General features: G+C 44.5%; 1 protein-coding gene across 1 annotated transcript; it reads right to left on the minus strand.

Annotated features, from left to right (window-relative positions):
- Nucleotides 1-43702: 43702 nt before the first annotated feature.
- Nucleotides 43703-50744, minus strand: LOC117255723 (uncharacterized). The gene is made up of 7 exons (XM_078166274.1): nt 50122-50744; nt 49867-49931; nt 48581-48732; nt 48177-48487; nt 47812-47876; nt 47569-47714; nt 43703-44243 (listed from the first exon to the last, which is right to left on the minus strand). Exons 1-7 carry the CDS (start codon nt 50401-50403, stop codon nt 44143-44145), a joined length of 1122 nt encoding a protein of 373 aa, XP_078022400.1. The 5' UTR covers nt 50404-50744; the 3' UTR covers nt 43703-44142.
- Between the last annotated feature and the right edge of the window lie 19491 nt (nt 50745-70235).

The following is a 70235-nucleotide window of genomic DNA, read 5'->3' on the forward strand; positions in this document are numbered from 1 at the left end:
GATGCGGAGACGAAGTCTCACTGACTAACGCTGATGTAGTCGGTTGCACTGAAGTTGTCTCTGTTGTTGCCAAGGTCTCAGTGACAGGTGCTGAAGTTGCAGTGCTTTGTGGTGAACTTGTGATTGTTGGCAAAGTTGAAGTGGCTGGTAATGAGCTTGACCCCACTGCTGAGGAAGTTTCTGAAAGTGGGAATGAAGTGGTGCTGACTGTTGGCAAACTTTCAGTAAGGGTTACCTGACTTGAAGAAAGTGGGGCTGAAGTTTGAGTTATTGGAGATGAAGTGACTGGTGATGAAGATGTCTTGAGTGACTTTGAAGTTGTCACCAGTGGTGTTGAAGATGATTTTACTTGTGTCACACTTGTGCTGCCAGGTGTCAAAGTTGCAAGCGTGGAAGTGGTTTGATGCGGAGACGAAGTCTCACTGACTAACGCTGATGTAGTCGGTTGCACTGAAGTTGTCTCTGTTGTTGCCAAGGTCTCAGTGACAGGTGCTGAAGTTGCAGTGCTTTGTGGTGAACTTGTGATTGTTGGCACAGTTGAAGTGGCTGGTAATGAGCTTGACCCCACTGCTGAGGAAGTTTCTGAAAGTGGGAATGAAGTGGTGCTGACTGTTGGCAAACTTTCACTTTGGGTCACCTGACTTGAAGAAAATGGGGCTGAAGTTTGAGTTATTGGAGATGAAGTGACTGGTGATGAAGATGTCTTGAGTGACTCTGAAGTTGTCACCAGTGGTGTTGAAGATGATTTTACTTGTGTCACACTTGTGCTGCCAGGTGTCAAAGTTGCAAGCGTGGAAGTGGTTTGATGCGGAGACGAAGTCTCACTGACTAACGCTGATGTAGTCGGTTGCACTGAAGTTGTCTCTGTTGTTGCCAAGGTCTCAGTGACAGGTGCTGAAGTTGCAGTGCTTTGTGGTGAACTTGTGATTGTTGGCAAAGTTGAAGTGGCTGGTAATGAGCTTGACCCCACTGCTGAGGAAGTTTCTGAAAGTGGGAATGAAGTGGTGCTGACTGTTGGCAAACTTTCAGTAAGGGTTACCTGACTTGAAGAAAGTGGGGCTGAAGTTTGAGTTATTGGAGATGAAGTGACTGGTGATGAAGATGTCTTGAGTGACTCTGAAGTTGTCACCAGTGGTGTTGAAGATGATTTTACTTGTGTCACACTTGTGCTGCCAGGTGTCAAAGTTGCAAGCGTGGAAGTGGTTTGATGCGGAGACGAAGTCTCACTGACTAACGCTGATGTAGTCGGTTGCACTGAAGTTGTCTCTGTTGTTGCCAAGGTCTCAGTGACAGGTGCTGAAGTTGCAGTGCTTTGTGGTGAACTTGTGATTGTTGGCAAAGTTGAAGTGGCTGGTAATGAGCTTGACCCCACTGCTGAGGAAGTTTCTGAAAGTGGGAATGAAGTGGTGCTGACTGTTGGCAAACTTTCAGTAAGGGTTACCTGACTTGAAGAAAGTGGGGTTGAAGTTTGAGTTATTGGAGATGAAGTGACTGGTGATGAAGATGTCTTGAGTGACTCTGAAGTTGCTACCAGTGGTGTTGAAGATGATTTTACTTGTGTCACACTTGTGCTGCCAGGTGTCAAAGTTGCAAGCGTGGAAGTGGTTTGATGCGGAGACGAAGTCTCACTGACTAACGCTGATGTAGTCGGTTGCACTGAAGTTGTCTCTGTTGTTGCCAAGGTCTCAGTGACAGGTGCTGAAGTTGCAGTGCTTTGTGGTGAACTTGTGATTGTTGGCACAGTTGAAGTGGCTGGTAATGAGCTTGACCCCACTGCTGAGGAAGTTTCTGAAAGTGGGAATGAAGTGGTGCTGACTGTTGGCAAACGTTCACTTTGGGTTACCTGACTTGAAGAAAGTGGGGCTGAAGTTTGAGTTATTGGAGATGAAGTGACTGGTGATGAAGATGTCTTGAGTGACTCTGAAGTTGTCACCAGTGGTGTTGAAGATGATTTTACTTGTGTCACACTTGTGCTGCCAGGTGTCAAAGTTGCAAGCGTGGAAGTGGTTTGATGCGGAGACGAAGTCTCACTGACTAACGCTGATGTAGTCGGTTGCACTGAAGTTGTCTCTGTTGTTGCCAAGGTCTCAGTGACAGGTGCTGAAGTTGCAGTGCTTTGTGGTGAACTTGTGATTGTTGGCAAAGTTGAAGTGGCTGGTAATGAGCTTGACCCCACTGCTGAGGAAGTTTCTGAAAGTGGGAATGAAGTGGTGCTGACTGTTGGCAAACTTTCACTTTGGGTTACCTGACTTGAAGAAAGTGGGGCTGAAGTTTGAGTTATTGGAGATGAAGTGACTGGTGACGAAGATGTCTTGAGTGACTCTGAAGTTGTCACCAGTGGTGTTGAAGATGATTTTACTTGTGTCACACTTGTGCTGTCAGGTGTCAAAGTTGCAAGCGTGGAAGTGGTTTGATGCGGAGACGAAGTCTCACTGACTAACGCTGATGTAGTCGGTTGCACTGAAGTTGTCTCTGTTGTTGCCAAGGTCTCAGTGACAGGTGCTGAAGTTGCAGTGCTTTGTGGTGAACTTGTGATTGTTGGCAAAGTTGAAGTGGCTGGTAATGAGCTTGACCCCACTGCTGAGGAAGTTTCTGAAAGTGGGAATGAAGTGGTGCTGACTGTTGGCAAACTTTCACTTTGGGTCACCTGACTTGAAGAAAATGGGGCTGAAGTTTGAGTTATTGGAGATGAAGTGACTGGTGATGAAGATGTCTTGAGTGACTCTGAAGTTGTCACCAGTGGTGTTGAAGATGATTTCACTTGTGTCACACTTGTGCTGCCAGGTGTCAAAGTTGCAAGCGTGGAAGTGGTTTGATGCGGAGACGAAGTCTCACTGACTAACGCTGATGTAGTCGGTTGCACTGAAGTTGTCTCTGTTGTTGCCAAGGTCTCAGTGACAGGTGCTGAAGTTGCAGTGCTTTGTGGTGAACTTGTGATTGTTGGCAAAGTTGAAGTGGCTGGTAATGAGCTTGACCCCACTGCTGAGGAAGTTTCTGAAAGTGGGAATGAAGTGGTGCTGACTGTTGGCAAACTTTCAGTAAGGGTTACCTGACTTGAAGAAAGTGGGGCTGAAGTTTGAGTTATTGGAGATGAAGTGACTGGTGATGAAGATGTCTTGAGTGACTCTGAAGTTGTCACCAGTGGTGTTGAAGATGATTTTACTTGTGTCACACTTGTGCTGCCAGGTGTCAAAGTTGCAAGCGTGGAAGTGGTTTGATGCGGAGACGAAGTCTCACTGACTAACGCTGATGTAGTCGGTTGCACTGAAGTTGTCTCTGTTGTTGCCAAGGTCTCAGTGACAGGTGCTGAAGTTGCAGTGCTTTGTGGTGAACTTGTGATTGTTGGCAAAGTTGAAGTGGCTGGTAATGAGCTTGACCCCACTGCTGAGGAAGTTTCTGAAAGTGGGAATGAAGTGGTGCTGACTGTTGGCAAACTTTCAGTAAGGGTTACCTGACTTGAAGAAAGTGGGGCTGAAGTTTGAGTTATTGGAGATGAAGTGACTGGTGATGAAGATGTCTTGAGTGACTCTGAAGTTGTCACCAGTGGTGTTGAAGATGATTTTACTTGTGTCACACTTGTGCTGCCAGGTGTCAAAGTTGCAAGCGTGGAAGTGGTTTGATGCGGAGACGAAGTCTCACTGACTAACGCTGATGTAGTCGGTTGCACTGAAGTTGTCTCTGTTGTTGCCAAGGTCTCAGTGACAGGTGCTGAAGTTGCAGTGCTTTGTGGTGAACTTGTGATTGTTGGCAAAGTTGAAGTGGCTGGTAATGAGCTTGACCCCACTGCTGAGGAAGTTTCTGAAAGTGGGAATGAAGTGGTGCTGACTGTTGGCAAACTTTCACTTTGGGTTACCTGACTTGAAGAAAGTGGGGCTGAAGTTTGAGTTATTGGAGATGAAGTGACTGGTGACGAAGATGTCTTGAGTGACTCTGAAGTTGTCACCAGTGGTGTTGAAGATGATTTTACTTGTGTCACACTTGTGCTGCCAGGTGTCAAAGTTGCAAGCGTGGAAGTGGTTTGATGCGGAGACGAAGTCTCACTGACTAACGCTGATGTAGTCGGTTGCACTGAAGTTGTCTCTGTTGTTGCCAAGGTCTCAGTGACAGGTGCTGAAGTTGCAGTGCTTTGTGGTGAACTTGTGATTGTTGGCAAAGTTGAAGTGGCTGGTAATGAGCTTGACCCCACTGCTGAGGAAGTTTCTGAAAGTGGGAATGAAGTGGTGCTGACTGTTGGCAAACTTTCACTTTGGGTCACCTGACTTGAAGAAAATGGGGCTGAAGTTTGAGTTATTGGAGATGAAGTGACTGGTGATGAAGATGTCTTGAGTGACTCTGAAGTTGTCACCAGTGGTGTTGAAGATGATTTTACTTGTGTCACACTTGTGCTGCCAGGTGTCAAAGTTGCAAGCGTGGAAGTGGTTTGATGCGGAGACGAAGTCTCACTGACTAACGCTGATGTAGTCGGTTGCACTGAAGTTGTCTCTGTTGTTGCCAAGGTCTCAGTGACAGGTGCTGAAGTTGCAGTGCTTTGTGGTGAACTTGTGATTGTTGGCAAAGTTGAAGTGGCTGGTAATGAGCTTGACCCCACTGCTGAGGAAGTTTCTGAAAGTGGGAATGAAGTGGTGCTGACTGTTGGCAAACTTTCAGTAAGGGTTACCTGACTTGAAGAAAGTGGGGCTGAAGTTTGAGTTATTGGAGATGAAGTGACTGGTGATGAAGATGTCTTGAGTGACTTTGAAGTTGTCACCAGTGGTGTTGAAGATGATTTTACTTGTGTCACACTTGTGCTGCCAGGTGTCAAAGTTGCAAGCGTGGAAGTGGTTTGATGCGGAGACGAAGTCTCACTGACTAACGCTGATGTAGTCGGTTGCACTGAAGTTGTCTCTGTTGTTGCCAAGGTCTCAGTGACAGGTGCTGAAGTTGCAGTGCTTTGTGGTGAACTTGTGATTGTTGGCACAGTTGAAGTGGCTGGTAATGAGCTTGACCCCACTGCTGAGGAAGTTTCTGAAAGTGGGAATGAAGTGGTGCTGACTGTTGGCAAACTTTCACTTTGGGTTACCTGACTTGAAGAAAGTGGGGCTGAAGTTTGAGTTATTGGAGATGAAGTGACTGGTGATGAAGATGTCTTGAGTGACTCTGAAGTTGTCACCAGTGGTGTTGAAGATGACTTTACTTGTGTCACACTTGTGCTGCCAGGTGTCAAAGTTGCAAGCGTGGAAGTGGTTTGATGCGGAGACGAAGTCTCACTGACTAACGCTGATGTAGTCGGTTGCACTGAAGTTGTCTCTGTTGTTGCCAAGGTCTCAGTGACAGGTGCTGAAGTTGCAGTGCTTTGTGGTGAACTTGTGATTGTTGGCAAAGTTGAAGTGGCTGGTAATGAGCTTGACCCCACTGCTGAGGAAGTTTCTGAAAGTGGGAATGAAGTGGTGCTGACTGTTGGCAAACTTTCACTTTGGGTTACCTGACTTGAAGAAAGTGGGGCTGAAGTTTGAGTTATTGGAGATGAAGTGACTGGTGACGAAGATGTCTTGAGTGACTCTGAAGTTGTCACCAGTGGTGTTGAAGATGATTTTACTTGTGTCACACTTGTGCTGTCAGGTGTCAAAGTTGCAAGCGTGGAAGTGGTTTGATGCGGAGACGAAGTCTCACTGACTAACGCTGATGTAGTCGGTTGCACTGAAGTTGTCTCTGTTGTTGCCAAGGTCTCAGTGACAGGTGCTGAAGTTGCAGTGCTTTGTGGTGAACTTGTGATTGTTGGCAAAGTTGAAGTGGCTGGTAATGAGCTTGACCCCACTGCTGAGGAAGTTTCTGAAAGTGGGAATGAAGTGGTGCTGACTGTTGGCAAACTTTCAGTAAGGGTTACCTGACTTGAAGAAAGTGGGGTTGAAGTTTGAGTTATTGGAGATGAAGTGACTGGTGATGAAGATGTCTTGAGTGACTCTGAAGTTGCTACCAGTGGTGTTGAAGATGATTTTACTTGTGTCACACTTGTGCTGCCAGGTGTCAAAGTTGCAAGCGTGGAAGTGGTTTGATGCGGAGACGAAGTCTCACTGACTAACGCTGATGTAGTCGGTTGCACTGAAGTTGTCTCTGTTGTTGCCAAGGTCTCAGTGACAGGTGCTGAAGTTGCAGTGCTTTGTGGTGAACTTGTGATTGTTGGCACAGTTGAAGTGGCTGGTAATGAGCTTGACCCCACTGCTGAGGAAGTTTCTGAAAGTGGGAATGAAGTGGTGCTGACTGTTGGCAAACTTTCACTTTGGGTTACCTGACTTGAAGAAAGTGGGGCTGAAGTTTGAGTTATTGGAGATGAAGTGACTGGTGATGAAGATGTCTTGAGTGACTCTGAAGTTGTCACCAGTGGTGTTGAAGATGACTTTACTTGTGTCACACTTGTGCTGCCAGGTGTCAAAGTTGCAAGCGTGGAAGTGGTTTGATGCGGAGACGAAGTCTCACTGACTAACGCTGATGTAGTCGGTTGCACTGAAGTTGTCTCTGTTGTTGCCAAGGTCTCAGTGACAGGTGCTGAAGTTGCAGTGCTTTGTGGTGAACTTGTGATTGTTGGCAAAGTTGAAGTGGCTGGTAATGAGCTTGACCCCACTGCTGAGGAAGTTTCTGAAAGTGGGAATGAAGTGGTGCTGACTGTTGGCAAACTTTCAGTAAGGGTTACCTGACTTGAAGAAAGTGGGGTTGAAGTTTGAGTTATTGGAGATGAAGTGACTGGTGATGAAGATGTCTTGAGTGACTCTGAAGTTGTCACCAGTGGTGTTGAAGATGATTTCACTTGTGTCACACTTGTGCTGCCAGGTGTCAAAGTTGCAAGCGTGGAAGTGGTTTGATGCGGAGACGAAGTCTCACTGACTAACGCTGATGTAGTCGGTTGCACTGAAGTTGTCTCTGTTGTTGCCAAGGTCTCAGTGACAGGTGCTGAAGTTGCAGTGCTTTGTGGTGAACTTGTGATTGTTGGCAAAGTTGAAGTGGCTGGTAATGAGCTTGACCCCACTGCTGAGGAAGTTTCTGAAAGTGGGAATGAAGTGGTGCTGACTGTTGGCAAACTTTCACTTTGGGTTACCTGACTTGAAGAAAGTGGGGCTGAAGTTTGAGTTATTGGAGATGAAGTGACTGGTGATGAAGATGTCTTGAGTGACTTTGAAGTTGTCACCAGTGGTGTTGAAGATGATTTTACTTGTGTCACACTTGTGCTGCCAGGTGTCAAAGTTGCAAGCGTGGAAGTGGTTTGATGCGGAGACGAAGTCTCACTGACTAACGCTGATGTAGTCGGTTGCACTGAAGTTGTCTCTGTTGTTGCCAAGGTCTCAGTGACAGGTGCTGAAGTTGCAGTGCTTTGTGGTGAACTTGTGATTGTTGGCAAAGTTGAAGTGGCTGGTAATGAGCTTGACCCCACTGCTGAGGAAGTTTCTGAAAGTGGGAATGAAGTGGTGCTGACTGTTGGCAAACTTTCAGTAAGGGTTACCTGACTTGAAGAAAGTGGGGCTGAAGTTTGAGTTATTGGAGATGAAGTGACTGGTGATGAAGATGTCTTGAGTGACTTTGAAGTTGTCACCAGTGGTGTTGAAGATGATTTTACTTGTGTCACACTTGTGCTGCCAGGTGTCAAAGTTGCAAGCGTGGAAGTGGTTTGATGCGGAGACGAAGTCTCACTGACTAACGCTGATGTAGTCGGTTGCACTGAAGTTGTCTCTGTTGTTGCCAAGGTCTCAGTGACAGGTGCTGAAGTTGCAGTGCTTTGTGGTGAACTTGTGATTGTTGGCACAGTTGAAGTGGCTGGTAATGAGCTTGACCCCACTGCTGAGGAAGTTTCTGAAAGTGGGAATGAAGTGGTGCTGACTGTTGGCAAACTTTCACTTTGGGTCACCTGACTTGAAGAAAATGGGGCTGAAGTTTGAGTTATTGGAGATGAAGTGACTGGTGATGAAGATGTCTTGAGTGACTCTGAAGTTGTCACCAGTGGTGTTGAAGATGATTTTACTTGTGTCACACTTGTGCTGCCAGGTGTCAAAGTTGCAAGCGTGGAAGTGGTTTGATGCGGAGACGAAGTCTCACTGACTAACGCTGATGTAGTCGGTTGCACTGAAGTTGTCTCTGTTGTTGCCAAGGTCTCAGTGACAGGTGCTGAAGTTGCAGTGCTTTGTGGTGAACTTGTGATTGTTGGCAAAGTTGAAGTGGCTGGTAATGAGCTTGACCCCACTGCTGAGGAAGTTTCTGAAAGTGGGAATGAAGTGGTGCTGACTGTTGGCAAACTTTCAGTAAGGGTTACCTGACTTGAAGAAAGTGGGGCTGAAGTTTGAGTTATTGGAGATGAAGTGACTGGTGATGAAGATGTCTTGAGTGACTCTGAAGTTGTCACCAGTGGTGTTGAAGATGATTTTACTTGTGTCACACTTGTGCTGCCAGGTGTCAAAGTTGCAAGCGTGGAAGTGGTTTGATGCGGAGACGAAGTCTCACTGACTAACGCTGATGTAGTCGGTTGCACTGAAGTTGTCTCTGTTGTTGCCAAGGTCTCAGTGACAGGTGCTGAAGTTGCAGTGCTTTGTGGTGAACTTGTGATTGTTGGCAAAGTTGAAGTGGCTGGTAATGAGCTTGACCCCACTGCTGAGGAAGTTTCTGAAAGTGGGAATGAAGTGGTGCTGACTGTTGGCAAACTTTCAGTAAGGGTTACCTGACTTGAAGAAAGTGGGGTTGAAGTTTGAGTTATTGGAGATGAAGTGACTGGTGATGAAGATGTCTTGAGTGACTCTGAAGTTGCTACCAGTGGTGTTGAAGATGATTTTACTTGTGTCACACTTGTGCTGCCAGGTGTCAAAGTTGCAAGCGTGGAAGTGGTTTGATGCGGAGACGAAGTCTCACTGACTAACGCTGATGTAGTCGGTTGCACTGAAGTTGTCTCTGTTGTTGCCAAGGTCTCAGTGACAGGTGCTGAAGTTGCAGTGCTTTGTGGTGAACTTGTGATTGTTGGCACAGTTGAAGTGGCTGGTAATGAGCTTGACCCCACTGCTGAGGAAGTTTCTGAAAGTGGGAATGAAGTGGTGCTGACTGTTGGCAAACGTTCACTTTGGGTTACCTGACTTGAAGAAAGTGGGGCTGAAGTTTGAGTTATTGGAGATGAAGTGACTGGTGATGAAGATGTCTTGAGTGACTCTGAAGTTGTCACCAGTGGTGTTGAAGATGATTTTACTTGTGTCACACTTGTGCTGCCAGGTGTCAAAGTTGCAAGCGTGGAAGTGGTTTGATGCGGAGACGAAGTCTCACTGACTAACGCTGATGTAGTCGGTTGCACTGAAGTTGTCTCTGTTGTTGCCAAGGTCTCAGTGACAGGTGCTGAAGTTGCAGTGCTTTGTGGTGAACTTGTGATTGTTGGCAAAGTTGAAGTGGCTGGTAATGAGCTTGACCCCACTGCTGAGGAAGTTTCTGAAAGTGGGAATGAAGTGGTGCTGACTGTTGGCAAACTTTCACTTTGGGTTACCTGACTTGAAGAAAGTGGGGCTGAAGTTTGAGTTATTGGAGATGAAGTGACTGGTGACGAAGATGTCTTGAGTGACTCTGAAGTTGTCACCAGTGGTGTTGAAGATGATTTTACTTGTGTCACACTTGTGCTGCCAGGTGTCAAAGTTGCAAGCGTGGAAGTGGTTTGATGCGGAGACGAAGTCTCACTGACTAACGCTGATGTAGTCGGTTGCACTGAAGTTGTCTCTGTTGTTGCCAAGGTCTCAGTGACAGGTGCTGAAGTTGCAGTGCTTTGTGGTGAACTTGTGATTGTTGGCAAAGTTGAAGTGGCTGGTAATGAGCTTGACCCCACTGCTGAGGAAGTTTCTGAAAGTGGGAATGAAGTGGTGCTGACTGTTGGCAAACTTTCACTTTGGGTCACCTGACTTGAAGAAAATGGGGCTGAAGTTTGAGTTATTGGAGATGAAGTGACTGGTGATGAAGATGTCTTGAGTGACTCTGAAGTTGTCACCAGTGGTGTTGAAGATGATTTCACTTGTGTCACACTTGTGCTGCCAGGTGTCAAAGTTGCAAGCGTGGAAGTGGTTTGATGCGGAGACGAAGTCTCACTGACTAACGCTGATGTAGTCGGTTGCACTGAAGTTGTCTCTGTTGTTGCCAAGGTCTCAGTGACAGGTGCTGAAGTTGCAGTGCTTTGTGGTGAACTTGTGATTGTTGGCAAAGTTGAAGTGGCTGGTAATGAGCTTGACCCCACTGCTGAGGAAGTTTCTGAAAGTGGGAATGAAGTGGTGCTGACTGTTGGCAAACTTTCAGTAAGGGTTACCTGACTTGAAGAAAGTGGGGCTGAAGTTTGAGTTATTGGAGATGAAGTGACTGGTGATGAAGATGTCTTGAGTGACTCTGAAGTTGTCACCAGTGGTGTTGAAGATGATTTTACTTGTGTCACACTTGTGCTGCCAGGTGTCAAAGTTGCAAGCGTGGAAGTGGTTTGATGCGGAGACGAAGTCTCACTGACTAACGCTGATGTAGTCGGTTGCACTGAAGTTGTCTCTGTTGTTGCCAAGGTCTCAGTGACAGGTGCTGAAGTTGCAGTGCTTTGTGGTGAACTTGTGATTGTTGGCAAAGTTGAAGTGGCTGGTAATGAGCTTGACCCCACTGCTGAGGAAGTTTCTGAAAGTGGGAATGAAGTGGTGCTGACTGTTGGCAAACTTTCAGTAAGGGTTACCTGACTTGAAGAAAGTGGGGCTGAAGTTTGAGTTATTGGAGATGAAGTGACTGGTGATGAAGATGTCTTGAGTGACTCTGAAGTTGTCACCAGTGGTGTTGAAGATGATTTTACTTGTGTCACACTTGTGCTGCCAGGTGTCAAAGTTGCAAGCGTGGAAGTGGTTTGATGCGGAGACGAAGTCTCACTGACTAACGCTGATGTAGTCGGTTGCACTGAAGTTGTCTCTGTTGTTGCCAAGGTCTCAGTGACAGGTGCTGAAGTTGCAGTGCTTTGTGGTGAACTTGTGATTGTTGGCAAAGTTGAAGTGGCTGGTAATGAGCTTGACCCCACTGCTGAGGAAGTTTCTGAAAGTGGGAATGAAGTGGTGCTGACTGTTGGCAAACTTTCACTTTGGGTTACCTGACTTGAAGAAAGTGGGGCTGAAGTTTGAGTTATTGGAGATGAAGTGACTGGTGACGAAGATGTCTTGAGTGACTCTGAAGTTGTCACCAGTGGTGTTGAAGATGATTTTACTTGTGTCACACTTGTGCTGCCAGGTGTCAAAGTTGCAAGCGTGGAAGTGGTTTGATGCGGAGACGAAGTCTCACTGACTAACGCTGATGTAGTCGGTTGCACTGAAGTTGTCTCTGTTGTTGCCAAGGTCTCAGTGACAGGTGCTGAAGTTGCAGTGCTTTGTGGTGAACTTGTGATTGTTGGCAAAGTTGAAGTGGCTGGTAATGAGCTTGACCCCACTGCTGAGGAAGTTTCTGAAAGTGGGAATGAAGTGGTGCTGACTGTTGGCAAACTTTCACTTTGGGTCACCTGACTTGAAGAAAATGGGGCTGAAGTTTGAGTTATTGGAGATGAAGTGACTGGTGATGAAGATGTCTTGAGTGACTCTGAAGTTGTCACCAGTGGTGTTGAAGATGATTTTACTTGTGTCACACTTGTGCTGCCAGGTGTCAAAGTTGCAAGCGTGGAAGTGGTTTGATGCGGAGACGAAGTCTCACTGACTAACGCTGATGTAGTCGGTTGCACTGAAGTTGTCTCTGTTGTTGCCAAGGTCTCAGTGACAGGTGCTGAAGTTGCAGTGCTTTGTGGTGAACTTGTGATTGTTGGCAAAGTTGAAGTGGCTGGTAATGAGCTTGACCCCACTGCTGAGGAAGTTTCTGAAAGTGGGAATGAAGTGGTGCTGACTGTTGGCAAACTTTCAGTAAGGGTTACCTGACTTGAAGAAAGTGGGGCTGAAGTTTGAGTTATTGGAGATGAAGTGACTGGTGATGAAGATGTCTTGAGTGACTTTGAAGTTGTCACCAGTGGTGTTGAAGATGATTTTACTTGTGTCACACTTGTGCTGCCAGGTGTCAAAGTTGCAAGCGTGGAAGTGGTTTGATGCGGAGACGAAGTCTCACTGACTAACGCTGATGTAGTCGGTTGCACTGAAGTTGTCTCTGTTGTTGCCAAGGTCTCAGTGACAGGTGCTGAAGTTGCAGTGCTTTGTGGTGAACTTGTGATTGTTGGCAAAGTTGAAGTGGCTGGTAATGAGCTTGACCCCACTGCTGAGGAAGTTTCTGAAAGTGGGAATGAAGTGGTGCTGACTGTTGGCAAACTTTCAGTAAGGGTTACCTGACTTGAAGAAAGTGGGGCTGAAGTTTGAGTTATTGGAGATGAAGTGACTGGTGATGAAGATGTCTTGAGTGACTCTGAAGTTGTCACCAGTGGTGTTGAAGATGATTTTACTTGTGTCACACTTGTGCTGCCAGGTGTCAAAGTTGCAAGCGTGGAAGTGGTTTGATGCGGAGACGAAGTCTCACTGACTAACGCTGATGTAGTCGGTTGCACTGAAGTTGTCTCTGTTGTTGCCAAGGTCTCAGTGACAGGTGCTGAAGTTGCAGTGCTTTGTGGTGAACTTGTGATTGTTGGCACAGTTGAAGTGGCTGGTAATGAGCTTGACCCCACTGCTGAGGAAGTTTCTGAAAGTGGGAATGAAGTGGTGCTGACTGTTGGCAAACTTTCACTTTGGGTTACCTGACTTGAAGAAAGTGGGGCTGAAGTTTGAGTTATTGGAGATGAAGTGACTGGTGATGAAGATGTCTTGAGTGACTCTGAAGTTGTCACCAGTGGTGTTGAAGATGACTTTACTTGTGTCACACTTGTGCTGCCAGGTGTCAAAGTTGCAAGCGTGGAAGTGGTTTGATGCGGAGACGAAGTCTCACTGACTAACGCTGATGTAGTCGGTTGCACTGAAGTTGTCTCTGTTGTTGCCAAGGTCTCAGTGACAGGTGCTGAAGTTGCAGTGCTTTGTGGTGAACTTGTGATTGTTGGCAAAGTTGAAGTGGCTGGTAATGAGCTTGACCCCACTGCTGAGGAAGTTTCTGAAAGTGGGAATGAAGTGGTGCTGACTGTTGGCAAACTTTCAGTAAGGGTTACCTGACTTGAAGAAAGTGGGGTTGAAGTTTGAGTTATTGGAGATGAAGTGACTGGTGATGAAGATGTCTTGAGTGACTCTGAAGTTGTCACCAGTGGTGTTGAAGATGATTTTACTTGTGTCACACTTGTGCTGCCAGGTGTCAAAGTTGCAAGCGTGGAAGTGGTTTGATGCGGAGACGAAGTCTCACTGACTAACGCTGATGTAGTCGGTTGCACTGAAGTTGTCTCTGTTGTTGCCAAGGTCTCAGTGACAGGTGCTGAAGTTGCAGTGCTTTGTGGTGAACTTGTGATTGTTGGCAAAGTTGAAGTGGCTGGTAATGAGCTTGACCCCACTGCTGAGGAAGTTTCTGAAAGTGGGAATGAAGTGGTGCTGACTGTTGGCAAACTTTCAGTAAGGGTTACCTGACTTGAAGAAAGTGGGGTTGAAGTTTGAGTTATTGGAGATGAAGTGACTGGTGATGAAGATGTCTTGAGTGACTCTGAAGTTGCTACCAGTGGTGTTGAAGATGATTTTACTTGTGTCACACTTGTGCTGCCAGGTGTCAAAGTTGCAAGCGTGGAAGTGGTTTGATGCGGAGACGAAGTCTCACTGACTAACGCTGATGTAGTCGGTTGCACTGAAGTTGTCTCTGTTGTTGCCAAGGTCTCAGTGACAGGTGCTGAAGTTGCAGTGCTTTGTGGTGAACTTGTGATTGTTGGCACAGTTGAAGTGGCTGGTAATGAGCTTGACCCCACTGCTGAGGAAGTTTCTGAAAGTGGGAATGAAGTGGTGCTGACTGTTGGCAAACGTTCACTTTGGGTTACCTGACTTGAAGAAAGTGGGGCTGAAGTTTGAGTTATTGGAGATGAAGTGACTGGTGATGAAGATGTCTTGAGTGACTCTGAAGTTGTCACCAGTGGTGTTGAAGATGATTTTACTTGTGTCACACTTGTGCTGCCAGGTGTCAAAGTTGCAAGCGTGGAAGTGGTTTGATGCGGAGACGAAGTCTCACTGACTAACGCTGATGTAGTCGGTTGCACTGAAGTTGTCTCTGTTGTTGCCAAGGTCTCAGTGACAGGTGCTGAAGTTGCAGTGCTTTGTGGTGAACTTGTGATTGTTGGCAAAGTTGAAGTGGCTGGTAATGAGCTTGACCCCACTGCTGAGGAAGTTTCTGAAAGTGGGAATGAAGTGGTGCTGACTGTTGGCAAACTTTCACTTTGGGTTACCTGACTTGAAGAAAGTGGGGCTGAAGTTTGAGTTATTGGAGATGAAGTGACTGGTGACGAAGATGTCTTGAGTGACTCTGAAGTTGTCACCAGTGGTGTTGAAGATGATTTTACTTGTGTCACACTTGTGCTGCCAGGTGTCAAAGTTGCAAGCGTGGAAGTGGTTTGATGCGGAGACGAAGTCTCACTGACTAACGCTGATGTAGTCGGTTGCACTGAAGTTGTCTCTGTTGTTGCCAAGGTCTCAGTGACAGGTGCTGAAGTTGCAGTGCTTTGTGGTGAACTTGTGATTGTTGGCAAAGTTGAAGTGGCTGGTAATGAGCTTGACCCCACTGCTGAGGAAGTTTCTGAAAGTGGGAATGAAGTGGTGCTGACTGTTGGCAAACTTTCACTTTGGGTCACCTGACTTGAAGAAAATGGGGCTGAAGTTTGAGTTATTGGAGATGAAGTGACTGGTGATGAAGATGTCTTGAGTGACTCTGAAGTTGTCACCAGTGGTGTTGAAGATGATTTCACTTGTGTCACACTTGTGCTGCCAGGTGTCAAAGTTGCAAGCGTGGAAGTGGTTTGATGCGGAGACGAAGTCTCACTGACTAACGCTGATGTAGTCGGTTGCACTGAAGTTGTCTCTGTTGTTGCCAAGGTCTCAGTGACAGGTGCTGAAGTTGCAGTGCTTTGTGGTGAACTTGTGATTGTTGGCAAAGTTGAAGTGGCTGGTAATGAGCTTGACCCCACTGCTGAGGAAGTTTCTGAAAGTGGGAATGAAGTGGTGCTGACTGTTGGCAAACTTTCAGTAAGGGTTACCTGACTTGAAGAAAGTGGGGCTGAAGTTTGAGTTATTGGAGATGAAGTGACTGGTGATGAAGATGTCTTGAGTGACTTTGAAGTTGTCACCAGTGGTGTTGAAGATGATTTTACTTGTGTCACACTTGTGCTGCCAGGTGTCAAAGTTGCAAGCGTGGAAGTGGTTTGATGCGGAGACGAAGTCTCACTGACTAACGCTGATGTAGTCGGTTGCACTGAAGTTGTCTCTGTTGTTGCCAAGGTCTCAGTGACAGGTGCTGAAGTTGCAGTGCTTTGTGGTGAACTTGTGATTGTTGGCAAAGTTGAAGTGGCTGGTAATGAGCTTGACCCCACTGCTGAGGAAGTTTCTGAAAGTGGGAATGAAGTGGTGCTGACTGTTGGCAAACTTTCAGTAAGGGTTACCTGACTTGAAGAAAGTGGGGCTGAAGTTTGAGTTATTGGAGATGAAGTGACTGGTGATGAAGATGTCTTGAGTGACTCTGAAGTTGCTACCAGTGGTGTTGAAGATGATTTTACTTGTGTCACACTTGTGCTGCCAGGTGTCAAAGTTGCAAGCGTGGAAGTGGTTTGATGCGGAGACGAAGTCTCACTGACTAACGCTGATGTAGTCGGTTGCACTGAAGTTGTCTCTGTTGTTGCCAAGGTCTCAGTGACAGGTGCTGAAGTTGCAGTGCTTTGTGGTGAACTTGTGATTGTTGGCAAAGTTGAAGTGGCTGGTAATGAGCTTGACCCCACTGCTGAGGAAGTTTCTGAAAGTGGGAATGAAGTGGTGCTGACTGTTGGCAAACTTTCACTTTGGGTCACCTGACTTGAAGAAAATGGGGCTGAAGTTTGAGTAATTGGAGATGAAGTGACTGGTGATGAAGATGTCTTGAGTGACTCTGAAGTTGTCACCAGTGGTGTTGAAGATGATTTTACTTGTGTCACACTTGTGCTGCCAGGTGTCAAAGTTGCAAGCGTGGAAGTGGTTTGATGCGGAGACGAAGTCTCACTGACTAACGCTGATGTAGTCGGTTGCACTGAAGTTGTCTCTGTTGTTGCCAAGGTCTCAGTGACAGGTGCTGAAGTTGCAGTGCTTTGTGGTGAACTTGTGATTGTTGGCAAAGTTGAAGTGGCTGGTAATGAGCTTGACCCCACTGCTGAGGAAGTTTCTGAAAGTGGGAATGAAGTGGTGCTGACTGTTGGCAAACTTTCAGTAAGGGTTACCTGACTTGAAGAAAATGGGGCTGAAGTTTGAGTTATTGGAGATGAAGTGACTGGTGATGAAGATGTCTTGAGTGACTCTGAAGTTGTCACCAGTGGTGTTGAAGATGATTTTACTTGTGTCACACTTGTGCTGCCAGGTGTCAAAGTTGCAAGCGTGGAAGTGGTTTGATGCGGAGACGAAGTCTCACTGACTAACGCTGATGTAGTCGGTTGCACTGAAGTTGTCTCTGTTGTTGCCAAGGTCTCAGTGACAGGTGCTGAAGTTGCAGTGCTTTGTGGTGAACTTGTGATTGTTGGCAAAGTTGAAGTGGCTGGTAATGAGCTTGACCCCACTGCTGAGGAAGTTTCTGAAAGTGGGAATGAAGTGGTGCTGACTGTTGGCAAACGTTCACTTTGGGTTACCTGACTTGAAGAAAGTGGGGCTGAAGTTTGAGTTATTGGAGATGAAGTGACTGGTGATGAAGATGTCTTGAGTGACTCTGAAGTTGTCACCAGTGGTGTTGAAGATGATTTTACTTGTGTCACACTTGTGCTGCCAGGTGTCAAAGTTGCAAGCGTGGAAGTGGTTTGATGCGGAGACGAAGTCTCACTGACTAACGCTGATGTAGTCGGTTGCACTGAAGTTGTCTCTGTTGTTGCCAAGGTCTCAGTGACAGGTGCTGAAGTTGCAGTGCTTTGTGGTGAACTTGTGATTGTTGGCAAAGTTGAAGTGGCTGGTAATGAGCTTGACCCCACTGCTGAGGAAGTTTCTGAAAGTGGGAATGAAGTGGTGCTGACTGTTGGCAAACTTTCACTTTGGGTTACCTGACTTGAAGAAAGTGGGGCTGAAGTTTGAGTTATTGGAGATGAAGTGACTGGTGACGAAGATGTCTTGAGTGACTCTGAAGTTGTCACCAGTGGTGTTGAAGATGATTTTACTTGTGTCACACTTGTGCTGCCAGGTGTCAAAGTTGCAAGCGTGGAAGTGGTTTGATGCGGAGACGAAGTCTCACTGACTAACGCTGATGTAGTCGGTTGCACTGAAGTTGTCTCTGTTGTTGCCAAGGTCTCAGTGACAGGTGCTGAAGTTGCAGTGCTTTGTGGTGAACTTGTGATTGTTGGCAAAGTTGAAGTGGCTGGTAATGAGCTTGACCCCACTGCTGAGGAAGTTTCTGAAAGTGGGAATGAAGTGGTGCTGACTGTTGGCAAACTTTCACTTTGGGTCACCTGACTTGAAGAAAATGGGGCTGAAGTTTGAGTAATTGGAGATGAAGTGACTGGTGATGAAGATGTCTTGAGTGACTCTGAAGTTGTCACCAGTGGTGTTGAAGATGATTTCACTTGTGTCACACTTGTGCTGCCAGGTGTCAAAGTTGCAAGCGTGGAAGTGGTTTGATGCGGAGACGAAGTCTCACTGACTAACGCTGATGTAGTCGGTTGCACTGAAGTTGTCTCTGTTGTTGCCAAGGTCTCAGTGACAGGTGCTGAAGTTGCAGTGCTTTGTGGTGAACTTGTGATTGTTGGCAAAGTTGAAGTGGCTGGTAATGAGCTTGACCCCACTGCTGAGGAAGTTTCTGAAAGTGGGAATGAAGTGGTGCTGACTGTTGGCAAACTTTCAGTAAGGGTTACCTGACTTGAAGAAAGTGGGGCTGAAGTTTGAGTTATTGGAGATGAAGTGACTGGTGATGAAGATGTCTTGAGTGACTTTGAAGTTGTCACCAGTGGTGTTGAAGATGATTTTACTTGTGTCACACTTGTGCTGCCAGGTGTCAAAGTTGCAAGCGTGGAAGTGGTTTGATGCGGAGACGAAGTCTCACTGACTAACGCTGATGTAGTCGGTTGCACTGAAGTTGTCTCTGTTGTTGCCAAGGTCTCAGTGACAGGTGCTGAAGTTGCAGTGCTTTGTGGTGAACTTGTGATTGTTGGCAAAGTTGAAGTGGCTGGTAATGAGCTTGACCCCACTGCTGAGGAAGTTTCTGAAAGTGGGAATGAAGTGGTGCTGACTGTTGGCAAACTTTCAGTAAGGGTTACCTGACTTGAAGAAAGTGGGGCTGAAGTTTGAGTTATTGGAGATGAAGTGACTGGTGATGAAGATGTCTTGAGTGACTCTGAAGTTGCTACCAGTGGTGTTGAAGATGATTTTACTTGTGTCACACTTGTGCTGCCAGGTGTCAAAGTTGCAAGCGTGGAAGTGGTTTGATGCGGAGACGAAGTCTCACTGACTAACGCTGATGTAGTCGGTTGCACTGAAGTTGTCTCTGTTGTTGCCAAGGTCTCAGTGACAGGTGCTGAAGTTGCAGTGCTTTGTGGTGAACTTGTGATTGTTGGCACAGTTGAAGTGGCTGGTAATGAGCTTGACCCCACTGCTGAGGAAGTTTCTGAAAGTGGGAATGAAGTGGTGCTGACTGTTGGCAAACTTTCACTTTGGGTTACCTGACTTGAAGAAAGTGGGGCTGAAGTTTGAGTTATTGGAGATGAAGTGACTGGTGATGAAGATGTCTTGAGTGACTCTGAAGTTGTCACCAGTGGTGTTGAAGATGACTTTACTTGTGTCACACTTGTGCTGCCAGGTGTCAAAGTTGCAAGCGTGGAAGTGGTTTGATGCGGAGACGAAGTCTCACTGACTAACGCTGATGTAGTCGGTTGCACTGAAGTTGTCTCTGTTGTTGCCAAGGTCTCAGTGACAGGTGCTGAAGTTGCAGTGCTTTGTGGTGAACTTGTGATTGTTGGCAAAGTTGAAGTGGCTGGTAATGAGCTTGACCCCACTGCTGAGGAAGTTTCTGAAAGTGGGAATGAAGTGGTGCTGACTGTTGGCAAACTTTCACTTTGGGTCACCTGACTTGAAGAAAATGGGGCTGAAGTTTGAGTTATTGGAGATGAAGTGACTGGTGATGAAGATGTCTTGAGTGACTCTGAAGTTGTCACCAGTGGTGTTGAAGATGATTTCACTTGTGTCACACTTGTGCTGCCAGGTGTCAAAGTTGCAAGCGTGGAAGTGGTTTGATGCGGAGACGAAGTCTCACTGACTAACGCTGATGTAGTCGGTTGCACTGAAGTTGTCTCTGTTGTTGCCAAGGTCTCAGTGACAGGTGCTGAAGTTGCAGTGCTTTGTGGTGAACTTGTGATTGTTGGCAAAGTTGAAGTGGCTGGTAATGAGCTTGACCCCACTGCTGAGGAAGTTTCTGAAAGTGGGAATGAAGTGGTGCTGACTGTTGGCAAACTTTCAGTAAGGGTTACCTGACTTGAAGAAAGTGGGGCTGAAGTTTGAGTTATTGGAGATGAAGTGACTGGTGATGAAGATGTCTTGAGTGACTCTGAAGTTGTCACCAGTGGTGTTGAAGATGATTTTACTTGTGTCACACTTGTGCTGCCAGGTGTCAAAGTTGCAAGCGTGGAAGTGGTTTGATGCGGAGACGAAGTCTCACTGACTAACGCTGATGTAGTCGGTTGCACTGAAGTTGTCTCTGTTGTTGCCAAGGTCTCAGTGACAGGTGCTGAAGTTGCAGTGCTTTGTGGTGAACTTGTGATTGTTGGCAAAGTTGAAGTGGCTGGTAATGAGCTTGACCCCACTGCTGAGGAAGTTTCTGAAAGTGGGAATGAAGTGGTGCTGACTGTTGGCAAACTTTCACTTTGGGTTACCTGACTTGAAGAAAGTGGGGCTGAAGTTTGAGTTATTGGAGATGAAGTGACTGGTGATGAAGATGTCTTGAGTGACTCTGAAGTTGCTACCAGTGGTGTTGAAGATGATTTTACTTGTGTCACACTTGTGCTGCCAGGTGTCAAAGTTGCAAGCGTGGAAGTGGTTTGATGCGGAGACGAAGTCTCACTGACTAACGCTGATGTAGTCGGTTGCACTGAAGTTGTCTCTGTTGTTGCCAAGGTCTCAGTGACAGGTGCTGAAGTTGCAGTGCTTTGTGGTGAACTTGTGATTGTTGGCAAAGTTGAAGTGGCTGGTAATGAGCTTGACCCCACTGCTGAGGAAGTTTCTGAAAGTGGGAATGAAGTGGTGCTGACTGTTGGCAAACTTTCACTTTGGGTCACCTGACTTGAAGAAAATGGGGCTGAAGTTTGAGTAATTGGAGATGAAGTGACTGGTGATGAAGATGTCTTGAGTGACTCTGAAGTTGTCACCAGTGGTGTTGAAGATGATTTTACTTGTGTCACACTTGTGCTGCCAGGTGTCAAAGTTGCAAGCGTGGAAGTGGTTTGATGCGGAGACGAAGTCTCACTGACTAACGCTGATGTAGTCGGTTGCACTGAAGTTGTCTCTGTTGTTGCCAAGGTCTCAGTGACAGGTGCTGAAGTTGCAGTGCTTTGTGGTGAACTTGTGATTGTTGGCAAAGTTGAAGTGGCTGGTAATGAGCTTGACCCCACTGCTGAGGAAGTTTCTGAAAGTGGGAATGAAGTGGTGCTGACTGTTGGCAAACTTTCAGTAAGGGTTACCTGACTTGAAGAAAGTGGGGCTGAAGTTTGAGTTATTGGAGATGAAGTGACTGGTGATGAAGATGTCTTGAGTGACTCTGAAGTTGCTACCAGTGGTGTTGAAGATGATTTTACTTGTGTCACACTTGTGCTGCCAGGTGTCAAAGTTGCAAGCGTGGAAGTGGTTTGATGCGGAGACGAAGTCTCACTGACTAACGCTGATGTAGTCGGTTGCACTGAAGTTGTCTCTGTTGTTGCCAAGGTCTCAGTGACAGGTGCTGAAGTTGCAGTGCTTTGTGGTGAACTTGTGATTGTTGGCACAGTTGAAGTGGCTGGTAATGAGCTTGACCCCACTGCTGAGGAAGTTTCTGAAAGTGGGAATGAAGTGGTGCTGACTGTTGGCAAACTTTCACTTTGGGTTACCTGACTTGAAGAAAGTGGGGCTGAAGTTTGAGTTATTGGAGATGAAGTGACTGGTGATGAAGATGTCTTGAGTGACTCTGAAGTTGTCACCAGTGGTGTTGAAGATGACTTTACTTGTGTCACACTTGTGCTGCCAGGTGTCAAAGTTGCAAGCGTGGAAGTGGTTTGATGCGGAGACGAAGTCTCACTGACTAACGCTGATGTAGTCGGTTGCACTGAAGTTGTCTCTGTTGTTGCCAAGGTCTCAGTGACAGGTGCTGAAGTTGCAGTGCTTTGTGGTGAACTTGTGATTGTTGGCAAAGTTGAAGTGGCTGGTAATGAGCTTGACCCCACTGCTGAGGAAGTTTCTGAAAGTGGGAATGAAGTGGTGCTGACTGTTGGCAAACTTTCAGTAAGGGTTACCTGACTTGAAGAAAGTGGGGTTGAAGTTTGAGTTATTGGAGATGAAGTGACTGGTGATGAAGATGTCTTGAGTGACTCTGAAGTTGTCACCAGTGGTGTTGAAGATGATTTTACTTGTGTCACACTTGTGCTGCCAGGTGTCAAAGTTGCAAGCGTGGAAGTGGTTTGATGCGGAGACGAAGTCTCACTGACTAACGCTGATGTAGTCGGTTGCACTGAAGTTGTCTCTGTTGTTGCCAAGGTCTCAGTGACAGGTGCTGAAGTTGCAGTGCTTTGTGGTGAACTTGTGATTGTTGGCAAAGTTGAAGTGGCTGGTAATGAGCTTGACCCCACTGCTGAGGAAGTTTCTGAAAGTGGGAATGAAGTGGTGCTGACTGTTGGCAAACTTTCAGTAAGGGTTACCTGACTTGAAGAAAGTGGGGTTGAAGTTTGAGTTATTGGAGATGAAGTGACTGGTGATGAAGATGTCTTGAGTGACTCTGAAGTTGCTACCAGTGGTGTTGAAGATGATTTTACTTGTGTCACACTTGTGCTGCCAGGTGTCAAAGTTGCAAGCGTGGAAGTGGTTTGATGCGGAGACGAAGTCTCACTGACTAACGCTGATGTAGTCGGTTGCACTGAAGTTGTCTCTGTTGTTGCCAAGGTCTCAGTGACAGGTGCTGAAGTTGCAGTGCTTTGTGGTGAACTTGTGATTGTTGGCACAGTTGAAGTGGCTGGTAATGAGCTTGACCCCACTGCTGAGGAAGTTTCTGAAAGTGGGAATGAAGTGGTGCTGACTGTTGGCAAACGTTCACTTTGGGTTACCTGACTTGAAGAAAGTGGGGCTGAAGTTTGAGTTATTGGAGATGAAGTGACTGGTGATGAAGATGTCTTGAGTGACTCTGAAGTTGTCACCAGTGGTGTTGAAGATGATTTTACTTGTGTCACACTTGTGCTGCCAGGTGTCAAAGTTGCAAGCGTGGAAGTGGTTTGATGCGGAGACGAAGTCTCACTGACTAACGCTGATGTAGTCGGTTGCACTGAAGTTGTCTCTGTTGTTGCCAAGGTCTCAGTGACAGGTGCTGAAGTTGCAGTGCTTTGTGGTGAACTTGTGATTGTTGGCAAAGTTGAAGTGGCTGGTAATGAGCTTGACCCCACTGCTGAGGAAGTTTCTGAAAGTGGGAATGAAGTGGTGCTGACTGTTGGCAAACTTTCACTTTGGGTTACCTGACTTGAAGAAAGTGGGGCTGAAGTTTGAGTTATTGGAGATGAAGTGACTGGTGACGAAGATGTCTTGAGTGACTCTGAAGTTGTCACCAGTGGTGTTGAAGATGATTTTACTTGTGTCACACTTGTGCTGCCAGGTGTCAAAGTTGCAAGCGTGGAAGTGGTTTGATGCGGAGACGAAGTCTCACTGACTAACGCTGATGTAGTCGGTTGCACTGAAGTTGTCTCTGTTGTTGCCAAGGTCTCAGTGACAGGTGCTGAAGTTGCAGTGCTTTGTGGTGAACTTGTGATTGTTGGCAAAGTTGAAGTGGCTGGTAATGAGCTTGACCCCACTGCTGAGGAAGTTTCTGAAAGTGGGAATGAAGTGGTGCTGACTGTTGGCAAACTTTCACTTTGGGTCACCTGACTTGAAGAAAATGGGGCTGAAGTTTGAGTTATTGGAGATGAAGTGACTGGTGATGAAGATGTCTTGAGTGACTCTGAAGTTGTCACCAGTGGTGTTGAAGATGATTTCACTTGTGTCACACTTGTGCTGCCAGGTGTCAAAGTTGCAAGCGTGGAAGTGGTTTGATGCGGAGACGAAGTCTCACTGACTAACGCTGATGTAGTCGGTTGCACTGAAGTTGTCTCTGTTGTTGCCAAGGTCTCAGTGACAGGTGCTGAAGTTGCAGTGCTTTGTGGTGAACTTGTGATTGTTGGCAAAGTTGAAGTGGCTGGTAATGAGCTTGACCCCACTGCTGAGGAAGTTTCTGAAAGTGGGAATGAAGTGGTGCTGACTGTTGGCAAACTTTCAGTAAGGGTTACCTGACTTGAAGAAAGTGGGGCTGAAGTTTGAGTTATTGGAGATGAAGTGACTGGTGATGAAGATGTCTTGAGTGACTTTGAAGTTGTCACCAGTGGTGTTGAAGATGATTTTACTTGTGTCACACTTGTGCTGCCAGGTGTCAAAGTTGCAAGCGTGGAAGTGGTTTGATGCGGAGACGAAGTCTCACTGACTAACGCTGATGTAGTCGGTTGCACTGAAGTTGTCTCTGTTGTTGCCAAGGTCTCAGTGACAGGTGCTGAAGTTGCAGTGCTTTGTGGTGAACTTGTGATTGTTGGCAAAGTTGAAGTGGCTGGTAATGAGCTTGACCCCACTGCTGAGGAAGTTTCTGAAAGTGGGAATGAAGTGGTGCTGACTGTTGGCAAACTTTCAGTAAGGGTTACCTGACTTGAAGAAAGTGGGGCTGAAGTTTGAGTTATTGGAGATGAAGTGACTGGTGATGAAGATGTCTTGAGTGACTCTGAAGTTGCTACCAGTGGTGTTGAAGATGATTTTACTTGTGTCACACTTGTGCTGCCAGGTGTCAAAGTTGCAAGCGTGGAAGTGGTTTGATGCGGAGACGAAGTCTCACTGACTAACGCTGATGTAGTCGGTTGCACTGAAGTTGTCTCTGTTGTTGCCAAGGTCTCAGTGACAGGTGCTGAAGTTGCAGTGCTTTGTGGTGAACTTGTGATTGTTGGCAAAGTTGAAGTGGCTGGTAATGAGCTTGACCCCACTGCTGAGGAAGTTTCTGAAAGTGGGAATGAAGTGGTGCTGACTGTTGGCAAACTTTCACTTTGGGTCACCTGACTTGAAGAAAATGGGGCTGAAGTTTGAGTAATTGGAGATGAAGTGACTGGTGATGAAGATGTCTTGAGTGACTCTGAAGTTGTCACCAGTGGTGTTGAAGATGATTTTACTTGTGTCACACTTGTGCTGCCAGGTGTCAAAGTTGCAAGCGTGGAAGTGGTTTGATGCGGAGACGAAGTCTCACTGACTAACGCTGATGTAGTCGGTTGCACTGAAGTTGTCTCTGTTGTTGCCAAGGTCTCAGTGACAGGTGCTGAAGTTGCAGTGCTTTGTGGTGAACTTGTGATTGTTGGCAAAGTTGAATTGGCTGGTAATGAGCTTGACCCCACTGCTGAGGAAGTTTCTGAAAGTGGGAATGAAGTGGTGCTGACTGTTGGCAAACTTTCAGTAAGGGTTACCTGACTTGAAGAAAATGGGGCTGAAGTTTGAGTTATTGGAGATGAAGTGACTGGTGATGAAGATGTCTTGAGTGACTCTGAAGTTGTCACCAGTGGTGTTGAAGATGATTTTACTTGTGTCACACTTGTGCTGCCAGGTGTCAAAGTTGCAAGCGTGGAAGTGGTTTGATGCGGAGACGAAGTCTCACTGACTAACGCTGATGTAGTCGGTTGCACTGAAGTTGTCTCTGTTGTTGCCAAGGTCTCAGTGACAGGTGCTGAAGTTGCAGTGCTTTGTGGTGAACTTGTGATTGTTGGCAAAGTTGAAGTGGCTGGTAATGAGCTTGACCCCACTGCTGAGGAAGTTTCTGAAAGTGGGAATGAAGTGGTGCTGACTGTTGGCAAACGTTCACTTTGGGTTACCTGACTTGAAGAAAGTGGGGCTGAAGTTTGAGTTATTGGAGATGAAGTGACTGGTGATGAAGATGTCTTGAGTGACTCTGAAGTTGTCACCAGTGGTGTTGAAGATGATTTTACTTGTGTCACACTTGTGCTGCCAGGTGTCAAAGTTGCAAGCGTGGAAGTGGTTTGATGCGGAGACGAAGTCTCACTGACTAACGCTGATGTAGTCGGTTGCACTGAAGTTGTCTCTGTTGTTGCCAAGGTCTCAGTGACAGGTGCTGAAGTTGCAGTGCTTTGTGGTGAACTTGTGATTGTTGGCAAAGTTGAAGTGGCTGGTAATGAGCTTGACCCCACTGCTGAGGAAGTTTCTGAAAGTGGGAATGAAGTGGTGCTGACTGTTGGCAAACTTTCACTTTGGGTTACCTGACTTGAAGAAAGTGGGGCTGAAGTTTGAGTTATTGGAGATGAAGTGACTGGTGACGAAGATGTCTTGAGTGACTCTGAAGTTGTCACCAGTGGTGTTGAAGATGATTTTACTTGTGTCACACTTGTGCTGCCAGGTGTCAAAGTTGCAAGCGTGGAAGTGGTTTGATGCGGAGACGAAGTCTCACTGACTAACGCTGATGTAGTCGGTTGCACTGAAGTTGTCTCTGTTGTTGCCAAGGTCTCAGTGACAGGTGCTGAAGTTGCAGTGCTTTGTGGTGAACTTGTGATTGTTGGCAAAGTTGAAGTGGCTGGTAATGAGCTTGACCCCACTGCTGAGGAAGTTTCTGAAAGTGGGAATGAAGTGGTGCTGACTGTTGGCAAACTTTCACTTTGGGTCACCTGACTTGAAGAAAATGGGGCTGAAGTTTGAGTAATTGGAGATGAAGTGACTGGTGATGAAGATGTCTTGAGTGACTCTGAAGTTGTCACCAGTGGTGTTGAAGATGATTTCACTTGTGTCACACTTGTGCTGCCAGGTGTCAAAGTTGCAAGCGTGGAAGTGGTTTGATGCGGAGACGAAGTCTCACTGACTAACGCTGATGTAGTCGGTTGCACTGAAGTTGTCTCTGTTGTTGCCAAGGTCTCAGTGACAGGTGCTGAAGTTGCAGTGCTTTGTGGTGAACTTGTGATTGTTGGCAAAGTTGAAGTGGCTGGTAATGAGCTTGACCCCACTGCTGAGGAAGTTTCTGAAAGTGGGAATGAAGTGGTGCTGACTGTTGGCAAACTTTCAGTAAGGGTTACCTGACTTGAAGAAAGTGGGGCTGAAGTTTGAGTTATTGGAGATGAAGTGACTGGTGATGAAGATGTCTTGAGTGACTTTGAAGTTGTCACCAGTGGTGTTGAAGATGATTTTACTTGTGTCACACTTGTGCTGCCAGGTGTCAAAGTTGCAAGCGTGGAAGTGGTTTGATGCGGAGACGAAGTCTCACTGACTAACGCTGATGTAGTCGGTTGCACTGAAGTTGTCTCTGTTGTTGCCAAGGTCTCAGTGACAGGTGCTGAAGTTGCAGTGCTTTGTGGTGAACTTGTGATTGTTGGCAAAGTTGAAGTGGCTGGTAATGAGCTTGACCCCACTGCTGAGGAAGTTTCTGAAAGTGGGAATGAAGTGGTGCTGACTGTTGGCAAACTTTCAGTAAGGGTTACCTGACTTGAAGAAAGTGGGGCTGAAGTTTGAGTTATTGGAGATGAAGTGACTGGTGATGAAGATGTCTTGAGTGACTCTGAAGTTGCTACCAGTGGTGTTGAAGATGATTTTACTTGTGTCACACTTGTGCTGCCAGGTGTCAAAGTTGCAAGCGTGGAAGTGGTTTGATGCGGAGACGAAGTCTCACTGACTAACGCTGATGTAGTCGGTTGCACTGAAGTTGTCTCTGTTGTTGCCAAGGTCTCAGTGACAGGTGCTGAAGTTGCAGTGCTTTGTGGTGAACTTGTGATTGTTGGCACAGTTGAAGTGGCTGGTAATGAGCTTGACCCCACTGCTGAGGAAGTTTCTGAAAGTGGGAATGAAGTGGTGCTGACTGTTGGCAAACTTTCACTTTGGGTTACCTGACTTGAAGAAAGTGGGGCTGAAGTTTGAGTTATTGGAGATGAAGTGACTGGTGATGAAGATGTCTTGAGTGACTCTGAAGTTGTCACCAGTGGTGTTGAAGATGACTTTACTTGTGTCACACTTGTGCTGCCAGGTGTCAAAGTTGCAAGCGTGGAAGTGGTTTGATGCGGAGACGAAGTCTCACTGACTAACGCTGATGTAGTCGGTTGCACTGAAGTTGTCTCTGTTGTTGCCAAGGTCTCAGTGACAGGTGCTGAAGTTGCAGTGCTTTGTGGTGAACTTGTGATTGTTGGCAAAGTTGAAGTGGCTGGTAATGAGCTTGACCCCACTGCTGAGGAAGTTTCTGAAAGTGGGAATGAAGTGGTGCTGACTGTTGGCAAACTTTCACTTTGGGTCACCTGACTTGAAGAAAATGGGGCTGAAGTTTGAGTTATTGGAGATGAAGTGACTGGTGATGAAGATGTCTTGAGTGACTCTGAAGTTGTCACCAGTGGTGTTGAAGATGATTTCACTTGTGTCACACTTGTGCTGCCAGGTGTCAAAGTTGCAAGCGTGGAAGTGGTTTGATGCGGAGACGAAGTCTCACTGACTAACGCTGATGTAGTCGGTTGCACTGAAGTTGTCTCTGTTGTTGCCAAGGTCTCAGTGACAGGTGCTGAAGTTGCAGTGCTTTGTGGTGAACTTGTGATTGTTGGCAAAGTTGAAGTGGCTGGTAATGAGCTTGACCCCACTGCTGAGGAAGTTTCTGAAAGTGGGAATGAAGTGGTGCTGACTGTTGGCAAACTTTCAGTAAGGGTTACCTGACTTGAAGAAAGTGGGGCTGAAGTTTGAGTTATTGGAGATGAAGTGACTGGTGATGAAGATGTCTTGAGTGACTCTGAAGTTGTCACCAGTGGTGTTGAAGATGATTTTACTTGTGTCACACTTGTGCTGCCAGGTGTCAAAGTTGCAAGCGTGGAAGTGGTTTGATGCGGAGACGAAGTCTCACTGACTAACGCTGATGTAGTCGGTTGCACTGAAGTTGTCTCTGTTGTTGCCAAGGTCTCAGTGACAGGTGCTGAAGTTGCAGTGCTTTGTGGTGAACTTGTGATTGTTGGCAAAGTTGAAGTGGCTGGTAATGAGCTTGACCCCACTGCTGAGGAAGTTTCTGAAAGTGGGAATGAAGTGGTGCTGACTGTTGGCAAACTTTCACTTTGGGTTACCTGACTTGAAGAAAGTGGGGCTGAAGTTTGAGTTATTGGAGATGAAGTGACTGGTGATGAAGATGTCTTGAGTGACTCTGAAGTTGCTACCAGTGGTGTTGAAGATGATTTTACTTGTGTCACACTTGTGCTGCCAGGTGTCAAAGTTGCAAGCGTGGAAGTGGTTTGATGCGGAGACGAAGTCTCACTGACTAACGCTGATGTAGTCGGTTGCACTGAAGTTGTCTCTGTTGTTGCCAAGGTCTCAGTGACAGGTGCTGAAGTTGCAGTGCTTTGTGGTGAACTTGTGATTGTTGGCAAAGTTGAAGTGGCTGGTAATGAGCTTGACCCCACTGCTGAGGAAGTTTCTGAAAGTGGGAATGAAGTGGTGCTGACTGTTGGCAAACTTTCACTTTGGGTCACCTGACTTGAAGAAAATGGGGCTGAAGTTTGAGTAATTGGAGATGAAGTGACTGGTGATGAAGATGTCTTGAGTGACTCTGAAGTTGTCACCAGTGGTGTTGAAGATGATTTTACTTGTGTCACACTTGTGCTGCCAGGTGTCAAAGTTGCAAGCGTGGAAGTGGTTTGATGCGGAGACGAAGTCTCACTGACTAACGCTGATGTAGTCGGTTGCACTGAAGTTGTCTCTGTTGTTGCCAAGGTCTCAGTGACAGGTGCTGAAGTTGCAGTGCTTTGTGGTGAACTTGTGATTGTTGGCAAAGTTGAAGTGGCTGGTAATGAGCTTGACCCCACTGCTGAGGAAGTTTCTGAAAGTGGGAATGAAGTGGTGCTGACTGTTGGCAAACTTTCAGTAAGGGTTACCTGACTTGAAGAAAGTGGGGTTGAAGTTTGAGTTATTGGAGATGAAGTGACTGGTGATGAAGATGTCTTGAGTGACTCTGAAGTTGCTACCAGTGGTGTTGAAGATGATTTTACTTGTGTCACACTTGTGCTGCCAGGTGTCAAAGTTGCAAGCGTGGAAGTGGTTTGATGCGGAGACGAAGTCTCACTGACTAACGCTGATGTAGTCGGTTGCACTGAAGTTGTCTCTGTTGTTGCCAAGGTCTCAGTGACAGGTGCTGAAGTTGCAGTGCTTTGTGGTGAACTTGTGATTGTTGGCACAGTTGAAGTGGCTGGTAATGAGCTTGACCCCACTGCTGAGGAAGTTTCTGAAAGTGGGAATGAAGTGGTGCTGACTGTTGGCAAACTTTCACTTTGGGTTACCTGACTTGAAGAAAGTGGGGCTGAAGTTTGAGTTATTGGAGATGAAGTGACTGGTGATGAAGATGTCTTGAGTGACTCTGAAGTTGTCACCAGTGGTGTTGAAGATGACTTTACTTGTGTCACACTTGTGCTGCCAGGTGTCAAAGTTGCAAGCGTGGAAGTGGTTTGATGCGGAGACGAAGTCTCACTGACTAACGCTGATGTAGTCGGTTGCACTGAAGTTGTCTCTGTTGTTGCCAAGGTCTCAGTGACAGGTGCTGAAGTTGCAGTGCTTTGTGGTGAACTTGTGATTGTTGGCAAAGTTGAAGTGGCTGGTAATGAGCTTGACCCCACTGCTGAGGAAGTTTCTGAAAGTGGGAATGAAGTGGTGCTGACTGTTGGCAAACTTTCACTTTGGGTTACCTGACTTGAAGAAAGTGGGGCTGAAGTTTGAGTTATTGGAGATGAAGTGACTGGTGATGAAGATGTCTTGAGTGACTCTGAAGTTGTCACCAGTGGTGTTGAAGATGATTTTACTTGTGTCACACTTGTGCTGCCAGGTGTCAAAGTTGCAAGCGTGGAAGTGGTTTGATGCGGAGACGAAGTCTCACTGACTAACGCTGATGTAGTCGGTTGCACTGAAGTTGTCTCTGTTGTTGCCAAGGTCTCAGTGACAGGTGCTGAAGTTGCAGTGCTTTGTGGTGAACTTGTGATTGTTGGCAAAGTTGAAGTGGCTGGTAATGAGCTTGACCCCACTGCTGAGGAAGTTTCTGAAAGTGGGAATGAAGTGGTGCTGACTGTTGGCAAACTTTCACTTTGGGTTACCTGACTTGAAGAAAGTGGGGCTGAAGTTTGAGTTATTGGAGATGAAGTGACTGGTGATGAAGATGTCTTGAGTGACTCTGAAGTTGTCACCAGTGGTGTTGAAGATGATTTTACTTGTGTCACACTTGTGCTGCCAGGTGTCAAAGTTGCAAGCGTGGAAGTGGTTTGATGCGGAGACGAAGTCTCACTGACTAACGCTGATGTAGTCGGTTGCACTGAAGTTGTCTCTGTTGTTGCCAAGGTCTCAGTGACAGGTGCTGAAGTTGCAGTGCTTTGTGGTGAACTTGTGATTGTTGGCAAAGTTGAAGTGGCTGGTAATGAGCTTGACCCCACTGCTGAGGAAGTTTCTGAAAGTGGGAATGAAGTGGTGCTGACTGTTGGCAAACTTTCAGTAAGGGTTACCTGACTTGAAGAAAGTGGGGTTGAAGTTTGAGTTATTGGAGATGAAGTGACTGGTGATGAAGATGTCTTGAGTGACTCTGAAGTTGCTACCAGTGGTGTTGAAGATGATTTTACTTGTGTCACACTTGTGCTGCCAGGTGTCAAAGTTGCAAGCGTGGAAGTGGTTTGATGCGGAGACGAAGTCTCACTGACTAACGCTGATGTAGTCGGTTGCACTGAAGTTGTCTCTGTTGTTGCCAAGGTCTCAGTGACAGGTGCTGAAGTTGCAGTGCTTTGTGGTGAACTTGTGATTGTTGGCAAAGTTGAAGTGGCTGGTAATGAGCTTGACCCCACTGCTGAGGAAGTTTCTGAAAGTGGGAATGAAGTGGTGCTGACTGTTGGCAAACTTTCACTTTGGGTCACCTGACTTGAAGAAAATGGGGCTGAAGTTTGAGTAATTGGAGATGAAGTGACTGGTGATGAAGATGTCTTGAGTGACTCTGAAGTTGTCACCAGTGGTGTTGAAGATGATTTTACTTGTGTCACACTTGTGCTGCCAGGTGTCAAAGTTGCAAGCGTGGAAGTGGTTTGATGCGGAGACGAAGTCTCACTGACTAACGCTGATGTAGTCGGTTGCACTGAAGTTGTCTCTGTTGTTGCCAAGGTCTCAGTGACAGGTGCTGAAGTTGCAGTGCTTTGTGGTGAACTTGTGATTGTTGGCAAAGTTGAAGTGGCTGGTAATGAGCTTGACCCCACTGCTGAGGAAGTTTCTGAAAGTGGGAATGAAGTGGTGCTGACTGTTGGCAAACTTACACTTTGGGTCACCTGACTTGAAGAAAATGGGGCTGAAGTTTGAGTTATTGGAGATGAAGTGACTGGTGATGAAGATGTCTTGAGTGACTCTGAAGTTGTCACCAGTGGTGTTGAAGATGATTTTACTTGTGTCACACTTGTGCTGCCAGGTGTCAAAGTTGCAAGCGTGGAAGTGGTTTGATGCGGAGACGAAGTCTCACTGACTAACGCTGATGTAGTCGGTTGCACTGAAGTTGTCTCTGTTGTTGCCAAGGTCTCAGTGACAGGTGCTGAAGTTGCAGTGCTTTGTGGTGAACTTGTGATTGTTGGCAAAGTTGAAGTGGCTGGTAATGAGCTTGACCCCACTGCTGAGGAAGTTTCTGAAAGTGGGAATGAAGTGGTGCTGACTGTTGGCAAACTTTCACTTTGGGTTACCTGACTTGAAGAAAGTGGGGCTGAAGTTTGAGTTATTGGAGATGAAGTGACTGGTGATGAAGATGTCTTGAGTGACTCTGAAGTTGTCACCAGTGGTGTTGAAGATGATTTTACTTGTGTCACACTTGTGCTGCCAGGTGTCAAAGTTGCAAGCGTGGAAGTGGTTTGATGCGGAGACGAAGTCTCACTGACTAACGCTGATGTAGTCGGTTGCACTGAAGTTGTCTCTGTTGTTGCCAAGGTCTCAGTGACAGGTGCTGAAGTTGCAGTGCTTTGTGGTGAACTTGTGATTGTTGGCAAAGTTGAAGTGGCTGGTAATGAGCTTGACCCCACTGCTGAGGAAGTTTCTGAAAGTGGGAATGAAGTGGTGCTGACTGTTGGCAAACTTTCACTTTGGGTTACCTGACTTGAAGAAAGTGGGGCTGAAGTTTGAGTTATTGGAGATGAAGTGACTGGTGATGAAGATGTCTTGAGTGACTCTGAAGTTGTCACCAGTGGTGTTGAAGATGATTTTACTTGTGTCACACTTGTGCTGCCAGGTGTCAAAGTTGCAAGCGTGGAAGTGGTTTGATGCGGAGACGAAGTCTCACTGACTAACGCTGATGTAGTCGGTTGCACTGAAGTTGTCTCTGTTGTTGCCAAGGTCTCAGTGACAGGTGCTGAAGTTGCAGTGCTTTGTGGTGAACTTGTGATTGTTGGCACAGTTGAAGTGGCTGGTAATGAGCTTGACCCCACTGCTGAGGAAGTTTCTGAAAGTGGGAATGAAGTGGTGCTGACTGTTGGCAAACTTTCACTTTGGGTTACCTGACTTGAAGAAAGTGGGGCTGAAGTTTGAGTTATTGGAGATGAAGTGACTGGTGATGAAGATGTCTTGAGTGACTCTGAAGTTGTCACCAGTGGTGTTGAAGATGACTTTACTTGTGTCACACTTGTGCTGCCAGGTGTCAAAGTTGCAAGCGTGGAAGTGGTTTGATGCGGAGACGAAGTCTCACTGACTAACGCTGATGTAGTCGGTTGCACTGAAGTTGTCTCTGTTGTTGCCAAGGTCTCAGTGACAGGTGCTGAAGTTGCAGTGCTTTGTGGTGAACTTGTGATTGTTGGCAAAGTTGAAGTGGCTGGTAATGAGCTTGACCCCACTGCTGAGGAAGTTTCTGAAAGTGGGAATGAAGTGGTGCTGACTGTTGGCAAACTTTCACTTTGGGTTACCTGACTTGAAGAAAGTGGGGCTGAAGTTTGAGTTATTGGAGATGAAGTGACTGGTGATGAAGATGTCTTGAGTGACTCTGAAGTTGTCACCAGTGGTGTTGAAGATGATTTTACTTGTGTCACACTTGTGCTGCCAGGTGTCAAAGTTGCAAGCGTGGAAGTGGTTTGATGCGGAGACGAAGTCTCACTGACTAACGCTGATGTAGTCGGTTGCACTGAAGTTGTCTCTGTTGTTGCCAAGGTCTCAGTGACAGGTGCTGAAGTTGCAGTGCTTTGTGGTGAACTTGTGATTGTTGGCAAAGTTGAAGTGGCTGGTAATGAGCTTGACCCCACTGCTGAGGAAGTTTCTGAAAGTGGGAATGAAGTGGTGCTGACTGTTGGCAAACTTTCACTTTGGGTTACCTGACTTGAAGAAAGTGGGGCTGAAGTTTGAGTTATTGGAGATGAAGTGACTGGTGATGAAGATGTCTTGAGTGACTCTGAAGTTGTCACCAGTGGTGTTGAAGATGACTTTACTTGTGTCACACTTGTGCTGCCAGGTGTCAAAGTTGCAAGCGTGGAAGTGGTTTGATGCGGAGACGAAGTCTCACTGACTAACGCTGATGTAGTCGGTTGCACTGAAGTTGTCTCTGTTGTTGCCAAGGTCTCAGTGACAGGTGCTGAAGTTGCAGTGCTTTGTGGTGAACTTGTGATTGTTGGCAAAGTTGAAGTGGCTGGTAATGAGCTTGACCCCACTGCTGAGGAAGTTTCTGAAAGTGGGAATGAAGTGGTGCTGACTGTTGGCAAACTTTCAGTAAGGGTTACCTGACTTGAAGAAAGTGGGGTTGAAGTTTGAGTTATTGGAGATGAAGTGACTGGTGATGAAGATGTCTTGAGTGACTCTGAAGTTGCTACCAGTGGTGTTGAAGATGATTTTACTTGTGTCACACTTGTGCTGCCAGGTGTCAAAGTTGCAAGCGTGGAAGTGGTTTGATGTGGAGACGAAGTCTCACTGACTAACGCTGATGTAGTCGGTTGCACTGAAGTTGTCTCTGTTGTTGCCAAGGTCTCAGTGACAGGTGCTGAAGTTGCAGTGCTTTGTGGTGAACTTGTGATTGTTGGCAAAGTTGAAGTGGCTGGTAATGAGCTTGACCCCACTGCTGAGGAAGTTTCTGAAAGTGGGAATGAAGTGGTGCTGACTGTTGGCAAACTTTCAGTAAGGGTTACCTGACTTGAAGAAAGTGGGGTTGAAGTTTGAGTTATTGGAGATGAAGTGACTGGTGATGAAGATGTCTTGAGTGACTCTGAAGTTGCTACCAGTGGTGTTGAAGATGATTTTACTTGTGTCACACTTGTGCTGCCAGGTGTCAAAGTTGCAAGCGTGGAAGTGGTTTGATGTGGAGACGAAGTCTCACTGACTAACGCTGATGTAGTCGGTTGCACTGAAGTTGTCTCTGTTGTTGCCAAGGTCTCAGTACTTACTGGTGACAAATCTGCAGTTAGGGTTACCTGACTTGAAGAAAGTGGAGATGAAGTTTGAGTTACTCCCTTTTGAGAGCCAGGCAGTTGCAATGAAGTTGAGGTTCCAAATGACTTTGGTGATTGGGTAGATGTTGTAGGTGATGAAACCCCTATTGTTGTGATGTTTGATTGTGATGATTTTCCATTTGGTGGTGCAGAGGTTATATTATCTGATGAAGATGATTCAGAATATTGGTTAAAGGGGTTGTATTGGATATTGAGGTTGTATGTGTTAGCAGTACTGCATAGTTATGACATGACAGTTACTTTTTGAATTATTGTTTCTTTCAGTGCAAAAGTCGTTACCTGAAAGTGATGGTGTGTCATCATGTGGCTTTTTTTGAGGTTGTACTGACTCAAGTTGAGTTTGATTGAAGTTTTAAAGATTTTATTGATCCCTGAAAGACTACTGGAAAACCTTGAAAACTCTGATGTAGCTACTCCTTTGTATGGTGTATTAACAACTTCATAATGCCCCAGCAACTTGTCAGCATACTATGTAATCAACATTAAAATTTGTCATTACAACCTGGCAACTGCCTAGCAAACCTAGAAAACCACTGACATCACAGAGTCACTTACTTATTTTACATCACTGAATCTTCCTAACAACCACAACATCACCTCCCATCACATTATCTCCATCCTACAATCATTGCACCAACTACTCTATGCAGATACACATTGAAGAAAACTATTGCTTCGCACCTGTTTGTCCTGCTTTCCTCAGGCAGACGTTGCAAGTCCATCAGAACCAGGACAAACAAGCTCAGAGACAGCTTCTTTCCACAAGCTATCACTACACTGAACACACACACACACTAACACATGAATGTTTCCTATTTAACTCATAACTATTTTTTAATCTACCAAACACAGGAAATGCAATTTCTATGATTAAAATAAGTAATTAAAACCATTAAATTATCTGTCATATACTGTCATATTGCCCTGTGGTGTTACTATATATGATATATGTTTGTCACTACATATCTTATCAACAACAATATTAACCAAACAACAGTTATCTGTAAAATTACGGAATATCATGTCCTGAAACTAAAATAATTTTAGATCTTGCCTGTTAGGGCTTCAGTATTTATTACCTGTTGTTGTGCTAGTTGTGTTTTGTGCTGTAACTGATGTTGACTCCAACAGTCCTGCAAAATACCAAAAAGTTATTTTTGTAAGTACTGAATATTACAGTTCTACACCTTCTCCCTCCTTCTCCTCTCTCCTCAACACCCTCAAAAGCATACACTTAAACAAATACCTGCAAACAGGAGAATGAATATCAGAGGTTCCATGTCCTCTGTATCTTTTCCCTGTGAAAGAACAGTACATAAGGAAGTCATTATATGTTATTATAAATTAGTTAAAAAACTGATTTCATCTCAAGATCAATCTACTGGAAACAATCACACGCTACAGTGTTACCTCATAGCAGCTCCAAGGTAATATCTCAACAGGAATGAATTGGACCTGCTGTCCCCATTGCCCCAGTTTTCCTTGTTTTCCAGTACAATCATTTAATAGAGATGCCATTCACTAATGATACAGTAAGTACCAACATGAATTCAGAACCATCCCAAAACTATATATGTGTTGCTTAAGTGGCACATAGGCCTATAATGCAAAACAGTACAGGTCAGTACAAATTTGATTTACTGACTGATATTAACAACTTCATATTAAAAATCAGAAATGCCCTGTGAAAAAAACAAAAATTATTACCAAGTTTATTACAAGTGGCACAGCTTAGGAAATAAAGGACCTTTCATGAAGCATCACAACATTTTCAACTGACCAATGAAGTCATCCTTAAGCTGCTGAGTAGACCATGTGGTTCAAACTTAAGGACAGTTTTAACCCTCACCACTGTATAAAAGATATGTCTTAAATCCTACTCCCCTTACTCATGGTGCTTATAAATCCTATAGAAATGAATATATTAATTTTATTAGATCTGCAAAAAGAAATATTTTAGTGATGAATTAAACAGTTGTTCAAACAACATTAAATCCACATGGAAAGTATTAACACAAACAAACTGAGCTCTGTTAGAAACATATTTTGTCAACCATTTTGAGTAACATCCTGAAAACCATATTTATATAACTTCGCCAATAAGATATTGTGATTTACAGTATCAAATGCTTTAGAGAAGCCTAAGAAAATACAACAAACAAATTCATTGTTTTCGAGAGCAGATGTAACCTTGTCAATCAGGTGAAGCAGAGCCATATCAGTGGAATAATTTTTTTGAAAACCATACTGATGATTGTAAAGAATTGTATTGAAATCTAAATGAAGAAGAATCCTGTTGTAGATAATTTTTTCTAGTACTTTTGAAAAACATGGCAAAATAGATAAGGGCCTATAATTGTTAAAACAATATGGATCGTCCACTTTAAACAAGGGAATAACTTTGGCAATATTTAAATCCTCTGGCACAACTCCTGTTTTTAAAGACAGGGAAAAGATGTAGGAAAGTGGTCGCAAGATTAATTGTTTCACCTGCTTGACAAGAGATACTGGAATATTGTCATAGCCAGCTGCAGATGTTTTCAATTGATCAATTATGTCACTTATTTCCTGGAAATCGGGGAGCTTGAAGGAAGACATAACAGGAAATGTCCCTTGAGTAAAATCCAATGGGTTTACATGACAAGTAGGAATTTTATTTGCTAATTTGTTACCAATATTAACAAAGAAATCATTAAACTGTTCAGCTATATCAAATGGGTTACTTAAAGAATCTTCCCCATTCAGAAAGACAGAAGGTAATTCTGAGGTGTTTTTTTCTCTTTGAAGCAGCTGGTTTAAGGGATGCTATTCTAACAGAGCTAAACTACACTGTGGGGTTCCACAGGGATCCATTCTTGGACCACTATTATTTCTTATTTATATAAATGATTTAGCAAATGTTTCAAATCTCTTCTCTTCTATCATGTTTACAGATGACACAACCCTTTTTCTCTCACACTCAGACTTTAGTTCATTGATTGAAAATGCAAATGTTGGTTTAGGTGCGTATGTTGCATGGTTTAAAATAAATAAATTATCTCTAAACATTAAAATATCGAATTTTATTATTTTTAGCGGCAGAAAATCCTATAATTTGGATTTATCTCATATTACAATTGAGTCCATTGAGATGCCCCAGGTATCAACAACAAGATTCCTGGGAATTATCATTGATGAGGGTCTGAGCTGGAGAGAACAAATTGATTGTGTTTGTAGAAAAATAAATAAATCTATTGGTATAATAAGGAAGGTTAGCCATCTTATCACTTGAAATTGTCTTCTTACTCTCTATTACAGTTTGATTTATCCACATCGTTCATATTGCAATTTAGTTTGGGGGAGTACATAGCCCACTACTCTCCAAAAGATTTTAACCCTTCAGAAAGGCTTTGTTAGAATTGCATCCTGATCTGAGCCATGTACTCCTTCTGCCCCTTTATTTCAGAATCTTCAGATCCTTACAATTTATGACATTAATGTTTTTCAAATATGTGTTTTGATTATAAGATTCTCTACTCAACTGAAGAAAATATATCCCAGAACAGTTTAGGACTTACTTCCTAGCAAATTCAGTTGTTCATTCATATACTACACGTCAGTCATCAGCTCTCCATCCTCCAAAATGTCTCACTTGCAGAAGCCAATTTTCTATTAGATTTAGAGGCACAGAATTATGGAATAGTGTTTCCCACATTGCAAGTAATTGTTCATCAGCAACATGACAACAAGACATCTAAGAGAACATTTAATTAAAGCTTTGTAGCAAAACATGTAGCCCACTTGAAAGCTTTCTGTATCTCATTTCCAGTTTTTTGTATCTTTATTGTAATTTTTATATTATATTGTATATTATTTATGTATCCTTTATGACACTGTCATTTTAATTGTATTCGGTGGAGGCTTCAAATAAGCCAATCGGCTTTTTGCCAATTCCTGCACTGTATTTTCTATAGTATATTTAATTTTTATGTTGTATTTTATATTTTTTTTCATAACTAACCTGTTTGTAGCCCCTATCCTGTTTTCTCTATTGTTTCCTCACTTTATATGTGCTATCCAACCAGACCAAACAGATATGTGACCATCATGTTTAATCATGTTAAAGTGAGCAACATGCAATTAATAACAGCGCAAAGCACTGTCTGTCTGTTTGTTGGGGAACCATCTCAGGACGTGGTCTAGCTTGTTTACCCGGGATGTGCCGGTGACAAGCCAAGCTTGTCCTTGTACACATACATACAACTTGTATGTAACTCAGTGTACTTGTACATACATAAATACATCTATGTATGCTAATTTAAGTGCAATAATACCTGCACACACATTTGTATGTGCTATAGGGCATTGTGCAATATAAACTAGCACTTCATAAACCTGCTCAATCGGGCGGTGTGCAATTCAGTTAGCACTTTAACATGGGCAATGTGCAATAATATTAACCCTTAGAAACCATTGCACCTTAGCACTTGAGCACTTAGCACATTGCACTTTAATTTAGCACTCAAGCACTTTTGCACTTTAAACTGGTCCCCCAGTTCTTGGTCTATCGTGTCTGTATTACTGTTCGCTATACGTTTGTTTATTTGTCATTGTTTTGTTTTTGTTTTTTGTTTTGTTTTGTTTTTTGTTTTTTTTATGATTAGTTAAACATCAACCTGTCAAGGGACTGAGGATGGAAATTAGCCATTGGCTACAATCCTACATATTTACATTTAATGTTCATCAATATGTACTGTCCCTGTTTATTTTATTTTTTTTCCCTGTCCCTGTTTAAATAAATAAAAAAAAAAAAATAAATAAATAAAGCTTCCTAGTACAACGAGTTGCTCCGAGTTACAAACTTCCAAGAATTCTTTTCAGAAAAATGACTTTTTCTAAGAAGTTCCCCTGACATTACCAGTAAAAAATATTCATAAAGCCCTAAGGTGGTCTTAAGGTAAGGCTATCATAGGAGAGGGAGAATGGCTCCCAAGAGGTTTAAGAGTTTCTTAAGCAGAGGAGAAAATGGCAGAAAAGACAAAGAGGTAGGAAGAATAATACTATATGACAGTGAGTTAAAGAAATGCAATAGATTAGGTTCTGCAAGGGTAATAGTCTTGGTCAATCTCATTATAGAAGCTTACATGTCCTATCCAATGCAAAAACACTATAACATCACAAGTGAAAGTGATCCCAGCACTAAACTATTTGGCAGTCGGAAAAATGTACAGTGCAGCAGTAATGATTTGGCTTTATCTCAATCTTTCATTAGCAAAGTAGCCATACTAACAATCACAACACTTTCACAGTCTCATATTATGACAGGTAATTTCATTTCCACTGGATGTCCACACCTTGTAGGCTAATAAAAGGGCATCTCCTGACTAAAGTGAAAGTTGATGTCCTTAAATTACTCAAAGGTTTAACCTAGACCTAAGATAGGACTCCATTCTGGATCTATCTTAGGTTTTCTTGGACTATCACATGTCAGTGTTAACACTCATCTTCCACTTCAAGTCATCCCTCCAATCATATCTTCTACTTATTATATATCTTATTAAATCCCAGCTGACAGAGGATTATGGTCCTGTCATTTTACTCTCTCAAGGAAAAACTACAAAGTTTTATAAAGGTAACAAAAATAAAAGGACCAGCCGCACATGGTTCACGTTGTGAACCAAGGATCGATTCACAAGTTTATTTGTTGCTGTCTGCAGAAGACAATGCATAGCTTTTTTTACTGTTTTTCTTGTATAAGATATGTTGAAATATTTACCAACACATGGTATAATGTGGCAACTTGAGAAATAAAGTAAACACAGCATTAAAGAGCAATGTCATGAAATGTCATGCTGAATATTTACATTTTCTTACCTCAGTGGAGTAAAAATCCAAGTCTGCGGCAAAATTGAAAAACTCCCATCAATTGTGTGTTATTTAATGGATTTTACAAGTTGACAAAGCTGCACAGGCAACTGTCCTTCTTCAGAAACAAGCAACAAGTGAAAAGATTATTGTGAGAGAGCCTAAGTTTGGATTTTTGTTAACTGGCAGGACTTGTTTTGCTTCATTACGGTGTCCAAAAATATCAGACCAAAATGTCACAAATTCAGATGCACCCATCCCTGAGGCTGACTGTACATTGTGAAGAGCACTTAAAGAGATGCTTTAAACACTATTGTATGAGTAATGGAAATGCCCTTGGGCCTTTTTCAAGTATTTGGATTTTATAAAATATTGCCCTGTTGATGGAACAAGGAGACACAAATGTAAATTTTCTTGGTATTCAAAATGATTCTGCGATTTTGACTAACATGCCTTTTCAGTGTCGCGTGGAGGTCAGGTACGATGCCTGCTGAGTAGCAGACCAGGATGGTGGTCCCCATTTTCAAAAAAGGGGACTGGAGGATGTGTTCCAATTATCGGGATACCACACTGTTCAGCTTCCCCGCAAAACTTTTTTTTTTTTTTTTTTTTTGTTAAAGATAATTTTTTGGGGCTTTTTGCCTTTAATGGACAGGACAGATTGAAATGGGGTGAGAGAGAGAGAGAGTGGGGGTTGACATGCAGCAAAGGGTTGCAAGCTAGAGTCAAACCTGCGACTGCTGCAGCAAGGCATCGCCTCTGTACATGGGGCACTGGCACTATCCACTACGCTACCGACGCCCCATCCCTACAAAACTTTTACTCCAGGGTGCTGGAGAGGACTCTCTGACCGACTGTTGATCCTCAGATTTAGGAGAAGCAATGCAGATTCTGTCCTGGCCAGGGAACAGCGGACCAGCTCTTTCCCTTTGCAAGGCTGCTGGAGGGTCTGTGGGAGTTTGCCCATCCAGTTTACATGTGTTTTGTGGACTTGGAGAAGGCTCACGATCACATCCCTTGTAGAGTCTTGTGGAGGGTACTGCGGGATTACGGGACCGGGGTCACTGCTACAAGCCATCCGGTCCCTGTATGACCAAAGTGAGAGTTGCATCTGCATACTCGGCGTAAAGTCTAACACATTCTTGGTGAGTGTTGGCCTCTGCCAGGGTTGTCCGTTGTCACCGATCTTGTTTGTGATATTCATGGAGAGTATCTCGAGGCGCAGCCGGGGGGAGGAAGGGGTCCGGTTTTGGGACCTCTGCAACTCTGCTTTTTGCAGATGATGAGGTCCTGTTGGCTTCATCACACTGTGACCTCCAGCATGCACTGGGGAGGTTTGCGAGTGTGAAGTGGCTGGGATGAGAGTAAGCACCTCCAAATCTGAGGCCATGGTTCTCTGCTAGAAACTGGTGGATTGCCCCCTCTAGGTTGGGAGAGGGTTACTGCCTCAAATGAGGGAGTGAGGGTAGAATGGAGCATGGGATGAATCTGCGGTTGGGTGAGGCTTCTGCGGTGATGTGGGCTCTGCACTGGACAGTTGTGGTGAAGAGGGAGCTGAGCTGGGAGGCGAACATTTTGATTAACTGGTCCATCTACATCCCAACACACACCTATGGTCATGAGCTCAGGGTAGTAACCCAAAGAATGAGATCCCAGATACAACCAACCAAAATGAGTTTTCTTCTTGGGGTGGGTGGGTTCAACCTTAGAGATAGGGTATGGAGCTTGGACATCCGCTGCTCCTTCGCGTTGAAGGAGGTCAGTTGAGGTGCTTCGGGCAACTGATCAGGATGCCTCCTGGGTGCTTCCTGTTAAAGGTATTTCAGGAACATCCCACTGGTAAGCTCCAGGCTGACCCAGAACATGCTGGAGGGATTACATATCTCATCTGGTCTGGGAATGCCTCGGGGTCCCCCAGGAGGACCTGGAAAGCATTGCTTTTACATTATCTGATTTAGTCACTGTGTAAACTTCTAATATGCATTTGTTCAGTCTTGCTTTGACATAAAACTAAAATCAAAATTAAGGTAAAATAAATAAATGAAGATATATATACATGCATATATGTGTATATATATATATATATATATATATATATATACATATATGTGTGTGTGTGTGTGTGTGCGTAGAGAGAGAGAGAGAGCAGAGTGAAATGTGGACAGTGTGTATTCTACACACTGATATGAACAGCTAGATGGACCCAGTTCCCTCATCTCATGAAACAAGAGAAAATCACAGATTATCCAAGTAACCGCTACACAACAATGATGGTGACTAGCTTTAAAAAGATGACAAAGTTTTAACTTTGTTGTCACAACCATGGGCGGATTATGAGACAATGTGCCCCTGGGCACAGATATGAAGGAGGCCCCACCACCTCTCCTACATAGGCACAAGACACACAAACCTAATTTTAGTTTGGCCTATTTTTGTTGCATCTGTTTGTAGTAGCTATACACGCATCTCTCTGTGATTTTGTGTCTGTCAGCACTGCCTACTTCCTCCTTTTTATTATAAAAAAAGTCCCTTTGCCCAGACAGCAGCAATTGGCAGCAGAGCCATCCCAGTGATGACAATCAAATCAAAAACTTCACTCAAAGTCACAGGGGCCATAATTATGGTAAATTTAAGTAACAGTAATAGTATGTATAAATGTAGGAATGGCAGGAAAATTACATCATCAGCTGTCCATATCTGAGGCCTTCAAAACTGAACCTCACATAATCAGTTCTGGACCCACAACCCAAATTTCAGCACACAACCCCACATCCTGCCTCACTTATCCACCTATTCCTACATTCTTATAGCTAACTTGCTGCCCGTGTTCAAGAGGAGTAACAGTGCTTCCATCTTTTCGGGGTCAAGACATATCAACATACTACAACACATGCCCCCAGTGACCCAAGAGGTCAGGCAGCTGTATCTTCTATAGTTTCATGCCACAAACTCATTGGCTGAATGATTGTTGCTATAGCAACTTATGTTGTCCATGACAGGACCTGATTTCTGTTAAACATTGTGTTGTATCAGCAGGAAATTTCATTAAAAGACACATTTTTGAATTAAGTATTTATCTTTATTGATTTTTTTAAACAAAACAACAAAAACAAACAAACAACAGAGACAATTAAAAATTAAATTACAACATGTCCTTTACAATACTAAATGGATGTGTTGCAGTTGTTTAAGACCATAAATATTTTGCATTGAATTAACAAATTCCATACAGAATGTAAGACAAAACAATGTCATTACATTAACTTTGTTAAAGTATGTCTTCGTGCTGTGTAGCAAAATACTTTTAAAAATACAGGGCAAAAATTAAGTACATTTTAAGTACAATTCAATTCACAGTTAAATAAAATGGCAAGACAATATTATTTGAAAAGGTATCTAGACATTAAATGTCAATGAAAAAAAGGAAATGCGATAAAAGTTCTCAAGTGCATATGTTTTTTATTTTTAACATATTATCTGTCAATTGCTTTTGCAAGTGTGTGTCTTGTCTTGCTCCACTTAATCACACTGCAAAAGCTATTTATCCAGTCATCGACGATCTTTGAATCCCGCTATGAATCCGTCAGCATCTGTGCAATAATCAGTAGCGCAGGTGACAAGACTGCCAGAGAGAGCACTGTAGGATGAGGAGGACTACTTGATGTTGATGTACCTGAAATATTAGTAAAACAATTGCATTAGCAGGTGAAATCCTCTGTACTTATAACAGATTTACACTTATTATAGGAACATGAAACTTTCCACTGCAGAGAAATTTCACTCCATCTACAGTCTGTTCTCGGCAGCCGAGAAAGTCGGGAAAGATCTAATTTTTAAAGTTACATTACAATCAGTGCATGGGGAAAAAAAAGAAAAAAAAAGGGAAGCGTTTTATTTTAGGTCCTTGTAATAAGCGTTAGTTAATATGTAATAAGGTGCTTATAACTTCTTATAAGATGCTTATTAACATTATGCTCAAGGTTGATAAAAATGTGAAGAAACAATTGCATAACAATCTAATGTTTCAGCGGTGAAACACAAAAACACACTTTAAAGGGCCAGTGTGTAAAATGGGTTGAAAACCGTTGGAAACAGTGACATCAGTGGTCAAATTCTAGATTGCAGGGCTCACTCGCTCACCCCTCCCGTTGGGTAAATGACGGTGGCCTTGTAGGGACAAAAAGCCTTGCGCACAAGTTTTTCAGGAGTAGGTCTATCTAGCGACGAGGTGAATGTTTATTTAGAAATCTAAACCATGTTATGATATTGTAATGAATCCCTCACGAGCAGGAGACCAGAGGAGCGTTCGGGAAAAAGGCCCGTTTATTTGAGCACTCCAGAAACTCCGGTAACACTCCAGGGGGTAAAAGACTCCGTCCCAAACTCTGACTCTTCTGGCGTAACACACACACTCCATAACTTTACACACATACTCATTTGCCATACTAAGTGGGGACCCCCTCCCCTCTCTGCTCTGCCAATCTCCAGCCCGCACACTGACTGACAGCGTAGCCGGTAAACAGTGCTCAGCTGTTTATTTAGCCTAGTAATATCTCCGGACTATAGTAGCTGCAATGGACGACTTTGAACGCGATTTTGAAGAGTTTCTTGTAGCGGACACAGACCCAGAGCCATACCTGTTTGAGCCGGAGCACACAGATGAGGAACTCCGTGTGTTTGATGCTGAGCGGGTGAGAAGAGAGGCTGAATGCACAGAATGGGATTCGGTGCTACTGCTGCCATTGTTGGGGAGATATCATCAGGAGGAAAAGCACCGCAGAGAGTGCATCACAAGGAGTGAAGTTGCGTCTTCTTTTCCTCGCAGATGACGGTTCGGGTTCATTCTCTCCTGTTGCGTGGTAAGTGTGGTCCATTCGCAAACTTTATAACTAAAAAAACTTTTCACTACTCTCTATCGACGAACTACTAACACTCTCTGCTGTTTCCTCCTCCTTCTTCCTTCCTTCCGCTGCCTTCGTTGGTTCATTTATACACGCGAAATGCGTTCTCTGGCTGGCTGGATTGTCTGCTCGGTCTGCCGTACATACATGGCGGCGCAAGATGGCGATCTCTCTAAAGCAAGGCCCTTGCTATATATATATAAAAGCATAATTATAAGGCTACGAAAACCAAACGAATTTTATTTTATAGCGATCATACACTTGTATAAACATATTAATGGGTAGAATATTCAGATTAAGATTCAGATTGACAATAAACCATGCCAAATATTATACACTGGCCCTTTAACACAGCTGTTTTGAAAATTTGGGTTTTTTTAGTTATCATTTATGCATGAATGGCAGCTACAAAGAGAACATTTTATAAAACATTGCCTAAAACAGGCCGTTGAAAATAAAAATACAAAAGTACAATCATTAATACTTTCAACATTGAGGTACATTATATATTGTAAGACACATTCTGAAAATGTGATTTAAAACATCAGTAATCACATCCACAAAAAAGTGCAACTGTAACATAAAAACTGAGGTAGGTTTTAATAATAAAAAAAAAACAATAATAAAAGAAAAAAAAGGACTATTTTGGACTCACTGCCAGTCTGTAGGTATTTGCCAGGCTACTTAACCTATATAGCATGCTGCCCCACATTGATTCCAGTGTGCATTCATGAAAGACTGGATTGCATTTATTTAAAATAATAAAGAAAGAAAAATAACACAAAACAATTACACAAGTACGCCTTTCTAGCATAGACTGTAAAAAGTGGACGTAACTACCATGACATCACCCATTGGTTTGTGGACTCCCGTTTTGAAGCCACGAGTTTGGTGATTTGGCTGCCGCCATCTTGGATTTTTGGAGCCAGAAGTGACCCGCTCCTATTCTGACCTGGGGTTGCAATATGTAATGTACGTCACCCTGGTGTCACCCATTACTGATGTTTTGAATCACATTTTCAGAATGTGTTTTACAATATATAATGTACTAATATACATATAATGTTGAAAGTAGCAGTGATTGTACTTTTATATTTTTATTTTCAACGGCCTGTTTTAGGCAATGTTTTATAAAATGTTCTCTTTGTGGCTGCCATTCATGCATAAAAGATGACAACTAAAAAAAACTAATTTTCAAAAGAGCTGTGTTAAAGTGTGTTTTTGTGTTTCACTGCTGAAACATTATATTGTTATGCAATTGTTTCTTCACATTTTATCAACCTTGACCACATGTAGTGCTCATTCTAGAATGGGGAGCTGCGAAGAATAGTTAACTGTTAATAAGTGCATAATAAAGGATTTATTAAGCTTAATAAGGCACTGTTCTCGCTTTAGATCTGGTAGCTGCAAAAAAGCATAGTTGACTGTTAATAAGTGCATAGTTAACTGTTAACAAGTGCATAATAAAAGATTTATCAAGCTTAATAAGGCACTGTTCTCGCTTTAGATCCGGTAGCTGCCAAAAAAAAAAAAAACATAGTTAACTGTTAATAAGTCCATAGTTAACTATTAATAAATGCATAATAAAGTATGTTTTAATCTTAATAAAGCAACAAAAAAATCTTAGTAAAGGTTTAACAATGACATATGTAAGTTAGTTAAACTCAATAAATGTGTTTGTAATGCTATTATAAACAATTGTAAGAAACTCATAAGGCTTTTATTAACGTTCTTAAGCAGTCTATAAACCGTTAACAAGTTTCTTGTGCTTATAAATGTCTTATAATCTAACAATTAACATTTTTATAATGCTATTATTAACACTTAAATAGTCTTTTTAAACATTTAATAATGTTAATAAGCATCTTATAAGGAGTTATAAGCACCTTATTACATATTAACTAACGCTTATTACAAGAACCTTAAAATAAAGCGCTTCCAAAAAAAGTTAATACATGTTAAAAGTTACATCTTTACCGTTAACGACCTAACACCATATATTAACATATCATTTAATTTCAACAGATTCATTAACATTACTTAAGGCAGTTGTATAGTTCATACTACATCTAGAATAGAATTATATGAACCACTTACAGACAATGACGCTGCCTGGTACAATATTAAGAGATGTGGAGCTGCAGGTAAGTCCAGCACTGAGTTGTGACGTCGCGCTGATGACTGTTGGGAGTGAGGACTTATCTTTGAAGACAAGAGTCATGTCAACAACCACTGATCCCCTCCTACAATGACAGGGAGAAAAAGCAGCACTCTGAAATAGGAACTTAAGAAAAGTCAATATCCCAGCAAAAACTAATCAAGTTAGAAGTTTTGCCTTACGTGAACGTGTTGAAAATTGAGCGATTGAAGGTTGATGGATAGACCTTCTGACAAACTCTGTTGACCTAAAAGAGAATTTAGCTGTTAGTTAAATGTAATTATTGTTATAAGCAGCAATGAGGCAACTTGGCCAAATGGCAAAGCCCAGAGACTTATCCATCTGTTCATGTTAGGTTCAAGCATGGACACCTTTGAGTTTAATGAGTTTAATTTTTAATTTTTTAGTGCTTGTGGATAGGTAAAGACATTGCTGCAACTGTTTGTTTTGTTGTATTGACATGATGGGTGACACTTTTAATATCAGAGATGAGTATGCTTCTTTTTGCTTGAAGATGTCTCCTATATACAAATCATTGCCTTCTTACCTCTGAGACAGCTGTCGCAGACAAATTCTTATATGCTGTGGAGGAGGAGTTGGAGAGATCTGCTGTAAATGTTTGGTTGAGAATAAACTGAAGACACAGGGTTCCCTCACTGGATGAAGGTGGGTTTGTTGATGCAGTGGTTGTAGTCTCTGCAGCTGAAGTGACTGTAACATCAGTGGAAGCAGCTGCTATACTGGGAGCAGGTGCAGCAGTGGGAGCAACTGCAGTAGAGGCAGCTGCAGAACGGGGAGCAGTGGTCGGAACAGCTGTAGTAGGAAGGGTTGTGGTTGATGTTGTCAGGGTGCTAACACCTGTAATGATAAAAGACAGTGATAAAGTACAATAAGACTGTTGCAGCAGTTGGGTCACAATGGATTCCATGTAACTAGGAAAACAACTCTTACTTGTTGCAACAATGGTTGATGTATTCAGTGGAAGAGAGAAGTTAGTATTGTTGTTATACTCCTGTATCAGAGCTGCTTCCACAGAACTTGTTGTTGGCACTGAGCTGGCATTATTGAATATCAGTTCAGCATCTACCACAATGGAGCCTCGACTGCAAGAGGAAATATTGTTTTAGTAATTGTTGTCATTTCTATATTTTTTTTTAATTGTTAATTTTGATAATATGTAACCAAAATTATATCAAACAAATGGAATGCAATTTGCTTTAAAACCGAGGGTCATTTCAAGGATAGTCTAAATTTTCCAAACTATTTTAGTACATTACTCATGTGCCCATATGTACAGTGAAAAAGTCATTGTTTGCTATAAGTATTCCTCCTCCTCACAATACAGAGTACATTATAAAACAAATATTTCCCGTTCTCAATTATGGTTGACTGAGCCACATTCAGAGCAATTTTAAATTTCTCTTTAAACACACAGTTGTGACCGCATCACAAATTCAGTGACAACAGGATAAGTGAGAATAAAAATTGCCAGTGGTAGATAAATATGTGGTTCCAACAGACTGCAAAATAGTGAAAACTTTTTCTTTCTTTCTCTGTACTTTAGGTATACTACAGCCCATGGGGGTAAAGTTCTCTGGCCCCATGATGCCACAGCTTTGTAAAGCAGCCAGCACTTTGAACTGCGTCTGTGTGTTGCTTGGCAAGAATTCTGAAAAATATCACAAAAGAAAACTGCTTGGTGGAAGAATGATTTTTTTTATCAATAACTTATTGCATTTTTGTTGCTGTGTGTTTATTTTATAAAAGATTGCCAGGTATATGTTTTAACCATTTTATTACTCTGCCACTTCGCTGATCTAGAATCACTGTAAACCACGGGTTATTGGTCAATTTTGGTACTGGACACAACAACTGTGAGTAACCCTTCAAATGACTAATGAACAATGCTGAAGCCTTGGCTGAACTTGGTCAGTAAGAAAATTGGATTTTGGCTGGCATCTCTGAATCAGTGAGGGGGTAAGAAGGGATCACTTCAAAACTAGTATGCAAAGGAGTGAAATAAAATACTTTGAATATGCACATGGGCATGTGAACATTGTACTGAAATAAAATTTTAACGTCCTCTATAACTGCAGTAGAAAGCAAAGATTAAAACGTAAAAACAAACAGAGGCACGCCATGATAACAGGCTTTCGCGGAGCTTTTCAGAATAGTATCTCAGAGTACTTCTGAAATATGCTTTTGAAAGTGTAAAAAAAAAGAGCAACACTGTGTACCTCAAAGATTTCACAACAGATCGATTGAAGAGTGCACCATATTCCTTTGTATAGAGTTCATCCAGCTGTGAATGAAAAAAAAAAAGTTACCACAAAAAAGATAGTTTCAAAGTGATCCTGGAAAATAGGAAACTTAATATGTTCAGGACAATGTTAAACGTATGAATTAATTCCTGGTGTGGTCACCCTAGGTGAGAAATTAAACTGTGATCTTAAGTCAAATTTCTTAAATGACACAACACTCAGTATACTTACAGCTGTAGTTACTCTGTTGGAGAAACTCTTGAATTGTGGTGAGGATTTGTTTAGAAGTTCTTCTGTAAAATTTTCAAAAACTTTGAATCCCAACTTCAACTTTGGCTTCTGTAGTGTCGCACCTGTTGTAATAGTTTCCAAAGCAGAACTTTTAGTTGTTCGTGCAGCAGATGTTCCAGGCACAGGAGGAGATGATGGAACATCAGTGGAAGCAATGGATGATAAAGTCTCACTGACAGATAGTGTTGCATTCATTGGGAGTAAAGTTGTCATTATTGCCATTGGAGATGTCTGGAGTGATTCTGAAGTTGCTACCAGTGGTGTTGAAGATGATTTTACTTGTGTCACACTTGTGCTGACAGGTGTCAAAGTTGCAAGCGTGGAAGTGGTTTGATGCAGAGACGAAGTCTCACTGACTAACGCTGATGTAGTCGGTTGCACTGAAGTTGTCTCTGTTGTTGCCAAGGTCTCAGTGACAGGTGCTGAAGTTGCAGTGCTTTGTAGTAAACTGTTAACGATTGGCAAAATTGAAGTGGCTGGTAGTGAGCTTGACCCCACTGCTGAGGAAGTTTCTGAAAGTGGGAATGAAGTGGTGCTGACTGTTGGCAAACTTTCACTTTGGGTTACCTGACTTGAAGAAAGTGGGGCTGAAGTTTGAGTTATTGGAGATGAAGTGACTGGTGATGAAGATGTCTTGAGTGACTCTGAAGTTGTCACCAGTGGTGTTGAAGATGATTTTACTTGTGTCACACTTGTGCTGCCAGGTGTCAAAGTTGCAAGCGTGGAAGTGGTTTGATGCGGAGACGAAGTCTCACTGACTAACGCTGATGTAGTCGGTTGCACTGAAGTTGTCTCTGTTGTTGCCAAGGTCTCAGTGACAGGTGCTGAAGTTGCAGTGCTTTGTGGTGAACTTGTGATTGTTGGCACAGTTGAAGTGGCTGGTAATGAGCTTGACCCCACTGCTGAGGAAGTTTCTGAAAGTGGGAATGAAGTGGTGCTGACTGTTGGCAAACTTTCACTTTGGGTTACCTGACTTGAAGAAAGTGGGGCTGAAGTTTGAGTTATTGGAGATGAAGTGACTGGTGATGAAGATGTCTTGAGTGACTCTGAAGTTGTCACCAGTGGTGTTGAAGATGACTTTACTTGTGTCACACTTGTGCTGCCAGGTGTCAAAGTTGCAAGCGTGGAAGTGGTTTGATGCGGAGACGAAGTCTCACTGACTAACGCTGATGTAGTCGGTTGCACTGAAGTTGTCTCTGTTGTTGCCAAGGTCTCAGTGACAGGTGCTGAAGTTGCAGTGCTTTGTGGTGAACTTGTGATTGTTGGCAAAGTTGAAGTGGCTGGTAATGAGCTTGACCCCACTGCTGAGGAAGTTTCTGAAAGTGGGAATGAAGTGGTGCTGACTGTTGGCAAACTTTCACTTTGGGTTACCTGACTTGAAGAAAGTGGGGCTGAAGTTTGAGTTATTGGAGATGAAGTGACTGGTGATGAAGATGTCTTGAGTGACTCTGAAGTTGTCACCAGTGGTGTTGAAGATGATTTTACTTGTGTCACACTTGTGCTGCCAGGTGTCAAAGTTGCAAGCGTGGAAGTGGTTTGATGCGGAGACGAAGTCTCACTGACTAACGCTGATGTAGTCGGTTGCACTGAAGTTGTCTCTGTTGTTGCCAAGGTCTCAGTGACAGGTGCTGAAGTTGCAGTGCTTTGTGGTGAACTTGTGATTGTTGGCAAAGTTGAAGTGGCTGGTAATGAGCTTGACCCCACTGCTGAGGAAGTTTCTGAAAGTGGGAATGAAGTGGTGCTGACTGTTGGCAAACTTTCAGTAAGGGCTACCTGACTTGAAGAAAGTGGGGCTGAAGTTTGAGTTATTGGAGATGAAGTGACTGGTGATGAAGATGTCTTGAGTGACTCTGAAGTTGTCACCAGTGGTGTTGAAGATGATTTTACTTGTGTCACACTTGTGCTGCCAGGTGTCAAAGTTGCAAGCGTGGAAGTGGTTTGATGCGGAGACGAAGTCTCACTGACTAACGCTGATGTAGTCGGTTGCACTGAAGTTGTCTCTGTTGTTGCCAAGGTCTCAGTGACAGGTGCTGAAGTTGCAGTGCTTTGTGGTGAACTTGTGATTGTTGGCAAAGTTGAAGTGGCTGGTAATGAGCTTGACCCCACTGCTGAGGAAGTTTCTGAAAGTGGGAATGAAGTGGTGCTGACTGTTGGCAAACTTTCAGTAAGGGTTACCTGACTTGAAGAAAGTGGGGTTGAAGTTTGAGTTATTGGAGATGAAGTGACTGGTGATGAAGATTTCTTGAGTGACTCTGAAGTTGCTACCAGTGGTGTTGAAGATGATTTTACTTGTGTCACACTTGTGCTGCCAGGTGTCAAAGTTGCAAGCGTGGAAGTGGTTTGATGCGGAGACGAAGTCTCACTGACTAACGCTGATGTAGTCGGTTGCACTGAAGTTGTCTCTGTTGTTGCCAAGGTCTCAGTGACAGGTGCTGAAGTTGCAGTGCTTTGTGGTGAACTTGTGATTGTTGGCACAGTTGAAGTGGCTGGTAATGAGCTTGACCCCACTGCTGAGGAAGTTTCTGAAAGTGGGAATGAAGTGGTGCTGACTGTTGGCAAACTTTCACTTTGGGTTACCTGACTTGAAGAAAGTGGGGCTGAAGTTTGAGTTATTGGAGATGAAGTGACTGGTGATGAAGATGTCTTGAGTGACTCTGAAGTTGTCACCAGTGGTGTTGAAGATGACTTTACTTGTGTCACACTTGTGCTGCCAGGTGTCAAAGTTGCAAGCGTGGAAGTGGTTTGATGCGGAGACGAAGTCTCACTGACTAACGCTGATGTAGTCGGTTGCACTGAAGTTGTCTCTGTTGTTGCCAAGGTCTCAGTGACAGGTGCTGAAGTTGCAGTGCTTTGTGGTGAACTTGTGATTGTTGGCAAAGTTGAAGTGGCTGGTAATGAGCTTGACCCCACTGCTGAGGAAGTTTCTGAAAGTGGGAATGAAGTGGTGCTGACTGTTGGCAAACTTTCAGTAAGGGTTACCTGACTTGAAGAAAGTGGGGTTGAAGTTTGAGTTATTGGAGATGAAGTGACTGGTGATGAAGATTTCTTGAGTGACTCTGAAGTTGCTACCAGTGGTGTTGAAGATGATTTTACTTGTGTCACACTTGTGCTGCCAGGTGTCAAAGTTGCAAGCGTGGAAGTGGTTTGATGCAGAGACGAAGTCTCACTGACTAACGCTGATGTAGTCGGTTGCACTGAAGTTGTCTCTGTTGTTGCCAAGGTCTCAGTGACAGGTGCTGAAGTTGCAGTGCTTTGTGGTGAACTTGTGATTGTTGGCACAGTTGAAGTGGCTGGTAATGAGCTTGACCCCACTGCTGAGGAAGTTTCTGAAAGTGGGAATGAAGTGGTGCTGACTGTTGGCAAACTTTCACTTTGGGTTACCTGACTTGAAGAAAGTGGGGCTGAAGTTTGAGTTATTGGAGATGAAGTGACTGGTGATGAAGATGTCTTGAGTGACTCTGAAGTTGTCACCAGTGGTGTTGAAGATGACTTTACTTGTGTCACACTTGTGCTGCCAGGTGTCAAAGTTGCAAGCGTGGAAGTGGTTTGATGCGGAGACGAAGTCTCACTGACTAACGCTGATGTAGTCGGTTGCACTGAAGTTGTCTCTGTTGTTGCCAAGGTCTCAGTGACAGGTGCTGAAGTTGCAGTGCTTTGTGGTGAACTTGTGATTGTTGGCAAAGTTGAAGTGGCTGGTAATGAGCTTGACCCCACTGCTGAGGAAGTTTCTGAAAGTGGGAATGAAGTGGTGCTGACTGTTGGCAAACTTTCACTTTGGGTCACCTGACTTGAAGAAAGTGGGGCTGAAGTTTGAGTTATTGGAGATGAAGTGACTGGTGACGAAGATGTCTTGAGTGACTCTGAAGTTGTCACCAGTGGTGTTGAAGATGATTTTACTTGTGTCACACTTGTGCTGCCAGGTGTCAAAGTTGCAAGCGTGGAAGTGGTTTGATGCGGAGACGAAGTCTCACTGACTAACGCTGATGTAGTCGGTTGCACTGAAGTTGTCTCTGTTGTTGCCAAGGTCTCAGTGACAGGTGCTGAAGTTGCAGTGCTTTGTGGTGAACTTGTGATTGTTGGCACAGTTGAAGTGGCTGGTAATGAGCTTGACCCCACTGCTGAGGAAGTTTCTGAAAGTGGGAATGAAGTGGTGCTGACTGTTGGCAAACTTTCACTTTGGGTTACCTGACTTGAAGAAAGTGGGGCTGAAGTTTGAGTTATTGGAGATGAAGTGACTGGTGATGAAGATGTCTTGAGTGACTCTGAAGTTGTCACCAGTGGTGTTGAAGATGACTTTACTTGTGTCACACTTGTGCTGCCAGGTGTCAAAGTTGCAAGCGTGGAAGTGGTTTGATGCGGAGACGAAGTCTCACTGACTAACGCTGATGTAGTCGGTTGCACTGAAGTTGTCTCTGTTGTTGCCAAGGTCTCAGTGACAGGTGCTGAAGTTGCAGTGCTTTGTGGTGAACTTGTGATTGTTGGCAAAGTTGAAGTGGCTGGTAATGAGCTTGACCCCACTGCTGAGGAAGTTTCTGAAAGTGGGAATGAAGTGGTGCTGACTGTTGGCAAACTTTCACTTTGGGTTACCTGACTTGAAGAAAGTGGGGCTGAAGTTTGAGTTATTGGAGATGAAGTGACTGGTGATGAAGATGTCTTGAGTGACTCTGAAGTTGTCACCAGTGGTGTTGAAGATGATTTTACTTGTGTCACACTTGTGCTGCCAGGTGTCAAAGTTGCAAGCGTGGAAGTGGTTTGATGCGGAGACGAAGTCTCACTGACTAACGCTGATGTAGTCGGTTGCACTGAAGTTGTCTCTGTTGTTGCCAAGGTCTCAGTGACAGGTGCTGAAGTTGCAGTGCTTTGTGGTGAACTTGTGATTGTTGGCAAAGTTGAAGTGGCTGGTAATGAGCTTGACCCCACTGCTGAGGAAGTTTCTGAAAGTGGGAATGAAGTGGTGCTGACTGTTGGCAAACTTTCAGTAAGGGTTACCTGACTTGAAGAAAGTGGGGTTGAAGTTTGAGTTATTGGAGATGAAGTGACTGGTGATGAAGATTTCTTGAGTGACTCTGAAGTTGCTACCAGTGGTGTTGAAGATGATTTTACTTGTGTCACACTTGTGCTGCCAGGTGTCAAAGTTGCAAGCGTGGAAGTGGTTTGATGCGGAGACGAAGTCTCACTGACTAACGCTGATGTAGTCGGTTGCACTGAAGTTGTCTCTGTTGTTGCCAAGGTCTCAGTGACAGGTGCTGAAGTTGCAGTGCTTTGTGGTGAACTTGTGATTGTTGGCACAGTTGAAGTGGCTGGTAATGAGCTTGACCCCACTGCTGAGGAAGTTTCTGAAAGTGGGAATGAAGTGGTGCTGACTGTTGGCAAACTTTCACTTTGGGTTACCTGACTTGAAGAAAGTGGGGCTGAAGTTTGAGTTATTGGAGATGAAGTGACTGGTGATGAAGATGTCTTGAGTGACTCTGAAGTTGTCACCAGTGGTGTTGAAGATGACTTTACTTGTGTCACACTTGTGCTGCCAGGTGTCAAAGTTGCAAGCGTGGAAGTGGTTTGATGCGGAGACGAAGTCTCACTGACTAACGCTGATGTAGTCGGTTGCACTGAAGTTGTCTCTGTTGTTGCCAAGGTCTCAGTGACAGGTGCTGAAGTTGCAGTGCTTTGTGGTGAACTTGTGATTGTTGGCAAAGTTGAAGTGGCTGGTAATGAGCTTGACCCCACTGCTGAGGAAGTTTCTGAAAGTGGGAATGAAGTGGTGCTGACTGTTGGCAAACTTTCAGTAAGGGTTACCTGACTTGAAGAAAGTGGGGTTGAAGTTTGAGTTATTGGAGATGAAGTGACTGGTGATGAAGATTTCTTGAGTGACTCTGAAGTTGCTACCAGTGGTGTTGAAGATGATTTTACTTGTGTCACACTTGTGCTGCCAGGTGTCAAAGTTGCAAGCGTGGAAGTGGTTTGATGCAGAGACGAAGTCTCACTGACTAACGCTGATGTAGTCGGTTGCACTGAAGTTGTCTCTGTTGTTGCCAAGGTCTCAGTGACAGGTGCTGAAGTTGCAGTGCTTTGTGGTGAACTTGTGATTGTTGGCACAGTTGAAGTGGCTGGTAATGAGCTTGACCCCACTGCTGAGGAAGTTTCTGAAAGTGGGAATGAAGTGGTGCTGACTGTTGGCAAACTTTCACTTTGGGTTACCTGACTTGAAGAAAGTGGGGCTGAAGTTTGAGTTATTGGAGATGAAGTGACTGGTGATGAAGATGTCTTGAGTGACTCTGAAGTTGTCACCAGTGGTGTTGAAGATGACTTTACTTGTGTCACACTTGTGCTGCCAGGTGTCAAAGTTGCAAGCGTGGAAGTGGTTTGATGCGGAGACGAAGTCTCACTGACTAACGCTGATGTAGTCGGTTGCACTGAAGTTGTCTCTGTTGTTGCCAAGGTCTCAGTGACAGGTGCTGAAGTTGCAGTGCTTTGTGGTGAACTTGTGATTGTTGGCAAAGTTGAAGTGGCTGGTAATGAGCTTGACCCCACTGCTGAGGAAGTTTCTGAAAGTGGGAATGAAGTGGTGCTGACTGTTGGCAAACTTTCACTTTGGGTCACCTGACTTGAAGAAAGTGGGGCTGAAGTTTGAGTTATTGGAGATGAAGTGACTGGTGACGAAGATGTCTTGAGTGACTCTGAAGTTGTCACCAGTGGTGTTGAAGATGATTTTACTTGTGTCACACTTGTGCTGCCAGGTGTCAAAGTTGCAAGCGTGGAAGTGGTTTGATGCGGAGACGAAGTCTCACTGACTAACGCTGATGTAGTCGGTTGCACTGAAGTTGTCTCTGTTGTTGCCAAGGTCTCAGTGACAGGTGCTGAAGTTGCAGTGCTTTGTGGTGAACTTGTGATTGTTGGCACAGTTGAAGTGGCTGGTAATGAGCTTGACCCCACTGCTGAGGAAGTTTCTGAAAGTGGGAATGAAGTGGTGCTGACTGTTGGCAAACTTTCACTTTGGGTTACCTGACTTGAAGAAAGTGGGGCTGAAGTTTGAGTTATTGGAGATGAAGTGACTGGTGATGAAGATGTCTTGAGTGACTCTGAAGTTGTCACCAGTGGTGTTGAAGATGACTTTACTTGTGTCACACTTGTGCTGCCAGGTGTCAAAGTTGCAAGCGTGGAAGTGGTTTGATGCGGAGACGAAGTCTCACTGACTAACGCTGATGTAGTCGGTTGCACTGAAGTTGTCTCTGTTGTTGCCAAGGTCTCAGTGACAGGTGCTGAAGTTGCAGTGCTTTGTGGTGAACTTGTGATTGTTGGCAAAGTTGAAGTGGCTGGTAATGAGCTTGACCCCACTGCTGAGGAAGTTTCTGAAAGTGGGAATGAAGTGGTGCTGACTGTTGGCAAACTTTCACTTTGGGTTACCTGACTTGAAGAAAGTGGGGCTGAAGTTTGAGTTATTGGAGATGAAGTGACTGGTGATGAAGATGTCTTGAGTGACTCTGAAGTTGTCACCAGTGGTGTTGAAGATGATTTTACTTGTGTCACACTTGTGCTGCCAGGTGTCAAAGTTGCAAGCGTGGAAGTGGTTTGATGCGGAGACGAAGTCTCACTGACTAACGCTGATGTAGTCGGTTGCACTGAAGTTGTCTCTGTTGTTGCCAAGGTCTCAGTGACAGGTGCTGAAGTTGCAGTGCTTTGTGGTGAACTTGTGATTGTTGGCAAAGTTGAAGTGGCTGGTAATGAGCTTGACCCCACTGCTGAGGAAGTTTCTGAAAGTGGGAATGAAGTGGTGCTGACTGTTGGCAAACTTTCAGTAAGGGCTACCTGACTTGAAGAAAGTGGGGCTGAAGTTTGAGTTATTGGAGATGAAGTGACTGGTGATGAAGATGTCTTGAGTGACTCTGAAGTTGTCACCAGTGGTGTTGAAGATGATTTTACTTGTGTCACACTTGTGCTGCCAGGTGTCAAAGTTGCAAGCGTGGAAGTGGTTTGATGCGGAGACGAAGTCTCACTGACTAACGCTGATGTAGTCGGTTGCACTGAAGTTGTCTCTGTTGTTGCCAAGGTCTCAGTGACAGGTGCTGAAGTTGCAGTGCTTTGTGGTGAACTTGTGATTGTTGGCAAAGTTGAAGTGGCTGGTAATGAGCTTGACCCCACTGCTGAGGAAGTTTCTGAAAGTGGGAATGAAGTGGTGCTGACTGTTAGCAAACTTTCAGTAAGGGTTACCTGACTTGAAGAAAGTGGGGTTGAAGTTTGAGTTATTGGAGATGAAGTGACTGGTGATGAAGATTTCTTGAGTGACTCTGAAGTTGCTACCAGTGGTGTTGAAGATGATTTTACTTGTGTCACACTTGTGCTGCCAGGTGTCAAAGTTGCAAGCGTGGAAGTGGTTTGATGCGGAGACGAAGTCTCACTGACTAACGCTGATGTAGTCGGTTGCACTGAAGTTGTCTCTGTTGTTGCCAAGGTCTCAGTGACAGGTGCTGAAGTTGAAGTGCTTTGTGGTGAACTTGTGATTGTTGGCACAGTTGAAGTGGCTGGTAATGAGCTTGACCCCACTGCTGAGGAAGTTTCTGAAAGTGGGAATGAAGTGGTGCTGACTGTTGGCAAACTTTCACTTTGGGTTACCTGACTTGAAGAAAGTGGGGCTGAAGTTTGAGTTATTGGAGATGAAGTGACTGGTGATGAAGATGTCTTGAGTGACTCTGAAGTTGTCACCAGTGGTGTTGAAGATGACTTTACTTGTGTCACACTTGTGCTGCCAGGTGTCAAAGTTGCAAGCGTGGAAGTGGTTTGATGCGGAGACGAAGTCTCACTGACTAACGCTGATGTAGTCGGTTGCACTGAAGTTGTCTCTGTTGTTGCCAAGGTCTCAGTGACAGGTGCTGAAGTTGCAGTGCTTTGTGGTGAACTTGTGATTGTTGGCAAAGTTGAAGTGGCTGGTAATGAGCTTGACCCCACTGCTGAGGAAGTTTCTGAAAGTGGGAATGAAGTGGTGCTGACTGTTGGCAAACTTTCACTTTGGGTCACCTGACTTGAAGAAAGTGGGGCTGAAGTTTGAGTTATTGGAGATGAAGTGACTGGTGACGAAGATGTCTTGAGTGACTCTGAAGTTGTCACCAGTGGTGTTGAAGATGATTTTACTTGTGTCACACTTGTGCTGCCAGGTGTCAAAGTTGCAAGCGTGGAAGTGGTTTGATGCGGAGACGAAGTCTCACTGACTAACGCTGATGTAGTCGGTTGCACTGAAGTTGTCTCTGTTGTTGCCAAGGTCTCAGTGACAGGTGCTGAAGTTGCAGTGCTTTGTGGTGAACTTGTGATTGTTGGCAAAGTTGAAGTGGCTGGTAATGAGCTTGACCCCACTGCTGAGGAAGTTTCTGAAAGTGGGAATGAAGTGGTGCTGACTGTTGGCAAACTTTCACTTTGGGTCACCTGACTTGAAGAAAATGGGGCTGAAGTTTGAGTTATTGGAGATGAAGTGACTGGTGATGAAGATGTCTTGAGTGACTCTGAAGTTGTCACCAGTGGTGTTGAAGATGATTTCACTTGTGTCACACTTGTGCTGCCAGGTGTCAAAGTTGCAAGCGTGGAAGTGGTTTGATGCGGAGACGAAGTCTCACTGACTAACGCTGATGTAGTCGGTTGCACTGAAGTTGTCTCTGTTGTTGCCAAGGTCTCAGTGACAGGTGCTGAAGTTGCAGTGCTTTGTGGTGAACTTGTGATTGTTGGCAAAGTTGAAGTGGCTGGTAATGAGCTTGACCCCACTGCTGAGGAAGTTTCTGAAAGTGGGAATGAAGTGGTGCTGACTGTTGGCAAACTTTCAGTAAGGGTTACCTGACTTGAAGAAAGTGGGGCTGAAGTTTGAGTTATTGGAGATGAAGTGACTGGTGATGAAGATGTCTTGAGTGACTTTGAAGTTGTCACCAGTGGTGTTGAAGATGATTTTACTTGTGTCACACTTGTGCTGCCAGGTGTCAAAGTTGCAAGCGTGGAAGTGGTTTGATGCGGAGACGAAGTCTCACTGACTAACGCTGATGTAGTCGGTTGCACTGAAGTTGTCTCTGTTGTTGCCAAGGTCTCAGTGACAGGTGCTGAAGTTGCAGTGCTTTGTGGTGAACTTGTGATTGTTGGCAAAGTTGAAGTGGCTGGTAATGAGCTTGACCCCACTGCTGAGGAAGTTTCTGAAAGTGGGAATGAAGTGGTGCTGACTGTTGGCAAACTTTCACTTTGGGTTACCTGACTTGAAGAAAGTGGGGCTGAAGTTTGAGTTATTGGAGATGAAGTGACTGGTGATGAAGATGTCTTGAGTGACTCTGAAGTTGCTACCAGTGGTGTTGAAGATGATTTTACTTGTGTCACACTTGTGCTGCCAGGTGTCAAAGTTGCAAGCGTGGAAGTGGTTTGATGCGGAGACGAAGTCTCACTGACTAACGCTGATGTAGTCGGTTGCACTGAAGTTTTCTCTGTTGTTGCCAAGGTCTCAGTGACAGGTGCTGAAGTTGCAGTGCTTTGTGGTGAACTTGTGATTGTTGGCAAAGTTGAAGTGGCTGGTAATGAGCTTGACCCCACTGCTGAGGAAGTTTCTGAAAGTGGGAATGAAGTGGTGCTGACTGTTGGCAAACTTTCACTTTGGGTCACCTGACTTGAAGAAAATGGGGCTGAAGTTTGAGTTATTGGAGATGAAGTGACTGGTGATGAAGATGTCTTGAGTGACTCTGAAGTTGTCACCAGTGGTGTTGAAGATGATTTTACTTGTGTCACACTTGTGCTGCCAGGTGTCAAAGTTGCAAGCGTGGAAGTGGTTTGATGCGGAGACGAAGTCTCACTGACTAACGCTGATGTAGTCGGTTGCACTGAAGTTGTCTCTGTTGTTGCCAAGGTCTCAGTGACAGGTGCTGAAGTTGCAGTGCTTTGTGGTGAACTTGTGATTGTTGGCAAAGTTGAAGTGGCTGGTAATGAGCTTGACCCCACTGCTGAGGAAGTTTCTGAAAGTGGGAATGAAGTGGTGCTGACTGTTGGCAAACTTTCAGTAAGGGTTACCTGACTTGAAGAAAGTGGGACTGAAGTTTGAGTTATTGGAGATGAAGTGACTGGTGATGAAGATGTCTTGAGTGACTCTGAAGTTGTCACCAGTGGTGTTGAAGATGATTTTACTTGTGTCACACTTGTGCTGCCAGGTGTCAAAGTTGCAAGCGTGGAAGTGGTTTGATGCGGAGACGAAGTCTCACTGACTAACGCTGATGTAGTCGGTTGCACTGAAGTTGTCTCTGTTGTTGCCAAGGTCTCAGTGACAGGTGCTGAAGTTGCAGTGCTTTGTGGTGAACTTGTGATTGTTGGCACAGTTGAAGTGGCTGGTAATGAGCTTGACCCCACTGCTGAGGAAGTTTCTGAAAGTGGGAATGAAGTGGTGCTGACTGTTGGCAAACTTTCACTTTGGGTTACCTGACTTGAAGAAAGTGGGGCTGAAGTTTGAGTTATTGGAGATGAAGTGACTGGTGATGAAGATGTCTTGAGTGACTCTGAAGTTGTCACCAGTGGTGTTGAAGATGATTTTACTTGTGTCACACTTGTGCTGCCAGGTGTCAAAGTTGCAAGCGTGGAAGTGGTTTGATGCGGAGACGAAGTCTCACTGACTAACGCTGATGTAGTCGGTTGCACTGAAGTTGTCTCTGTTGTTGCCAAGGTCTCAGTGACAGGTGCTGAAGTTGCAGTGCTTTGTGGTGAACTTGTGATTGTTGGCAAAGTTGAAGTGGCTGGTAATGAGCTTGACCCCACTGCTGAGGAAGTTTCTGAAAGTGGGAATGAAGTGGTGCTGACTGTTGGCAAACTTTCACTTTGGGTTACCTGACTTGAAGAAAGTGGGGCTGAAGTTTGAGTTATTGGAGATGAAGTGACTGGTGATGAAGATGTCTTGAGTGACTCTGAAGTTGTCACCAGTGGTGTTGAAGATGATTTTACTTGTGTCACACTTGTGCTGCCAGGTGTCAAAGTTGCAAGCGTGGAAGTGGTTTGATGCGGAGACGAAGTCTCACTGACTAACGCTGATGTAGTCGGTTGCACTGAAGTTGTCTCTGTTGTTGCCAAGGTCTCAGTGACAGGTGCTGAAGTTGCAGTGCTTTGTGGTGAACTTGTGATTGTTGGCAAAGTTGAAGTGGCTGGTAATGAGCTTGACCCCACTGCTGAGGAAGTTTCTGAAAGTGGGAATGAAGTGGTGCTGACTGTTGGCAAACTTTCACTTTGGGTTACCTGACTTGAAGAAAGTGGGGCTGAAGTTTGAGTTATTGGAGATGAAGTGACTGGTGATGAAGATGTCTTGAGTGACTCTGAAGTTGTCACCAGTGGTGTTGAAGATGATTTTACTTGTGTCACACTTGTGCTGCCAGGTGTCAAAGTTGCAAGCGTGGAAGTGGTTTGATGCGGAGACGAAGTCTCACTGACTAACGCTGATGTAGTCGGTTGCACTGAAGTTGTCTCTGTTGTTGCCAAGGTCTCAGTGACAGGTGCTGAAGTTGCAGTGCTTTGTGGTGAACTTGTGATTGTTGGCAAAGTTGAAGTGGCTGGTAATGAGCTTGACCCCACTGCTGAGGAAGTTTCTGAAAGTGGGAATGAAGTGGTGCTGACTGTTGGCAAACTTTCACTTTGGGTCACCTGACTTGAAGAAAGTGGGGCTGAAGTTTGAGTTATTGGAGATGAAGTGACTGGTGATGAAGATGTCTTGAGTGACTCTGAAGTTGCTACCAGTGGTGTTGAAGATGATTTTACTTGTGTCACACTTGTGCTGCCAGGTGTCAAAGTTGCAAGCGTGGAAGTGGTTTGATGCGGAGACGAAGTCTCACTGACTAACGCTGATGTAGTCGGTTGCACTGAAGTTGTCTCTGTTGTTGCCAAGGTCTCAGTGACAGGTGCTGAAGTTGCAGTGCTTTGTGGTGAACTTGTGATTGTTGGCAAAGTTGAAGTGGCTGGTAATGAGCTTGACCCCACTGCTGAGGAAGTTTCTGAAAGTGGGAATGAAGTGGTGCTGACTGTTGGCAAACTTTCAGTAAGGGTTACCTGACTTGAAGAAAGTGGGGCTGAAGTTTGAGTTATTGGAGATGAAGTGACTGGTGATGAAGATGTCTTGAGTGACTCTGAAGTTGTCACCAGTGGTGTTGAAGATGATTTTACTTGTGTCACACTTGTGCTGCCAGGTGTCAAAGTTGCAAGCGTGGAAGTGGTTTGATGCGGAGACGAAGTCTCACTGACTAACGCTGATGTAGTCGGTTGCACTGAAGTTGTCTCTGTTGTTGCCAAGGTCTCAGTGACAGGTGCTGAAGTTGCAGTGCTTTGTGGTGAACTTGTGATTGTTGGCAAAGTTGAAGTGGCTGGTAATGAGCTTGACCCCACTGCTGAGGAAGTTTCTGAAAGTGGGAATGAAGTGGTGCTGACTGTTGGCAAACTTTCAGTAAGGGTTACCTGACTTGAAGAAAGTGGGGCTGAAGTTTGAGTTATTGGAGATGAAGTGACTGGTGATGAAGATGTCTTGAGTGACTCTGAAGTTGTCACCAGTGGTGTTGAAGATGATTTTACTTGTGTCACACTTGTGCTGCCAGGTGTCAAAGTTGCAAGCGTGGAAGTGGTTTGATGCGGAGACGAAGTCTCACTGACTAACGCTGATGTAGTCGGTTGCACTGAAGTTGTCTCTGTTGTTGCCAAGGTCTCAGTGACAGGTGCTGAAGTTGCAGTGCTTTGTGGTGAACTTGTGATTGTTGGCAAAGTTGAAGTGGCTGGTAATGAGCTTGACCCCACTGCTGAGGAAGTTTCTGAAAGTGGGAATGAAGTGGTGCTGACTGTTGGCAAACTTTCAGTAAGGGTTACCTGACTTGAAGAAAGTGGGGCTGAAGTTTGAGTTATTGGAGATGAAGTGACTGGTGATGAAGATGTCTTGAGTGACTCTGAAGTTGTCACCAGTGGTGTTGAAGATGATTTTACTTGTGTCACACTTGTGCTGCCAGGTGTCAAAGTTGCAAGCGTGGAAGTGGTTTGATGCGGAGACGAAGTCTCACTGACTAACGCTGATGTAGTCGGTTGCACTGAAGTTGTCTCTGTTGTTGCCAAGGTCTCAGTGACAGGTGCTGAAGTTGCAGTGCTTTGTGGTGAACTTGTGATTGTTGGCAAAGTTGAAGTGGCTGGTAATGAGCTTGACCCCACTGCTGAGGAAGTTTCTGAAAGTGGGAATGAAGTGGTGCTGACTGTTGGCAAACTTTCAGTAAGGGTTACCTGACTTGAAGAAAGTGGGGCTGAAGTTTGAGTTATTGGAGATGAAGTGACTGGTGATGAAGATGTCTTGAGTGACTCTGAAGTTGCTACCAGTGGTGTTGAAGATGATTTTACTTGTGTCACACTTGTGCTGCCAGGTGTCAAAGTTGCAAGCGTGGAAGTGGTTTGATGCGGAGACGAAGTCTCACTGACTAACGCTGATGTAGTCGGTTGCACTGAAGTTTTCTCTGTTGTTGCCAAGGTCTCAGTGACAGGTGCTGAAGTTGCAGTGCTTTGTGGTGAACTTGTGATTGTTGGCAAAGTTGAAGTGGCTGGTAATGAGCTTGACCCCACTGCTGAGGAAGTTTCTGAAAGTGGGAATGAAGTGGTGCTGACTGTTGGCAAACTTTCACTTTGGGTCACCTGACTTGAAGAAAATGGGGCTGAAGTTTGAGTTATTGGAGATGAAGTGACTGGTGATGAAGATGTCTTGAGTGACTCTGAAGTTGTCACCAGTGGTGTTGAAGATGATTTTACTTGTGTCACACTTGTGCTGCCAGGTGTCAAAGTTGCAAGCGTGGAAGTGGTTTGATGCGGAGACGAAGTCTCACTGACTAACGCTGATGTAGTCGGTTGCACTGAAGTTGTCTCTGTTGTTGCCAAGGTCTCAGTGACAGGTGCTGAAGTTGCAGTGCTTTGTGGTGAACTTGTGATTGTTGGCAAAGTTGAAGTGGCTGGTAATGAGCTTGACCCCACTGCTGAGGAAGTTTCTGAAAGTGGGAATGAAGTGGTGCTGACTGTTGGCAAACTTTCAGTAAGGGTTACCTGACTTGAAGAAAGTGGGGCTGAAGTTTGAGTTATTGGAGATGAAGTGACTGGTGATGAAGATGTCTTGAGTGACTCTGAAGTTGTCACCAGTGGTGTTGAAGATGATTTTACTTGTGTCACACTTGTGCTGCCAGGTGTCAAAGTTGCAAGCGTGGAAGTGGTTTGATGCGGAGACGAAGTCTCACTGACTAACGCTGATGTAGTCGGTTGCACTGAAGTTGTCTCTGTTGTTGCCAAGGTCTCAGTGACAGGTGCTGAAGTTGCAGTGCTTTGTGGTGAACTTGTGATTGTTGGCACAGTTGAAGTGGCTGGTAATGAGCTTGACCCCACTGCTGAGGAAGTTTCTGAAAGTGGGAATGAAGTGGTGCTGACTGTTGGCAAACTTTCACTTTGGGTTACCTGACTTGAAGAAAGTGGGGTTGAAGTTTGAGTTATTGGAGATGAAGTGACTGGTGATGAAGATGTCTTGAGTGACTCTGAAGTTGTCACCAGTGGTGTTGAAGATGATTTTACTTGTGTCACACTTGTGCTGCCAGGTGTCAAAGTTGCAAGCGTGGAAGTGGTTTGATGCGGAGACGAAGTCTCACTGACTAACGCTGATGTAGTCGGTTGCACTGAAGTTGTCTCTGTTGTTGCCAAGGTCTCAGTGACAGGTGCTGAAGTTGCAGTGCTTTGTGGTGAACTTGTGATTGTTGGCAAAGTTGAAGTGGCTGGTAATGAGCTTGACCCCACTGCTGAGGAAGTTTCTGAAAGTGGGAATGAAGTGGTGCTGACTGTTGGCAAACTTTCACTTTGGGTTACCTGACTTGAAGAAAGTGGGGCTGAAGTTTGAGTTATTGGAGATGAAGTGACTGGTGATGAAGATGTCTTGAGTGACTCTGAAGTTGTCACCAGTGGTGTTGAAGATGATTTTACTTGTGTCACACTTGTGCTGCCAGGTGTCAAAGTTGCAAGCGTGGAAGTGGTTTGATGCGGAGACGAAGTCTCACTGACTAACGCTGATGTAGTCGGTTGCACTGAAGTTGTCTCTGTTGTTGCCAAGGTCTCAGTGACAGGTGCTGAAGTTGCAGTGCTTTGTGGTGAACTTGTGATTGTTGGCAAAGTTGAAGTGGCTGGTAATGAGCTTGACCCCACTGCTGAGGAAGTTTCTGAAAGTGGGAATGAAGTGGTGCTGACTGTTGGCAAACTTTCAGTAAGGGTTACCTGACTTGAAGAAAGTGGGGCTGAAGTTTGAGTTATTGGAGATGAAGTGACTGGTGATGAAGATGTCTTGAGTGACTCTGAAGTTGTCACCAGTGGTGTTGAAGATGATTTTACTTGTGTCACACTTGTGCTGCCAGGTGTCAAAGTTGCAAGCGTGGAAGTGGTTTGATGCGGAGACGAAGTCTCACTGACTAACGCTGATGTAGTCGGTTGCACTGAAGTTGTCTCTGTTGTTGCCAAGGTCTCAGTGACAGGTGCTGAAGTTGCAGTGCTTTGTGGTGAACTTGTGATTGTTGGCACAGTTGAAGTGGCTGGTAATGAGCTTGACCCCACTGCTGAGGAAGTTTCTGAAAGTGGGAATGAAGTGGTGCTGACTGTTGGCAAACTTTCACTTTGGGTTACCTGACTTGAAGAAAGTGGGGTTGAAGTTTGAGTTATTGGAGATGAAGTGACTGGTGATGAAGATGTCTTGAGTGACTCTGAAGTTGTCACCAGTGGTGTTGAAGATGATTTTACTTGTGTCACACTTGTGCTGCCAGGTGTCAAAGTTGCAAGCGTGGAAGTGGTTTGATGCGGAGACGAAGTCTCACTGACTAACGCTGATGTAGTCGGTTGCACTGAAGTTGTCTCTGTTGTTGCCAAGGTCTCAGTGACAGGTGCTGAAGTTGCAGTGCTTTGTGGTGAACTTGTGATTGTTGGCAAAGTTGAAGTGGCTGGTAATGAGCTTGACCCCACTGCTGAGGAAGTTTCTGAAAGTGGGAATGAAGTGGTGCTGACTGTTGGCAAACTTTCACTTTGGGTTACCTGACTTGAAGAAAGTGGGGCTGAAGTTTGAGTTATTGGAGATGAAGTGACTGGTGATGAAGATGTCTTGAGTGACTCTGAAGTTGTCACCAGTGGTGTTGAAGATGATTTTACTTGTGTCACACTTGTGCTGCCAGGTGTCAAAGTTGCAAGCGTGGAAGTGGTTTGATGCGGAGACGAAGTCTCACTGACTAACGCTGATGTAGTCGGTTGCACTGAAGTTGTCTCTGTTGTTGCCAAGGTCTCAGTGACAGGTGCTGAAGTTGCAGTGCTTTGTGGTGAACTTGTGATTGTTGGCAAAGTTGAAGTGGCTGGTAATGAGCTTGACCCCACTGCTGAGGAAGTTTCTGAAAGTGGGAATGAAGTGGTGCTGACTGTTGGCAAACTTTCACTTTGGGTTACCTGACTTGAAGAAAGTGGGGCTGAAGTTTGAGTTATTGGAGATGAAGTGACTGGTGATGAAGATGTCTTGAGTGACTCTGAAGTTGTCACCAGTGGTGTTGAAGATGATTTTACTTGTGTCACACTTGTGCTGCCAGGTGTCAAAGTTGCAAGCGTGGAAGTGGTTTGATGCGGAGACGAAGTCTCACTGACTAACGCTGATGTAGTCGGTTGCACTGAAGTTGTCTCTGTTGTTGCCAAGGTCTCAGTGACAGGTGCTGAAGTTGCAGTGCTTTGTGGTGAACTTGTGATTGTTGGCAAAGTTGAAGTGGCTGGTAATGAGCTTGACCCCACTGCTGAGGAAGTTTCTGAAAGTGGGAATGAAGTGGTGCTGACTGTTGGCAAACTTTCACTTTGGGTCACCTGACTTGAAGAAAGTGGGGCTGAAGTTTGAGTTATTGGAGATGAAGTGACTGGTGATGAAGATGTCTTGAGTGACTCTGAAGTTGCTACCAGTGGTGTTGAAGATGATTTTACTTGTGTCACACTTGTGCTGCCAGGTGTCAAAGTTGCAAGCGTGGAAGTGGTTTGATGCGGAGACGAAGTCTCACTGACTAACGCTGATGTAGTCGGTTGCACTGAAGTTGTCTCTGTTGTTGCCAAGGTCTCAGTGACAGGTGCTGAAGTTGCAGTGCTTTGTGGTGAACTTGTGATTGTTGGCAAAGTTGAAGTGGCTGGTAATGAGCTTGACCCCACTGCTGAGGAAGTTTCTGAAAGTGGGAATGAAGTGGTGCTGACTGTTGGCAAACTTTCAGTAAGGGTTACCTGACTTGAAGAAAGTGGGGCTGAAGTTTGAGTTATTGGAGATGAAGTGACTGGTGATGAAGATGTCTTGAGTGACTCTGAAGTTGTCACCAGTGGTGTTGAAGATGATTTTACTTGTGTCACACTTGTGCTGCCAGGTGTCAAAGTTGCAAGCGTGGAAGTGGTTTGATGCGGAGACGAAGTCTCACTGACTAACGCTGATGTAGTCGGTTGCACTGAAGTTGTCTCTGTTGTTGCCAAGGTCTCAGTGACAGGTGCTGAAGTTGCAGTGCTTTGTGGTGAACTTGTGATTGTTGGCAAAGTTGAAGTGGCTGGTAATGAGCTTGACCCCACTGCTGAGGAAGTTTCTGAAAGTGGGAATGAAGTGGTGCTGACTGTTGGCAAACTTTCAGTAAGGGTTACCTGACTTGAAGAAAGTGGGGCTGAAGTTTGAGTTATTGGAGATGAAGTGACTGGTGATGAAGATGTCTTGAGTGACTCTGAAGTTGTCACCAGTGGTGTTGAAGATGATTTTACTTGTGTCACACTTGTGCTGCCAGGTGTCAAAGTTGCAAGCGTGGAAGTGGTTTGATGCGGAGACGAAGTCTCACTGACTAACGCTGATGTAGTCGGTTGCACTGAAGTTGTCTCTGTTGTTGCCAAGGTCTCAGTGACAGGTGCTGAAGTTGCAGTGCTTTGTGGTGAACTTGTGATTGTTGGCAAAGTTGAAGTGGCTGGTAATGAGCTTGACCCCACTGCTGAGGAAGTTTCTGAAAGTGGGAATGAAGTGGTGCTGACTGTTGGCAAACTTTCAGTAAGGGTTACCTGACTTGAAGAAAGTGGGGCTGAAGTTTGAGTTATTGGAGATGAAGTGACTGGTGATGAAGATGTCTTGAGTGACTCTGAAGTTGTCACCAGTGGTGTTGAAGATGATTTTACTTGTGTCACACTTGTGCTGCCAGGTGTCAAAGTTGCAAGCGTGGAAGTGGTTTGATGCGGAGACGAAGTCTCACTGACTAACGCTGATGTAGTCGGTTGCACTGAAGTTGTCTCTGTTGTTGCCAAGGTCTCAGTGACAGGTGCTGAAGTTGCAGTGCTTTGTGGTGAACTTGTGATTGTTGGCAAAGTTGAAGTGGCTGGTAATGAGCTTGACCCCACTGCTGAGGAAGTTTCTGAAAGTGGGAATGAAGTGGTGCTGACTGTTGGCAAACTTTCACTTTGGGTTACCTGACTTGAAGAAAGTGGGGCTGAAGTTTGAGTTATTGGAGATGAAGTGACTGGTGATGAAGATGTCTTGAGTGACTCTGAAGTTGTCACCAGTGGTGTTGAAGATGATTTTACTTGTGTCACACTTGTGCTGCCAGGTGTCAAAGTTGCAAGCGTGGAAGTGGTTTGATGCGGAGACGAAGTCTCACTGACTAACGCTGATGTAGTCGGTTGCACTGAAGTTGTCTCTGTTGTTGCCAAGGTCTCAGTGACAGGTGCTGAAGTTGCAGTGCTTTGTGGTGAACTTGTGATTGTTGGCAAAGTTGAAGTGGCTGGTAATGAGCTTGACCCCACTGCTGAGGAAGTTTCTGAAAGTGGGAATGAAGTGGTGCTGACTGTTGGCAAACTTTCAGTAAGGGTTACCTGACTTGAAGAAAGTGGGGTTGAAGTTTGAGTTATTGGAGATGAAGTGACTGGTGATGAAGATGTCTTGAGTGACTCTGAAGTTGCTACCAGTGGTGTTGAAGATGATTTTACTTGTGTCACACTTGTGCTGCCAGGTGTCAAAGTTGCAAGCGTGGAAGTGGTTTGATGCGGAGACGAAGTCTCACTGA

The sequence above is a fragment of the Epinephelus lanceolatus genome, chromosome 3 (genome assembly GCF_041903045.1).
Source record: "Epinephelus lanceolatus isolate andai-2023 chromosome 3, ASM4190304v1, whole genome shotgun sequence".
NCBI classification, from domain to species: domain Eukaryota; kingdom Metazoa; phylum Chordata; class Actinopteri; order Perciformes; family Serranidae; genus Epinephelus; species Epinephelus lanceolatus.

Bases quoted from the DNA above. Each gene is read 5' to 3' on its own strand.
- LOC117255723 (XM_078166274.1), bottom strand. From the start codon at position 50,403: ATGGCAATAATGACAACTTTACTCCCAATGAATGCAACACTATCTGTC. The intron at 49,932-50,121 runs GTAAGTATACTG...TTTCATTCACAG, and splicing joins CCAACAGAGTAACTACAGCT to CTGGATGAACTCTATACAAA. The intron at 48,733-49,866 runs GTACACAGTGTT...TTCCTCTTGCAG, and splicing joins TCTGTTGTGAAATCTTTGAG to TCGAGGCTCCATTGTGGTAG.